Below are 71,634 nucleotides of genomic sequence, written 5' to 3' on the forward strand. Positions count from 1 at the left end.
AAGCGTGCGGTGGATATCGCTATTTTCTCATCTTCACTGACGATTTGAGTAGATATAGGTATATTTACTTAATGAAGCACAAGTCTGAAATGTTTGAAAAGTTTAAGCGATTTCAGAGTGAAGTTAAGAATCATCATAACAAGAAGATCAAATTCCTACGATCTGATCAATGAGAATTTCTGAGTTATGAGTTTGGCAAACACTTAAGACATTGTGGAATTGTTTCACAATTGAAGCCACCTGGAACACCATAGGGTAATGGTGTGTCCGGACGTCATAGTCGAACCCTATGAGGTATGGTGCGATCTATGATGTCTCTTACCAATCTACCATTTTCATTTTGAGGTTATGCGTTAGAGACAGCTGCATTCACTTTAGATAAGACACCATCTAAGTCCGTTGAGACGACATCATATGAACATTGGTTTGGCAAGAAACCAAAGTTGTCGTTTCTTAAATGTTTGGGGCTGCGATGCTTAAGGCTTCAGCCGGATAAGCTCGAACCCAAAGCGGACAAACACATCTTCATAGGATACCCAAGGGTGACAGTTGGGTATACCTTCTATCTCAGATCCGAGGGCAAATTGTTTGTCGCTAAGAACGGGTCCTTTCTCAAGAAGGAGTTTCTCTCAAAAGAATTGAGTGGGAGGAAGATAGAACTTGATGAGGTTGTCGAACCTTTATTTCAACAGAAAGTGATGCAACACAGAAAGATGTTTTCTGTGGCACCCACATCTGTTGAATAGGAAGTTAATGATAGTGATCATGAAGCTTCGGATCAAGTTGCTATCGAACCTCGTAGGTCGACAAGGATATGTACTACTCCTGAGTGGTACGGTAATCCTGTCTTAGATATCATGTTGTTAGACAACAATGAACCTACGAACTATGGAGAAGCGATGGTGGGCCCGTATTCCGACAAATGGTTAGAAGCCGTGAAATCCGAGATAGGATCCATATATCAGAACAAAGTATGGACTTTGGTGGACTTGCCCGATGATCGACAAGCCATAGAGATAAATGGTTCTTTAAGAAGAAGACGAACGTGGGCGGTAATGTTACCGTCTATGAAGCTCGACTTGTGGGAAAGAATCTTTTCACAAGTTCAAGGAGTTGACTACGATGAGAATTTCTCACCCGTAGCGATGCTTAAGTCCGTCGGATTCATGATAGCATTAGCTGTATTTTTCGATTATGAAATCTTACAGATGGATGTCAAAACAAGTTTTCTTACCAGTTTTCGTAAGAAAAGTTGTATGTGATACAATAAAAGGTTTTGTCGATCCTAAGGATGCTAAAAGGTATGCTGGCTCCAGCAATCCTTCTATGGACTAGAGCAAGCATCTCGGAGTCGGAATATATGCTTTGATGGAGTGATCAAAGCTTTTAGGTTTATACAATGTTTGCTAGAAACTTGTATTTACAAGAAAGTGAGTGGGAGCACTACAAAATTTCTGATAAGTGTATGTGGATGACATATTGTTGATCCGAAATAATGTAGAATTTCTGGAAAGCATAAATGGTTGTTTGAAAGAGTATTTTTCAAAGGAAGACCTGGATAAAGCTGCTTACATATTAGGCATCAAGATCTATAGAGATAGATCAAGACGACTGATGGTACTTTCAAAGAACACACACCTTGACATGTTTTGAAGGAGTTCAAAATAGATCAGTCAAAGAAGGGGTTCTTACCTGAGTTGTAAGGCGTGAAGTTGAGTAAGACTCAAAGCTTGACCATGGCATAAGAAAGAGAAAGGACGAAGGTCGTCCCCTATGCTTTTGTCATAGGCTCTATACGGTATGCCATGCTGAAGTACCGCACCTGATGTGTGCCTTGCCACATGTCTGGCAAGAGGGTACAAAGGTGATCTAGGAGTAGATCACCAGATAGCGGTCAAAATTATCCTTAGAGGAATAAGGAAGTGTTTCTCGGTTATGGAGGTGATAAAGAGTTCGACGTAAAGAGTTACGTCGATGCAAGCTTAACACCTATCCGGATAGCTCTGAGTAGAGATATCGGATACGTATAATGAAGCAATAATTTGGAATAGCTCCAAGTGGAACGTGGTAGCAGCATCTACGATATAAAGTTTTGCGAAATACATAGGGATCTGAATATGGCAAGACCCGTTGACTACAACCTCTCTCACAGCATAACATGATCAAACCCAAAACTCTTTGAGTGTTTATCACATAGTGATGTGAACTAGATCATTGAGTCTAGTAGACTCTTGGATGTTGGTCACATGGCGATGTGACCTGCGAGTGTTGATCACATGGCGATGTGAACTAGATTATTGACTCTAGTGCAAGTGGGAGACTGTTGGAAATATGCCCTAGAGGCAATAATAAATTGGTTATTATTATATTTCCTTGTTCACGATAATCGTTTATTATCCATGCTAGAATTGTATTGATAGGAAACTCAGATACATGTGTGGATACATAGACAACACCATGTCCCTAGTAAGCCTCTAGTTGACTAGCTCGTTGATCAATAGATGGTTACGGTTTCCTGACCATGGACATTGGATGTCGTTGATAACGGGATCACATCATTAGGAGAATGATGTGATGGACAAGACCCAATCATAAGCCTAGCACAAGATCGTGTAGTTCGTATGCTAAAGCTTTTCTAATGTCAAGTATCATTTCCTTAGACCATGAGATTGTGCAACTCCCGGATACCGTAGGAGTGCTTTGGGTGTGCCAAACGTCACAACGTAACTGGGTGGCTATAAAGGTACACTACAGGTATCTCCGAAAGTGTCTGTTGGGTTGGCACGAATCGAGACTGGGATTTGTCACTCCGTGTGAACGGAGAGGTATCTCTGGGCCCACTCGGTAGGACATCATCATAATGTGCACAATGTGACCAAGGAGTTGATCACGGGATGATGTGTTACGGAACGAGTAAATAGACTTGCCGGTAACGAGATTGAATAAGGTATCGGGATACCGACGATCGAATCTCGGGCAAGTATCGTACCGATGGACAAAGGGAATTGAATACGGGATTGATTGAATCCATGACATCGTGGTTCATCCGATGAGATCATCGTGGAACATGTGGGAGCCAACATGGGTATCCAGATCCCGCTCTTGGTTATTGACCGGAGAGTCATCTCGGTCATGTCTGCATGTCTCCCGAACCCATAGGGTCTACACACTTAAGGTTCGATAACGCTAGGGTTATAGGGAAAGTGTGTACGCGGTTACCGAATGTTGTTCGGAGTCCCGGATGAGATCCCGGACGTCACGAGGAGCTCCGGATGAGATCCCGAACCCATAGGGTCTACACACTTAAGGTTCGATAACGCTAGGGTTATAGGGAAAGTGCGTACGCGGTTACCGAATGTTGTTCGGAGTCCCGGATGAGATCCCGGACGTCACGAGGAGCTCCGGAATGGTCCGGAGATAAAGATTGATATATAGGAAGTATGGTTTTGGCCACCGGAATTGTTCCGGGCATCACCGGTAGTGTATCGGGACCATCGGAGGGGTTCGGGGTCCACCAGGTGGGGCCACCAGCCCCGGAGGCCTACATGGGCCAATAGTGGGAAGGGACCAGCCCCTAGGTGGGCTGGGGCGCCTCCCACCAAGGCCCAAGGTGCCTCCAAGAGGGGAAGGGGGCAAACCCTAGGGCAGATGGGCCCTAAGGCCCACCCTAGGTGCGCCTCCCCCTCTCCCCCTTGTGGCCGCCTCCCAGATGGGATCTAGGGGCTGCCGCCACCCCTAGGGAGGGAACCCTAGGTGGGGGCACAGCCCCTCCCCTCCCCCTATATATACTTGAGGTATGTGGGCTGCCCAACACACGATTTGCTCTCCTTGTTGGCGCAGCCCTACCCCTCTCCCTCCTCGCCTCTCGTAGTGCTTGGCGAAGCCCTGCTGGAGTCCCGCGCTCCTCCACCACCACCACGCCGTTGTGCTGCTGCTGGATGGAGTCTTCCCCAACCTCTTCTTCTCCCCTTGCTGGATCAAGGCGTAGGAGACGTCACCGGGCTGTACGTGTGTTGAACACGGAGGTGCCGTCCGTTCGGCACTAGGATCATCGGTGATTTGGATCACGACGAGTATGACTCTATCAACCCCGTTCACTTGAACGCTTCCGCTTAGCGATCTACAAGGGTATGTAGATGCACTTTCCTTCCCTCGTTGCTAGACTTCTCCATAGATTGATCTTGGTGATGCGTAGAAAATTTTGAATTTCTGCTACGTTCCCCAACATACTATTGCCGCTAAATTTATCCGCTGGGGCATCAAACGAACTCCGAATGCGATGAAACATGGCAGGCGACCTACTAACAACATAACAACACCGCATGCCAACTTTCAACCCATTCCGAGAACATTTTCCGGCCACTTATAAAATAATATTTCGGACGTGCCGCAAGCACGTGCAAGTGTGTCTGGACTCAGAACGGACAACGGAAGAAACGGGGAGGCCGGGACGGATGCAAGCTTTGAAAACATGATGATGTGCACATGATGACATGACAAGATGTGACACGCAAGCGAATGACATGGCAACAACAACGAATAACTGTAAGACACCTAGCGCAACGGACTCGGGGCGTCACAACACTCCACCACTACGAGAGGATCTCGTCCTGAGATCTAGGATGGCACCGGAGAGAAACGGAAAAGGAAGAGGAGAGGTAAACTAAGTTGCTTCTTTGACAAACGAGTGAAACCAAAGAATCTTGAGAGGTTGAACAAATTAAAAGAAAGAAAAAACACAATAAAGTTGAACGAATTTGAGAGCACTCCGGTAGAAAACAGAAAAAAGGAACATTACTAGAACCTTGTAGGTTGAAAGACATAAGAAAAATGGCTGCAATGGATAAGAAGTATATGCAAGCACTCTGGTAGAAACGAGATGTACAAAGAACGATAAGGATCAATTATGACAACACTCCGGTTGAAAATGGAGGGCAGTAATATGAACTTGATAAAAAATGAAGGCACTTGGATGTGAGTCCGGTTAGAAGAGGAATGATAGCCACAACACTCCGGTGCGCTCCTCACCTGCCCCGGCCGATGCGTTTGCGCCAAGCTCAGTTGTAGTAATCAATCAAAAGGGTTGTTGAAGCGGCGAGAGTGAAAGAGAGATTTGAGGTAAGAAATAAGAAAAATAGAGTATGCTTTTCATGAACCCCACTACAAATCGGACGTCAATTTTTTGACCATGGAAAATCAAACTTTTGTATAACAATTTGTGTTTGCCGAGAATAGCAAGTTTAGTTGACAAGCACGGTAAATCCGTCTGAGTTCATTTTTTTTCCAGTCGTGCTCGTAATCTATATCTATCATCCTCACGCCAATTAAATGTGCCTAAAAAACATTTGATTTGCCATGTTTAAAAATATCATGCCAAATTTCTAGCATTACTCTTTTTATTAGGCTGACACATGGGCCCCATGTTGAGGTGGCGGTATAAGTCTTTTTTTTTTGATCGTATGGCGGTATAAGCCCACGGTGTAAACCGCCTCTCGACAACATTGCGAGGGGGGGTTGTAGCCGAATTGTGAGACTCGAGGGGTATATACACCTCCCCGTCCGGCCCAGCCTAGAGTTCCAGCAAAATCCCCAATCCCGCAGAGCACGCTCCCTCCGCCCCTCGTTTCCCCACCCACCAGCCTAGGGTTCCGGCGAGATGAAGCAGCAGGATGGAGCTAGCCCGGCGTGAGCCCTCTCTCCCTCTCTCTCCCTCCCTCCTCGTACCGTCCGTCCGTCGGCTCGTTTTCTGCATCTCGACTGCCGAGACGTGCTTTCGCTGATTATGATTTCTTGTTTTTCCTCTGGGGCGGATTCGTGCAGCAAGATGTTCATCGGCGGGCTCTCCAGGCAGACAAGCATGGGTACGTGCAGATCCGTTCTAGACTTGACCTTGTAGCTTGTTTACTTGTTATCCTGCCGCAAGCTTCTCGAATTCGTTAGGTTCCGTTCGTATTCTTTCAGATCTAGTTCGTTGTTTGCCCTAGATGTCGATTTACCTTGTTGTGGAGGCTTGTAGCCTCGCAGATCCAGCGGATGGCAGTCTGTTTGTTCGCAAAAAAGTTGTGATTTGGTTGGATCGTCGTTAGGGCATGCGAATTGTTAGGATACACGGCGTTGCAGTTAGATATGAAGGGGGGTAGACCTGGAAGTTCTGTTATGGAGTCTATTTGGGTAGAAAGAAGTGAATTGTTTGTTGGAAAATCATTAAACGATACTGGGTGCATATGTTAACTGATTAATTAAAAAAGAAACACTTCTGTGTTATTAAAGAAACGAAATTGCTTCATATACGGCGTTCTATATCCGATTTCCATCCGCTGTCATGCATCGTCGGATTTGCTTGTGACGTTGGATCGAAGGGTCACGACTCAGTGTCGTACATGCATCGGACGAGAAACTGTCGTATGTACATTGTGGGATTTGTGAACACATGTCGCACAGTAGGATTTTTTATGCAGTTATTAAGTCGAGCAATAGTTAAAGCGTTCCACAACTGATATTCACTTTCTTCTTATGTCTTATTATCTTGGTAGGACCTAAAACGCTAACCTTTACGATATTTTTGAACCTGTTAAGCAGGTTACTTTGGTGCTTGATGATGAGTTAGCATACCAATGTAGATGTTTTAATGCTGTTTTGTTCTCCTGTTGAACACCGACTCGCTACTAATTGATTTGCTTGTTTCTTGACGTGCAGGTACGTTCAAAGAGTACTTCGGGAAGTACGGGGAGATAATCGATGCGGTAATAATGAAGGACCGCCATACCCAAAAGCCTAGAGGCTTTGGATTTATTACCTATTCAGATCCTGCTATTGTTGACAGAGTGATTGAAGATAACCATGTCATTGATGGCAAGCAGGTACACTCCGTGGTTCCTATTACTGCTGGAATTATATCAGTTCACATGGGAGTTCATCGCTTTTCCTTGCATTTTTTAGTACGCAAGTCATATGTTATGAAGTTTAAGATCCTTGACTATGCCACAGCAAAAAAAAAGCAGTTCTATCTTTAATGGGGTTTCTTTTTAAGAATCAAAAAGCTTAAAGCCCCCAGTGTCACTTCAAACTAACTAGACATAATATGAAAATTCCAGGTCGAAATTAAAAGGACTATCCCGAAGGGTGCTGCCCCCCTGAAAGATTTCAAGACAAAGAAGATTTTTGTTGGCGGATTGCCTACTGCTCTAACAGATGGTATTATGTGTTCTTTTTTTTACTGCCAGTTAGCTTCGTTGCTCTGGATAATTAGGTTGAAGTCCTCAACTTGTTGATTTAACAGGTGAATTCAAGGACTTCTTTTCAAAGTTTGGAAAGGTGGTGGAACATGAGATCATCTGTGATCATTCGACCAACCGGTCACGAGGATTTGGATTTATAGTGTTTGATGCAGAAAAAACTGTAGATGAATTGTTAGCTAAGAAAGGCAATAAGATTGATCTAAATGGTACTCAGGTGAGACTTCGTTGGTGCTTTCTAAACTTTCGTGAGCTTAGTTTCGTGCAACACACACTAATAATTAGTACGGGCCTCCAGTTACTTGGAGTAATCACACCATATTCGCCTGATTTGCTCTTTCGTTTGAGTCGCCAGTTGTGTTCTTACATAGGTGGCAGATTATTAGCACTCCATTCTTGGAAGTAAATAGAATTGAAAGAGACATAGGTTGACTTTCTTGCTTTGCTGTAGGTGGAGATCAAGAAGGCAGAACCAAAGAAACCCTCTAACCCACCTCATTCACTTGATAGCAAACCTAGGAGATCTCCTTATGCAGATGGTTATGATGGATTTGCCAGCCGTTACAACAATGGTGGTCGCCTTGCCCCCTATAAATCACCTGGTTTTGGCGCTAGGCCTGGCAGCTACAGTAGTGCTTATGTTCCTGGCAGCTACAGTAGTGCTTATGTTCCTGGTGACTATAGTAGCGGCTATGGTGGTTATGATGGAGCATTTGGAGGTTATCATGGAGAATCGTCGCTCTACTCCAGTCGTTTTGGTGGCAGTTATGGTGGTGGTTTAGGTGGTGCATATGGGCGTGATGCTGTGCCTTATGGCACGTCTAGCTATGGGCCTAGTTATGACTCTTCAGGTGCCAGTGCCGATCCTAGTGTTAGGTCTGGCATGGGTGGACTCTATGGTGCTAGGGGAGGCTATGGTAGCAGCAGTGGTGGTGGTGCTACTGGTCGCTACCATCCATATGCAGGGTAAGCCTGTGGATGGTCAATGCTAGATGAGAACTTAAGAGATATCACCTGCAGCTAGAAGAACCTTGTGATCTGCTTAGTTTGCTACTCCATGGTTGTAGAACTTAAAGGCGTTGTTTAGTGTTTGAAATTTAAACATACTGAAGTTGAAATTTAGACTTAACTCAAGACTTGTGCATGTTTCTTTCGGTTAGATGCCAAGTTCCATGTGAAATCGCTTGCTATATTGGTTTTGCTTGTTTTTGGTTGTTGATTTGGAAGTTGCTTCACATACAGCATTGCCAACGTATCCACCATCACAATTTTCAATTGCTGATCCTATAGTGCTCTAGGTTGCTGATCATTTAATTTCCCTTCTTTGGGATGACATTATGGTCCTTTCTTGTAATAAGCTAGTTTAGGCCTTTGTCAGTTAATCCTCTTCCCAAGGGGATTGGAGAGGGTTAGACCTCTGGTTTGCAGGAATCTCATAGGAATTCTGTAGGATATGATTTCTATAGGAAATTTCCCTTTGATCCCTTTGTAGCATTGGTAACTTTTTCAAAGGAAAATAAACATTACGCAAGACTCAATGGAAAAAAAAAATCCTATCCCGTGAACCAAGATTTAACCCCCCTCAGCCCTCTTCCATCCCCACCAAACTGAGTGTGCCCTTGGTTGCATTGTGAACTTGTGTTTAAATCTGAAGATTTTGGTTTGTCGAGTTTACATGTTCAATTATACCATTATTTCTTATGTTCTGATGTGTGTAACATTGTAGTAAGCACTTTTTCACGTCTTTCAATTATTAATGTTGTGAACTAAATGTCTCCGCTTCTGAGATATGGAACTAAATTGACGTATTCATGTGTTCAATGGTTTGATAGAAGCCCTGGCAAAAAAAGAAAAAGGTTAATAGAAGCATGATCATCCATGACCCAAAGTATATCACACCTAATTATTGTAGAAGCCTCTCACCAAAGAAGCCTAGGATGGGAGAAAACCACGAAGTCGCTAGTGTGTCTTTGGTCATGGTAGCAGCCTACCAGTTCCTAATATGTAGGCCGTCCACCTTCACGGTGAAGGGGAGATCCGCCGAGTCGGTGTTTAGAATATAGCTTCGCCAATATCATGGCACAAGTTTCCTCAAAAAATAAAAGATAAAAAAAATCATGGCAGAACTTCTCATGAACACGCATGGGTGTTAAAGCTGGCTTGCAATTTGTCACGTGAGTGCGCTAAGTAGATCAACGCCGTACCTTTCTTTCACAATCACAGGATTGTGAGCCACTTCACTGCCCAAGACGTTAATCATATAGTGGTGTGGTTATTTTGTTAGGCAAAAATGCTTAAGGAAAATATTCTACGGCTGTCTTTGCATGCCACAGAAAGGGCTAGACGATTGGATCACTCACTCTTCTTAGAAGGAAGACACAAAATGGGCCCAGCTTAAAATTAATAAAGCCCTCGACTGGCTATAGGGGCAAGGCAAAGTTGGATCACTTAATTGCATAATTTCCCTATAACACTTTGTTTGCTAAAGCTTTCTATCAAGATGCGCCGGGCCAGGTGGGTGGCCGTCGATGCATAGGCCAAGGCCGTACGGGCACTCGTGCCCCCTCGTCCCCGATGGAGGTGTGGTTGAGGAGGTCAAAGCACCGCTGGTGATTGGTGAGGTCGTGCAAAGATTACTATAGCCACAATCAGGTTCGATAGTGCGTCGTGTGTGAGGTGATGTGACCGGCAGCGGTGAACGAGCAGAACAACCGTCGTCGTTGCCTAGGGGAGGGCTGTCTCGTTTGTGATGGTCATAGTTATTTTCGACATTTCTATGTGCGGATTAGACGCGGTGGCACATGGGTTAGTGTAGCTAGGTGGTGGTGAGGTTTGCCAAATCAGATGGATTTGGCGCGATGCATCGGGCATCGGGTTGGTCACATTGGGTGGTTGTGCGAGGTGCAACCCTCTCCCCCGCTGCTACCGATGATAGTTGTCGAGATGGCGCATCTCATTTTGGTAATTTCCATTTTTTCCCCTTTGGCCGGCTAGTTTCGTGTGAATAGATAGAGTGGTGGGTGGTGACTATGGCGACAAACATCGTGGATGTGTTTTCTTCGGGTGAAAACTCAGGATCTTGCCTTGTTGCTTGATCAGGCAATGTCAATGTTGTTACCTTATTGAATTGCCTATGTTGTTACCTTAATGAAAGTGTTTTGACCCCTTCAAGGGTGATATCCCATTGGCCCGACACATCTGTTTGGACCAACCAACAGGCGCGATTCCTTCTTGAAGTCGTTGTCTTGGAGCTTTGCGTCCTTTTTTCTTCTAAAATATTGTGGTGCATTTGGTGGTATGACATGGAGATGTTGTGAGGCATGTCCCATTTCCTATGTGGGTGGACTCAATTTTTATGATGCTCCTCTTTGTAAGCTGATTTGTTTGGTATTATCAATAATTGGTAACATATGCTTGTGTGCATCCCTCGATATAGAGGGCCTTCCCTCCCCTCTTTCTAAAAAAAGAACTTGAGATCATTGTAATTGAGGCAGGCATGCTGCCATCAACATCTTCACCCAAATTCTACCTTTGCATTTCTCAATATGGCAAGTCACATATGCGAGTAACCAACAAATTATCATCATAGCACGTATATGCTTTGCAGAAACAATTTTTTCCACTGTCCGATAGCTCGTTGAGATTGGCCAAGAAGAATCAACAAGGCAAGCCTAAAAACTGTCACCAGCTAGCTCTTTAGGAGTGACTTTGTCACAAGCTCACGTGGTAAAAATAACTAGCTCCTACCGTGCCAGGGTGACCAGGCAAAGTACGCAAGAATGTGGTCTGACCGTCGCAGCGTTGGAATCTCTACAGCAAAAGAAGGTTACGAGGCTACACTTATTTCCGCGTGCAAAACCTCAACAGCATATCGACGGCCGATACATCCTTGTTTTTTGTTGCGAGATGACGGCCTATACATCTACTTCCTCCGTCTCAAAATAAATGATTCAAGTTTGTACTAACTTTATACTCCTATTAAAGTTATAAAATTGAGTCATTTATTTTGGCAGGAAGGGAGTATTTTTTTAGGGAATGCCAGTATGGCTTACTTTATTGACCAAATAAGAACACTTACATCATTCACAAGAGACACATTAATGAAAGACAGAGGATCATCTATTACAAGATAAATAGTTATCTTATTTTTTTAGAATGATAGTTCTCATAGCTATACTTGGCAATTTCATGTGCGACTCCATTGGCCTCCCGAAGACAATGAGTAAGCCGGGCATTGCCCATCTCCATGATCAAATCAGCGTAGTCTGCAAACATTGTAGCTCCTTCATACCACCATGTACTTCCTCCACCACGAGCATCAATTACTTCTAAACAGTCCGATTCCGTCACAGCATGTTGGAGGCCTAAAGAAGACGCCAAAGGTAATCCTTCTTTCATTGCCAAGGACTCCATCATCAGGGCGACTAAGCATAGGGGACAAATGAACATGATGTGGCAATAAAATTCCCATACCCGTCCTCCGTAATTGCGCCTATTGCTCCATCTCCTTGATCACTATGGTACATAGGAAGCATCTACGGCCGATACATCTAACTATGAGAATTATGAATAATTTGCCAATAAATTTCAAAACTAGACCTCATCAACACACTCGTCGCGGTAGCATCAACATGCGCACGCCATAGCAGCCCACCAACCTCCGGCCCACCAAGCTCCCCGTGATTGGAACCCCGCTGCCCGCACCACGCCGGCTTTGCCTGGCAACGCACCCCGGCTGTGGTGAGAGGGGCGGTAGACGGGTTGGTGGCTAGGGTTTCTAGTCACCTCGTGAGACCTCGTAACGCTTCGTGTACCGTCTGAACGAAAAAAACTAAAATATTAAAATGCACAAAGAAGAGGTCAGATTGGAGGGGCTACAATTCAAGGTCCTCCTATTCTTGGAACACGTCTTGCGATGCACATTAACAACACTCGGACATAGCCCATGTTACATCTACACGTCCACGTCCTGATTCTTATAAAATTACGAACTTCCTAGTTCAACATTGCAACGTAGGCTCGCTCTGTTTTCCTCCTCCTTGGCACTAAGCAGTATTTGCAGCACATGGTTTTGGTTTCATCGCTAAACTCTCGGCAACTTATATAACGCACATGTCACCAGCGATTATATATTATTATTCAGAAGCAATGTTCACTCCCGTGCGTAAGCCAATGCGCGTCGCCAACGTAAACAAAAATCATGGCAGCTCCAAGAATATTATCTGCCGAGAAATTCCAATCATGCCCTTCTGTGCCAAAAGTCAAGTCAGCGGACCAATCACAGTCCGCCGAGCTCACCAAAGCCATCCCCCCCCTTTCCCCAGCCAGTTTCCTCATCACTTGCCCCCGATGGCCTGCCCTCCCCGCCGCCTCTGACCCCGCCCCGCCGGAGCGCCGCCGGGATCTCGACCGGAGATGCCGATGCCGCCGCCGCCGCCCCCTCCCCCGCCGCCGGAGCCCCCGCAGCTCCACGGCGTGGTCATCATCACCCTCCCGCCCCCCGACCAGCCCTCCAAGGGCAAGACCATCACCGCCTTCACCTACACCGACGAGCCGGGCGCCGGCGCTCCGGCCCCGCCGCTGAACCGGGGACCTCCGATGGCTACCGCGGGGAGGGAGGCCAGGCGATCGAGGCGGGCGGTCTCGCGGCGCGCGGGGGCGATGGTGCTCGTGCTGGGCGCGCTCGCGCTCGCGGCCTACTACAGCTTCTACTCGGACGTGGCCGTGCAGTTCCTCGGGATGGAGGAGGAGGAGGCGCAGAAGGAGCGGAACGAGACCAAGTCGTTCCTCTTCCAGCTCTACCCCAAGGCGCACCAGGGCCGCGCGCTGCGGGAATTCGGCAACATCAAGCTCGCCGCCAAGAGGGTCGATGACGGCGGCGGCAGGAAGGTCACGAAGAAGCTGGATGTCAAGGGGGCGACATCGGCTGGGACTAACTCCACGGTTCTGCTCCCGATCAAGGGCAATGTGTTCCCCGATGGGTGCGTACCAATTCTTCAGAAGTTTAATTTGACTCCAAGAGTAAATTTTACTCCGTTGCCTTATGATTCAATTTCAAGAAAGAGGGGGGTTGCTTTTGATGATCAGATGTACTAAAACAGGTTAGATCCCTCTTTGGGAGTGGATGGACAAAGCGAACTTTTAGAATTTAGATCCCTCTTAATGCTTTTATATCACAAAATTGGGTTCAATCTGATCCCAAGAAAATGTTTGGGTGATGTGATGATACTATTTTGATTTAGTAAGTACTAAAACAGGTTAGAAGTTTCGCTTTCAACAAATTGCACATTTCTGTTCCATATACTAGTAAATTATATGTCCATTGCCATGCGAGAGTTAAGATAATCAAATTACAACCAACGATCGGTATATTGTTACTTTATTATGATAGACAGATGAAATCATTTTAGGCATATGCGTGAAGTATAAGATGCAAAACTCGGGTAAAATATATCCAGTGTGTTTTGTCTAGGTGTATTTTTGGGTATATCATATTAAAATATTAAGAATAGCTACTTCTGTATCTGGAAAGATAAGTATGATTTATGAAGGCACATCCATAGCCATAAAGAAATAATGGATGATAGTTAGATAGAAAAGTAGTTAAGAGAGTCTAGATATGGAAGAGTCTAGAACAAAGTAGAAGTGTGTTTAAGTTTTGTGCAAAATGTCCATAGGGCTTAAGCCCAGCCATAGAATCTTCTAGGTAGTACACATGGCAGAATCTGGTGTAGTAAAGAGAATATCCAATGCTCAGCAACACTCGGATTGGCCACCTCTACCGTCTGATCGACTTCATCCAACAGTTGTTTTTCAAAGTTATTCGTACATATATGAAGAACTTAAGGTGTAGTTAGTTTAGTTGTACTGGTGTAGGCTGTAATGAGTATATACATCAAAGCTAGAAAGTCCTTTTATGTTCCAGAAATGCAATTCTGCTCCCAAGGTCATAAGCAGACAGTTCTTAAGGTCTGAGGATCTATCATTTTTAGTTAAGGCTACTATTTATGCTAATGTGTCTGATATATTTATAGCCTATTTACCAGAATAATCTCTATATTCGATGGACTGTTCTCTATCCATAAAAGGCTACTATTTATGCTAATGTGTCTGATAGTAAGCCATGCTCTCTTATTTTAGATTTCTATAAAGCTGGGTCTGCAGCTGTTGAGGCTAATATTATCTTACCCCGATTGCAGGCAGTATTACACATCTATCTTTGTTGGCAATCCACCAAGACCTTATTTCCTTGATGTTGATACTGGAAGTGATTTAACATGGATTCAGTGTGACGCACCATGCACAAACTGTGCCCAAGTAAGAAATTTAACAAATCTGGATGTTTGAGTATATCAGTTTGTGATTAGCTGCGCTATTCTATCCAAGTTTATTCAACTGCTCTAAAAAAATATGTACCGCAATTGCAGGGACCTCATCCTTTATATAAGCCAGCAAAAGAAAAGATAGTCCCTCCCAGGGATTTGCTATGTCAAGAGTTGCAAGGCGATCAGAACAACTGCGAAACATGCAAGCAATGTGACTATGAGATTGAATATGCCGATAGAAGCTCGTCTATGGGTGTTCTTGCAAAGGATGATATGCATCTAATCGCTACAAATGGTGGAAGGGAAAAGCTAGACTTTGTATTTGGGTACGGTCAAACCTTTTAGGAGATGACCCTTTTGCACATTCCTGATACATTAGAGCAAATGCTTTTAAATGATCTAAGTATCTTACTGGTTTTTATCTACCAAATAGGTGTGCATATGATCAGCAAGGCCAGCTTTTGTCCTCGCCAGCAAAGACCGATGGGATTCTTGGTCTTAGCAGTGCAGCAATAAGCCTTCCTAGTCAGCTGGCCAGCAAAGGAATTATTTCCAACATTTTCGGTCATTGTATCACTAGAGAAACAAATGGTGGGGGGTACATGTTTCTGGGTGATGATTATGTACCAAGATGGGGAATGACATGGGCTCCTATTCGAGGTGGTCCAGAGTAAGTTGCATCCTCCTTTTTAAAAGTTTATTAATTGCATGCACTGCCATTATTAGCATTTTTCTTTGGCTCCTAAATCACACACATAATGAACTTGTATTTTTGTTGCAACAATCCTTGAAAACCTTGCGCTGTTCTTTGATGATTTTGGTTTTCAATATTGTCAGCAACTTATACCACACAAAAGCCCAGAAAGTAAATTATGGAGATCAGGAGCTCAGCATGCATGGGCACGCAGGAAATTCTGTTCAAGTGATTTTTGATAGCGGGAGCTCATATACATACCTTCCAGAGGAAATGTATAAAAACCTTATTGATGCTGTAAGTCTCATTAATTATTCGTTTGGGTGAAGTTATCCGATTTCATTTACTAACTTTGTGTCTTGTAACATGTCAGATTAAGGATGATTCTCCCAGTTTTGTCCAAGATAGCTCAGATACGACATTACCTTTGTGCTGGAAAGCTGATTTTTCTGTTAGGTAATACTCCTGTAAGATGTCTCTTTTAGGGGCGGTAGTTCGACAGGCAAGCCCCGGTAAAAAAAAACTACTTTCTCTTTTTCTAATCATATCGGGATTTTCAGGTCCTTCTTCAAGCCCTTGAACCTTCATTTTGGGAGAAGATGGTTTGTCGTGCCGAAAACATTCACCATTGTTCCCGATGATTACTTGATTATCAGTGTAAGTCTTCTATGTATTTTCCATAAAATTCTGTTAGGTCTTGTAACATCGATCTGCATCTCTAACACGAGTTCCATGCTGAGAACTCATGCTTATGCTTATTGTTCTTGCTTGACTTATTCCAGGAAAAGGGCAATGTTTGTCTTGGGCTGCTAAATGGAACAGAGATCAATCATGGGTCGACCATAATTGTCGGAGGTATAGATTCTTCTCTTACCCCCCAATCGGTAATCTTGCTGTGCAGTGACACGATTAATTGTGTCAAACTTGCAATGATCATTTCTTGGTTCTCCATTCAGATGTTTCTCTGCGTGGCAAACTAGTTGTGTATGACAATGAGCGGAGGCAGATCGGATGGGCTAATTCAGAGTGCACCAAGCCACAATCACAGAAGGGCTTTCCCTTCTTCCTCTGACGGGCATTGTTGCAAAATATACATATGTAAGTGGCACAATAGAGAATACGGTTGGAGCTGCACTCTAGATAGCAGCTGCCATCAGTGCCGTATTTCATCTAAAGTCACTAGCCATGGTTCCCGCTTTCTGTTGTAATACTTGTTTGTAATGCACTGCATTGTTTGTATATACACAAGAATCAATGTATGTACGTATTATGAGCTGTAGATAGAATTTCAGCCTATATTGAAGTCAATAGCGCGTCTTGAAATTATGCAAAGCTGTGGTGCTTCCTAAATGACCTGATAACTAATTTTGATGCAACCAAAGGCTGTGTAGTTTCCAGGCCTAGCAAAAAGCTCCTTCAGTGCATGGTGTTCACTGGTATGTTTATCCATGGAGTACATGAACTTGCTTAGCGATAACCGATTTATACAAAAACTTGAAAAAGCATGAAAACTGGTCACTTAAGCCTTGATGTGGTAACAGTTTGATACAAAACCTTGATCAGCTGCCAGATCGGACACCATGTCATCAAAGTGGCGTGCACTTGTGCTCGTTCTTTTTTGTGAAAACCCCCTGATTGAATCACATATATTTCTGAGAAGTCCTTAACGATGAGATGAAATGAAAACTTGTAAAAATGGTCCTGTTTTGCCATGAAATAACACGTGTATGTACTCAATGTGGCTGCTCCCTCAAGAGCTTGGTGCCTCAATTTTGTTAGGTTTTTACCCGTATATGATCAGTTCATGTTCTCCATGATCCTTTTTTTTGCGAAAATAATTCTTGCATTACTCAAAGTTCAGTTTACATCTCGTTCAACAATCTCCAGGACCTTTTCCGGACCAGAGCCTAGCCAAACAGCAGTTTGGCATTGCAACCTACCAAAATTAGCCATGAAGTGACTAGCCCTATTACAATTCCGACGAGAATGAGTAATGCAAGAATCTCTCTCTCTCTCTCTCATACTGTACTATCAATGATCTCTCACTGTAAAAGCATATTTTGATTTGTTTCCAGCTCCTTATCATCTCTAAACAATCTGTTTCGATGTCAATGGGTAAATTACTCCATTGCAGTGCCAAAGAAATTCCTTCTTTCAAAGCCAACAACCCAGCTTCCAATATACTCCGTATATCTGCATGAGTAAAGGTGCCTGCATGATGTAAAGATGATTGATCCAGCGTGATCTCTAAGGATCATACCTGCTCCTGCATTTGATCGTGACACTGAACCATCTGTTTTTAATTTTACCCTTCCGGTAGTTGATTTTGACCATGATCCGGCTGTGCTCTAGGTCAATAAACATTGATGCACTTTATGTTTGTATTCCGGACAAAGGACAGATTTGCCCTTTACTGGATCAATGACCGTGGTATCTTCTATGACTTGCAAAGAGGCCAAGTAGCTTGCTAGGAACCGGACTGAAACATGTACAGGAGGCAATGGTTTAGAGTGCACCAATTCATTCCTAACATACCATATTCTCCAACGCATAGATCGTGTTTTTTGGCTGGAAATGATCTGTTGGTACCCGAAGTACATCTCCTTTGCATGATTTTGGCTAGGTCGGCTAGATGTGCTTGTTGGATTTTGGGAAAATTAATTCAGAGAATCGACTTACGTATAGCTGACCACAGTAGTGTAGAGGCTAGAGTCAAAATGCACTTTTGTGTGATTCGTGTTTGTGAATGCATCCAGGATGTTGCTGTAGAATGTAGCTTTTCTTAGGGGAAATAATTACTTTGCCTGTCATACATCTGTAGTCCAACCTCTTAGCAAGCGGCAAGGGTGTACTACAAAAATTCAGTCATAAGCTCCAGGACGTTCAAATATTCAATTAAAAAGGTTTCATCATAATAAACAATTCAAGATTATGAGCATGGGGAGCATAAACAAACAAAGCCAGTACATGGTTATAACACAAGCACATTCAACTGTGCTGAACAGAGCCTACTAGGATTCTCCATGCTTGAGCCGCTCAATCTGTCAACATCAAAGTGATCAACGACCACATTTCATTATTTTACACACACCAGTCCAAAAGATGGCCGTTATTCAGTATCTACATGCTCGTTACAATAATACTACAGATAACTGTATTTCAATGTTTAGGCTTTTTGTTCTCGGCTGCTGAAGTTTGAAATAGATAGCTCTGAATTATTATGTTTGAACATACTTTGGGGCAATTAATTTTTGAAAAGTGCATGGTGGGTTGGAACTTAAGGCTTAACTACTTCTCCAAACAGAGTTTGGCTTTCATGCTCTTCCTTCTCTCATTGAAATGCATTAAAGATTTAGTCACGAGTTTCAGAAAATGTGTCATATAATACATGAACTAGTCGTTCCGCAATCCTGATTCGCTAAAGGAAAAGTAAATAGAAAGAAAGTCAAGAAGTCATAAATTACGAACAGTGTCTACATTATTTTGTACAGGCCAGAAGAGACTAAATTGTTTTGTAATTTTTACTATTTACTACAACAGACAGTGTCTTTTGCTGTATCTTGTTACTGCAATTCTAACTATGTACTGCACCAAACAGAGGCTTTTTTCATGTGCAAATTTGATGTAAACTTCCTTTTTTTGCAGTTACTTCATGGGAATTTACACCTATGTTCTCAGTAGAATTTGAACACAATGGACTTTTCTGTGGATTGGGTGCTATTAGGCAATATGTTGGATGCACACATGTGTTCGATTATTGTCATCCTGATAGTTTGTCAACACAAGTTATGAAGGACTGCTTGGAGAAGATTGGATATGATACTTTAGATCCTAAGATGTGCTTGCCTGAGAACAAGTCAATTTTTGATGGTATGATTTGTGTGGATAATGATGAAGTAATTGCTGCAATCAACGCTCCAAGTAGAGAACACAAGACACTATATTTGCTTGTGGATGAGAAAGATCACATATGGTATGATGTGGTAATAGAATTGCCAACAAGAGCTAGACGGGGTGAAGGAACTTCAAGGATCAATGCTGCAACAAATATTGAAGAGCAAGAACAACATCCAGAGCAAGAGCAAGCAGAACCAGAGGTAGCGGAGCAAGCACATGAAGTAGAGGGAGAAGTTGAAGAGACTGACTCTGAATTTTATGAAAGTGATTATGATGTGGAAGATGGAGACAATGATCTCTTTGATGAAAATGTAGACAAAAATGTGGAGGATAACAATGTGCAGAATGAGTACATGGAAGAGGGGTATCCACCAGACGAGGATGATTTAATCCTTTCAAAGGAAGAGCTACAAAAGCTGAAGTATACTTTCAGGACTTTCAGTGCAGAGATTGACATGGACAATCCAGTGTTTAGGGTTGGATTAGTTTTCAGCGATATGAAAGAGGTGAGAAGGGTGTTGGATGCATATAGTGTCAAAGAGACAGAGTTAAGATCCGGAGAGCTAGAAATGAGGCGACTAGGATGAATGCATTTTGTTTAGAAGGTTGTCCTTGGATTTTTAAAACATCTAAAGACAACAGGACAGGGAGCATTGTCATTAAGAAGTACAATGGCAACCACACCTGTCAGTAGAGCTGGGATTCTTAGTGCTTGACTGTGAACTTGCTTGTAGAGAAGTACATTGAGCAATTTACCGAAAAAGGCTTTCACCCCACTTTATATATAAAGCACCACACATTGAGCAATTTAGGGATGACCAGAAGATGGATTTGAGCACCTTTGGGAAGAAAGTTCAAAGAGATTACAAACTACTCCCAAATAAGATGAAGTTGAGCAGGGCGAGAAAGGCAACACTGAAAATGACAGTTAATATCACCATAAGTACATGAACTTGCATAGCGATAACAGATCCATACAAAAACTTAAAAAAAGCATGAAACTGGTCACTTAAGTCTTGATGCGGTAACAGTTTGATACAAAATGTTGATCAACTGCCAGATCGGACGCCATGTCACCAAAGTGGCACACGCTTATGTTATTTTTGTTGCACAAAGCCCCCTAGTGTTATTATGTAGATGCATTATAAGGTCTTGCTCAGTTGCTTACAGAGAAGTTCATCAGGATAATATTCTCTGCGCAAGCGTTTTGAGAGCTAAATATTATCCTGATGGAAATCTCTTGAAGGTAGGACCGAAGAAGGGATCTTCATTTACATGGAAAGTATTGTTGTCGGTCTCCAGACTTTCAAAAGAGGGCATATTTGGAGAGTGGGATCGGGAAGTAAATCAATATCTAGGATGATCACTGGATACCGAGTAGTCCGTCCAGGAAAGTTATATCTAGAAAGGGGGTTTTCCTTCTGAATACTGTTGATGAGTTGATTAATCCATGGAGAGGGAGATGGGATGAAGATTTAATTTTGGACAATTTTGTTTCGGTTGATGTTGAAAGAATTTTGAGGATCCCTTTGAGCACAAATTAACTGAGGATTTTGTTGCCTGGCACAAGACTCGGACATACTCCTTTTCAGTCAGGTCCACGTATTATACTGAGTGGGAACACCAATTTGGTGCAAGAATCAGAAGAGTTGAGGTTGGACCATCAAAGTCTAACCCAGTTTGGGAGATTCTGAAGCTTCAAGTTCCTAGTAAAATAAATACCTTTGGTTGGAAGGCTTTACATGGGATGATATCGGGTATGTCAGTCCTTGCAAATCGTTGTATACCGGTATCTGGATAATGTCCTTCTTGTAAGGGGGGAGCTGAAGACTTGCGACACCTCATGTTTACATGTGTTTGAGCTAAAGAAGTGTGGAAAGCTTTGAGTCTTCAGGAAACGGTCACCCAAGCCCTTGTTTCGGACCGATTTGGTGGTGTCGTGCTTGAGAATATCCTCAGAGATCAAAGGTGTAACTCAACCACACTGCAACATCTTGCCTTCCAAGAGTCTATCTTGGTTGGAGCTTGGTACATTAGGTGGCAGAGAAGGGAAGCTGTGAAGGGCGAAGGTGTGGCCATTTCTTCCGAAACAACACTCTCCATACATGCGATAACATCCAATTATGCTGGCTCAAGGAGTGCGACCAGTGTACCTGATGTTAAATGGTCTAAACCTGCTCAAAATCTTTATAAAGTGAACGTGGATGCATACTTCATGGAAGATGGAAGCAGAGCCACAACGGCGGTTCTTCGAAACCACTGAGGTGAGGCTTTTACTGGGTTAACAACTCTCTTTACGCATGTGCTTGATGCCGCTACAGCGGAAGCTTTGGTGTTGAAGAATGGTATGGAGCTAGCGGGCCAGTGGGGATGCTCAAATGTGATCTTTGAATCTGGTTGTATTGAGATTATCCTAGCATGTAAGAGGGAAGTTGATAATCCTGAGTCCTTATTCTACTACTCTGAATGAGTGTTTTCATTTAGCTCAAAGTATTGGTTCAGTCTTGTACTCTCACTTTTCAAGGGAAGGGAACAAAATGACACACAAGCTTGCTAGGAGTTCCTATGATTCTAATTCTATAATTTCTTGGGAGGACGATCCTCCGCAGATTATTCTAGCTGAACTTGTTAGTAATGTAACAATTATTTGATTTAAATAAAGTATGACACAAGTTAAAAAAACTCTCATTTTGATAAATAAAAACAATAAACTATTTTTTCTAAAAGGAAAATCCGGTCGATTATTTGGGTAAGGTCTAACGTCCTACAGTTGGACCAAAAAGTCAAAAAAGCATTAGCACATGCTTAGGGAAATAAACCGAGCCCATTCAAGAATGTATCTGGTGCACTGGTGCTTGTGATGCTACCGGTGCACTGGACGCATTAGCGCATTTTAAAATGTTTCAAAAAATTAAAAAAATTCTAACACATTGGCATACCATCAATATACACAAAATTTTGTATGAAAATTCAAAACATTGCTCAAGATATAAAAATGGCAAATTTGACATCAGTGTGATAATGAGCCAAATCTAAAGCCTCACTTGTGTTATATACTATTCAATGTCGAATTTGTCATTTTTATATCTCAAGCTATGCTTCGAATTTTGATACGAAATTTTATGACAACATACATTAATATTATGGTGGTGTGCTAGATTTTTTTTTCATTTTTTTTGAAATATTTTAAAAAGTTCTAAAAAAGTTTGATGCACTGGTAGCACCAAATGGTCCGATGCATTTCTCCTCCGTGGTCTACGTACTCACTAGCCCAACTGATCCAAGAACCAACGTTGCCCATCTCAGCCTCTAAACCGAGTCAAGAACACAAAAAGAGTTAGGGTTTCTGCCTCTCGCCGGCGCCGCCGCAGATCCGCTCCTCTCCGGTGGCCATAGGGCCATGGGGCGCGGTGGATCTCGGCAAGGGCTGGCAGGAGGGCTCCATTTTTAGTCGTTTCTTTCAATTTTGCTAGGGTTTGTGTCCTGTTCAGGAAGACGAGACGGCGACGGCTTTATGAAGATGAAATAAAGGTCTCCCCGCCTAGACCCTGTTCCGGCGGTGTGTCTAGCACTGTTGGTGGGCATGTGGAGGTGTGTCTCCGGCGGATCTATCTTTGGTGGATTTGCTCGGTCTCGTCGTTGTTCGTCTACGTTCGTGTGTCTTCGAGTTGGATCCTTCTGATCTATGTTATTCTTCATCTGCGGCGGTTGCTGTTCTAGTGCGCTGGTCCTACGTGGCCTTAGCACGACGACTTCCTGACTGTCTACTACAACAAGTTGTGCCCGACTCCGGCGATGGAGGGGCAATGATGGCGGCGCGCCTTCGGTTCGCTTCAGTGCTTGTAGTTTTCGCTGTGTGGTCTACGGATCCGGATGTAATTATTTTCATTATTTCTGGTATTCGTTGTACTGCCATGATTGAAGATAAATAGATTGAAAATTTTCTTAAAAAAACCAGAGAGGAAAAAAAGAGTAAAGCAAGAGAGAGAAAACAAGACGACAAGCGAGAGAGAGAAAACGCGAGCGCGAGGCGGGCGTAAAACGCCGCGCGAGACGAGTGGGCCCTGTATGTATCCCGCCGCTCTCGATATAAGATGTGGAGAAAAGCAATTCTCCCATGTATGGAAGGTCCCGTGCATGGCTCAACCGTTGGATTTAGATGGAGACTTTGGAGTAGTTGTATTTCATCCATTAATGAACCCACCCTTTCCCATGCAGCACACTACACCCATGCTTTTTCATGTGATTCCAAAGTTTGAAGTCATTTTATCTTATGAACCAAAATCCCGATTTCACCTTTGTTTGCATATTTATGTTCCTGGTGACGAGGACTTTTAAACAAGATCACTATTCAATATATTTTTCATAATTTTTGAAACATGAATAAACCTTACGAAAGATGGTGAAATTCCATGAAACATGCATGGTGTAAAATTCTATGATATAGTCTGCGGAACTCATTTCATGTCAATTTGTTTCTATTAAGAACATCGTATACAGTTTTGTAATTTGATGAGCTTTATATTCTATAGTTTCACCAAGTTAAAAATTTCTTTAAAAAAATTATGAAAATATATCCATGATTGATCTTGTTTAAAAGATCTTCTTTTCAGGACCCCAAATATGCAAACAAACCAGAAATAAAAAATTTCATTCAAAAGCTACATGGTTTTAAAATTTCAGGCTCTGACTTAAAATGCATGAGTAAATATGAGAAGGGGAAGAATCAGATAAGGTCATAGGATGAAGTAACTATAGGTTATAGCCTCATAGGTAGTACGGTGGGACACTAGCATGCACGGGAGATCCCGTGCATGGTAGAAAAACCATTCTCGAGAGCTCTCTGCGTGTTCAATCCGCGCGCACTCCATAGTCCATACCCAGCCCAATCACCAGTGATGGATGCCTCCGGCGAGACCGCCGAGAAGCGCTCCGGCCCGGCGGACGACTCCGTCGGCGAGGCCGCCCACACGCTTTCTGGCAAGAAGCGCTCCCGCCCGGCGGACGACTCCGTCGGCGAGGCCGCCCACAAGCTTTCCAGCCCGCCGGAGAATCCGCGCGTGACGCGGCTTCGTCATCGGCGCCTCATCGCGTTCCTCTGGGACCAAGGCTTCCGCGACTCCTACAACGAGTACGGTACGCGCGCCTCTGTTCAAACTTGAAATTTCCTTCCTTCTAATCTAAGCGCAATGAAAAGCAGTTCAAAATTCAAATCAAGAACATATCAATGGCTCCCCAGCTAGCTTCTTTCCTAACGCTCGCTTGGCTCCATCCAATTCAGGTTGACGAACAAGACGCGCGCGCACATGAGCATGCGGCACCTGGGCGGCCTGGTCCAGCGGGGCCTGTGGCTGGACGCCGTCGAATACCTGGACAGGTACCTGCCGCCGCCCGCCAGTCCCATGAGCTTCCGCGCCCAGGTCCTCCGTCAATTCCTCCTGATGCACCACCGCTTCGCCAGCGCCGTCGACGGCATCGTTGACAAGGCCGTGCCCAGGAACTACCTCCAACTTGACAACGGCAGGGCCATCAGCCACGCCGATCTGAGGCTCCGCTCCATCTCCTTGTCCATACTCGCCGTCGACGAAGTCAGGTACTACGTACGTACCATGTAATTTCTGCATCCGCGCGCGGCCAAGATAGATTAGATTAACACCTCTGCCTTTCCATTCCATTACAAAAGAAGATAGATTAATTCATTCGTGCGGACTCACTCATAAACGTAAGTACGAACGGGACGCAGGGCCAACATGGACTGGGAGACAGTGCGGCGCAAGGCATCGCTTGCCGTCTCCAGGTTGGCTGGTTCTACTCCAGAGCTGCGAGGCTGCATCGCGCTGCCGGCCACCAGCAACAAGCTGCACCACGTATGTTCAACGAGACTGCAATTAGGGGCGGGAAAAGGGTTGTCAGCCAGTTGTATGTTCACATTTGAAAACAAAATCATTTTTTTTCATTTACATTTTAAAAAAATCACGAATATTTTCTTAAAATTATGAACTTTTTTAAAGGTCATGTTTTTTCCCCAAATTCCTGTTTTACTGTTTTTAAAAAATTAATGAACTTTTTCCAAATTTGTCAACATTTTTTCACGAACATATTTTTGTATTCGATGACTTTTAAAATTCGTGAAAACATTCAAATTTCCCACTCCTTTCTAATCCACGGACTTTTAAAATTTGCAAACAATTTTTTATTTCACCAAATAGTTTATAGAAAAAATAGAAAAAAAAGCCACAACATTTCTCGCGAGCTCTACATCGAGATGCCTCATACTTTCGCCAAGGAGATCCACTGTTTTACCAAATTATTCGTGCGTTCATTCATCAAGCCACGTGCAATGGTTCAAACATGTCAAACTACAAGCTGTAGCCCGAAGCCCAGATCCACCCGTGGACAACTTGTTTTTCTGTCTATCTTCTTTTTCACTTCTGCTTCGGTAGACCCCCCTTAAACACATCGATGGCTCAGATTATCCCATACACCTTCATAATTAAGGGTAAAATTGTCCTTTTTAAAAGTACGTTGCGAGACTTCGTATACAAATTGCACGGGCCGGCCCATTAAGCCACGTCCAATATAAGGAACATAAAAATATTAAGAAAAACGGATACCTGACGAATTGAACTCAAGACCTTACAGCTAGAGCCCTACGCTGCTAGCCAGTTCCCCACACAGCTGCTTGCATTATTTTGTAGTGCGAAATATATAAGAAGACGCAACAGTGTTCACATATAAGAAATATTTTCTGAAAAAAAGTTTGAAACTCTAATTGAAAAAATGTGATCAATTTTGAAATGCCGAATATTTATTGAATTTATGAACGGAATTTGACCTAATATTTTTTGAAATTTGAACAAAATTTCAAAACATGAATAATTTCCAAACATCTTTCGAAACATGAACAATTTTTAAAATTTGTTGTTTTACTTTTTCGTTATTGTTTGTCCTGTTTTCCTTCTATTTTTTATCTTTACTTCATTTTATTTTCTTTATTAAAATCAATGAACTATTTCTAAATCTTGAACCTTTTCTAGAATTCGTGAGCTTTTCAAATTTGTGAATATTTCTTAAATTTACAAACTTTGTTTTCATATCCATGAACTTTTTTGCAAGTAGTGGGCATTCCCATGGTAGGCATCCATGTCATATTTGAACGATTTCCGACAAAGTATGCAAGTTGCGACACGTCTGGCCATTTATCGGCCCTTTTTATCGAGAAATCTCCAGAAAATAAAAAAATTGTCGAAAACAAAAACAACTTGGTACGGGGCCTTTAATTGGTCATATAAGAGCATCCAATTGCCATAATTATTTGTTGGACCTGCCTACATGTTTAATTGTGTTAAGCTAGTATGAAGCTTGATAAAAGAAACATGTACTAACACCTACCACCGGTCATTTTTTTTGTTCATTGTTTTTGATATAGCTTACCGCTCATGCCAAGTGGTCACCCACCACCGGTCACTGTAGCATGAGAAAGAAAATTTTCATTATCCTGTAGTGAATGCATGGCCAATTTGATTGTTCGAAAGTAAAATATAACAGAGTACTAGTAGTTTAGCTCCGTTGTGTATAGCTGTAACACAGCCCCAACATGCCCGCAGTTGTGGTGCTATAAAACTCCTGCGCATGCGGCAGTCACGGGACAAGCACTACTTGGTCCATCGCGCAGCGGCCGCACGGGATGGACGGCGTGCTGCGTCCCTAATTTGATTTTTCCAAAAAAGAAAACTAAACTGACAAGATGCGCAATAATAAGAGCAGTAAAAAAAAGTAACTAGACACAGCAAGTGGGTTGTCTCAGTTGGTTATGGTGGTGAAAGAAAACTAAGAGGTTGGTAGATCGAATCCTACCTCTCACAACAATTTTTTGAAGGTTAAAAGAAGTAGAAGAATAATGGGCCAGGCCCAGGACGGAGGTGTGTGAGGGGCGGCCGATCTGCTATGTACCTCTTGTACATATCACATATCGTATAAATATTCCCCTAGAAAAACATATCGTATAAATATACCTTATGAACAAATGACAATACTATCCTTATACGGTTTGTGAGAGGGGTCTACCGAAGCAAAGCTCCTTTTTTTTTCCTGTTTTGTGCAACAACAATAGAGCCCACCCAATAACAAAAACAACAATTTTTTGAAGGTTAAAAGAAGTAGAAGAATAATGGGCCAGGCCCAGGACGGAGGTGTGTGAGGGGCGGCCGATCTGCTATGTACCTCTTGTACATATCACATATCGTATAAATATTCCCCTAGAAAAACATATCGTATAAATATACCTTATGAACAAATGACAATACTATCCTTATACGGTTTGTGAGAGGGGTCTACCGAAGCAAAGCTCCTTTTTTTTTCCTGTTTTGTGCAACAACAATAGAGCCCACCCAATAACAAAAACAACAATTTTTTGAAGGTTAAAAGAAGTAGAAGAATAATGGGCCAGGCCCAGGACGGAGGTGTGTGAGGGGCGGCCGATCTGCTATGTACCTCTTGTACATATCACATATCGTATAAATATTCCCCTAGAAAAACATATCGTATAAATATACCTTATGAACAAATGACAATACTATCCTTATACGGTTTGTGAGAGGGGTCTACCGAAGCAAAGCTCCTTTTTTTTTCCTGTTTTGTGCAACAACAATAGAGCCCACCCAATAACAAAAACAACCAAGACTAAAAAGCCTAGACCCAACTTAGACAAACCCTTATTTATCTACTGATGTACAATGATGTTATAAGTAGATGTGAGGTATTATCTCACATCTAGATGTGACATAGTGTTATAACAACGGCGATAGTCTAAAACTGCTAAATTGTACAAAGACGACGTTGTTTAGTGAGACCCTACTAAATGCGGTATAGTCCGCTATTCAAAAACATTGGTATATTACAGAGTATCCCTCTCACCCTGTTTCACTTTACTGCATGAGAGAGCATTTTATATTCTCCGATTTTCACATTTGTATTTACATGTATACCTTGTACAGTATATATCAGACCTTCTACATGCTTCTTTGGTACACCCAATTAGTCTGGCTAATTGAACAACATCGGGCTATCCATTTACCACCGGTCAATTAGTGTTTTATAGTCTCTTCTCTTGCCGTCCACATCATCTCTTCAGCCTGAAAAACTTTGTCATTCTGCCAAAAACACCAGTCTCCTCCTCCCTTGTTAACACGGATGGCTCCTCCACGGGATCCTTGAAGGCGGCCTTGTCGCTGAGCTCCTCGACGGCGTTGACGAGGTTCCCGAGCCGCGCCACGAACTCGATGAGGAGCGACGCGAAGGTGCCCAGAGACAGCGCGCTCGCGCTCTCGTACGTCCTCGCCTCCGCGGCGTCGACCGGCTGGCCCGGGTGGAACGGCGGCACCCGGTGGTGCCAGGACCCCTGGGGCTTGAGCGCCAGGCCGTCCGCCAGCGACATGGCCGCCCACGACGCCGCCGAGTCGAACCGGGCGAGCGACGTGCTCGACTCCGACTTGTGCACGTTGCCGAGGGCCGCGGCCCGGGCGACGGTCGTGGTGGACTCCGACTTGTGCAGTGGAGGGATGCTGACGCTGGCGGCCCGGGCGAGGGTCGTGCTCGACTCCGACTTATGCAGTGGAGGGACGCTGACGCTGGCGGTCCGGGCGAGGGTCGTGCTCGACTCCGACTTGTGCAGTGGAGGGATGCTGACGCTGGCGGCCCGGGCGAGGGTCGTGTTCGACTCCGACTTGTGCAGTGGAGGGACGTTGACGCCGGCGGCCCGGGCGACAGTCGTGTTCGACTCCGACTTGTGCATTGGAGGGATGTTGATGACGACGGCCTGCTCCGGCGGCGGCGGTGGCGCCTCATTTTCACTGGAGGCTCCGGCTCCTGCCTCGTGCCGGCTGCAGGTGGTGGTGGAGGCGGCGGTGTCCTCCCTCTCCCCCCAACGATCCGTGTTGACGAGGAGGTAGGACCGCTGGTCGATCTTCTTCTGCAACTCCTCAGCGGCGTGGAGGACCTCGGAGAGGATGTTGGGCGAGCTCAGCCTGGTCATGGTCTTCACCCGGTGCCCGAGCTCCCGCAGCACCTTGGCCGCCTCATCGCCCACCCTGTGGAGCTCGGCGCTGAACACCTGCCTGTTCTCCGGCGCCGACTGGATCTCCGACAGTATGCACCCGTGCAGCGCCATGACGGCGAAGGAGCAGTGCCTCAGCGCGCCGCCAACCTTGGTGTAGCTCTGCCAGGGGTACTTCATCATCTTGTATGGTCCGTGCGGTGGCTCCCATATGGCAAACCCCAGCTGCCAACACAGTATCACAAGTCACAACCATGTTAGAAACACGCACCAAAAACCTAGATTGAATGAAGCTTGAGCAAGAAGAAGACAGACCAGTGCTTCCTCTTGTGTCTGTGCTTCGACAGCCGCCCTGTACCCACTGTACAGAGGATCATCGGAAGCTTGGTACGTGAGAATCTTGGAAGGAACCCTTTGGTACTCCATGCATGTCAGGTATCCATCGACGCACCCTGCAACAACCAGCAACCAAAGCGGTTTTCGAGATCTTAGAAGCAAACCAGGTGGTGCAGAAGCAGTTGCCCACCAGCACCAGGTGGTCAATGCTCATACCTTCTAAGGATTCAGCGACTCTGGCGAAGTTCCTGGCCACCAGGTGGTGCAGGTCCTCTCCCGCCCAGATCGGGTATATGCCTATGTTCACCGCCAGGCTGACGGCGGCGCCGATGACGATGAGCAAGAACCTGCTCAGGGCCGTGCCGCCGACGAACTCCCCCGTGTTGTACCCGGACACCGTCACGTAGCAGAAGGTGAGCAGGAAGACGCGGAGCCCGTACTCGTACAGCTTCATCTTGGGGTGCACCTTTATCAAGGTTGTAGCGAATCCTGCAGGCAATCATATTATCATCAGTTATGAGAGATACGTTGGAACTTCACTAGTGGTAGGAGTACCAGTGCATGATGATTTGATACCCAAGCTTGTTTTGGTAGGGGGAAATATCAGGTGGTACTACCACACACATGCTCCCAGTTTGAAGATGTCAAATTTAGATGTCCCATGTGTCTACAACCTTAAAAATTCAGAACCAAATTCGAAAAACACATGGAGAGATAAAAAGGACAAATCCAGTTGTGAATAGTGTGGTTTTGACACTATTCATCCTTTTGTCTGTATTTTATTGACACTATTCATGTTGGATTTCTGTTTCGAAAAAAATATTCATGTTGGATTTTTTGTCCTTTTGTTTTTCTTTGTGTATTTCAGTTTTGATCTAAATTTTTTAGGAGTTGTAGACACATGTGTTGTGAACATTCGCAAAAAAAAAAAAACCGAGCATTTTGAAACAAGCAAATTTGAAAATTTCAAACTGGGAGTATAGGAGCATTTGAGTGGTGGTATCAGCTGATATTCACCTGGGAGTACTCACCAACGGCGAAGGTGGTGATGATGAGAAACACTATGTCCTGGTCGCCCATGTGCCTAGCCGATTCAGCAACTGCTAGAGCAAGCCCGCCTGCCGTCAGAGTCCCCAATCCCCTGTTAAGGCCTTTGCTCAAGGTTGCACCTGTGTGGAGAAGAAAAATAAATAAATCAACCACTGAATATGTGTACGGCAAATTTTAACATGGTCCCTCTTACCTTCTTTTTTTACATGTGAGGTAAAAAGGTAAAAGTCAATCAAGCCATTCATTGATGAGCACCAGGTAAATATGATCATAGCACATTTCTTTCTTGCCGTTTCATACTGCCTAAAAAAGAAGTTTCTTACTAGCGCTGGATGGCGAGTACCAGGTGGGTACGCGACCGCGTGATGCCATCGAAGATGCAAATGCTACGATGGTTCGAAACATCACCATTACCCTTTTAACATTGCTGATATTGGAAAATAATGGTATTGGCTAGGGGTAAGTCGACTGAAAATTCTATTTGGGTCAGTCGATCTGTTTCAGCCGTTTGATGCAAAACAAGTGGTTCAGATTGCTTCTTCAACCTCCAGTTCCCACCTTCTTCTTCTTCCCCAACATCCCAACCACTGAACGTACCACCAGCCGGACCGCTAGCCACCACCGCCTGCAGCCGGCAGTGCTCCCGCACCAACCTTGCCGCCCCACCTTCCCCTAAACCTCCTCCCACGGCCATGCTACCGCCACCCACAACCATCCCTGTAACTCCGACGATGACTAGTTTTTTCTGGCGAACCCGCATCACCCTTAACACCCTTAAGATAGATATAATGAGGTAGCCTGCCATCCTAAAATAGATAATAGGGTTGCCTACCATCCTAAGATAGACCCAGGGGCTTCTCCAGAGCCAACAACTGCTTCTTCCCTCCGAAATCGAGTGACCCAGAATGCGTTTTCAGGCGACTAAGCTAAACTGGAAAATAATACCCTAACTTCACCATCGTAGCGATCGCATTGCATTACCCTAGTACTATTTGCATGCTGGTGCATTGCTGATTTCTTTTGTGTCAAAAGTAAAGCTTTCTACTCCAAGAGAAAATATTGATCAACAAATAGACGAGGAGGCGGTGCATTAGGGCATAGCAAGACAATCGGACGTGTTTAGCTCAAGGGTCGCAGAAAAGAACCTTGATAGATTCATCGCGATCGGAAAGAGGAAAATAAAAGAAGAGACGCTGACCGATGCTGAACTCGAAGACGACGACGACGGTGAGGATGGCCCAGACGGAGTGGCTGACAATGTCGCTGGGCTCGCGGAGGAAGACGAGCAGCGTGATGAGCGCGAGCGCCGTGGCCACCTTGGCCGCGTACACGGGCTTCCTGGGGTCATTGCGCGAGAACGTCCACAGCTCCCTACCGGCCGCGCACACCGCCCCCGCCGCCCGCCGAAGGGGCCCATCGCCCCGCGCGTCGTAGTGGCCGTCGCTCCAGTAGGACGACAGCAGCGGCTCCGCGAGCCCCCGCTGGTCCAGCGCCGCGCGCAGCGTGCGCTGCTCCGGCGGCAGAAGCGGCTGCGTCGCCATCGTCGGCGAGGAGGCGGCGATCCGTCCGGGCCTCGGCGTGAGGACCCTCCTTGCGACAGCGGCGCGCGCGTACGTAGGACGCCGCGGGAGCCCGGGGCTCCGCCATGGTCGGAGCTATTTATTGCTTTTGTTGTACCGGGTTTCCTTCCTGACTTGTGTGGCTCGGCCGGAGTCCCGCCCTGGACTCTTGGTTGGGTTGGTTTTGCTCCCGCGTGCGCGCAACCGTATGGGTCTCGTCTCTCCGGCTGACTCGCTCGCCACCCGTCCCGTCCCGTACCTAACCGGCTAACCGTATGCGTTGGGGCGTGGTGGTAAACCTGTTCATTAAGGGCCTGTACAATGTACAATGGTAGGATATAGATATATATGCCTCATTACAAAAAGTAATTTGAAGCATATGTGTTGATTTTTTCTTCACAATGCAAGCTATTATTAGTGGACCTCATCAAAGAATAAAAAGTGACTCTTACTGCACATGCATCCTTCCTCTTCATTTTAACTTTTTTAACTTTATGCACTGGACTACACTTTTTGTTTCTAAGCATCCGTCTCCTGAAGAGGATCCCGCTTCCTCATCCGAACCTATTTTTTCTGTTATCCGATCCTACATGACATGTGAGGCATCACCCTGAGGCTATGCATTGGCCATGCCCCAACCCGACCCGGAGGCCCGAACCCGAAACCCGACATTCGGGCCGGGCTTGAGCTCCAATTTCTCTCCCGAAGCTGGCCCAAAAGTCTGAAATAAGCCCGAAATGACGAGTGGGGCGTTTCGGTGCCCAGGCTCATCTGCACCTGGTTAGAAAAAAATCGTAAAAAAAATCATTTTTTTTAAAAAAAATCTAATTTTTGTGTGTGGGAGAAAATTTGATGCGTGAGACCCGCTCCAAATTTCAAGTCATTTCGACATCTGAGTAGCTCTCTGCAAAAAAGACAAATTGGGTCAAAACAATACATGAACAATAAACATTTTTACAGACCTCCAATTTGTCTTTTTTGCTGAGAGCTTCTCATATATCCAATTGAAATTTGGAGCGGATCTCACGCAACAAATTGTCTACCACACACACAAAAAAGATTTTTTTGAATTTTTCTAGTATTAGTTTTGAATTTTTTTTGTCAGCACGGGTGCAGATGAGCTCGGGTGCAGAGATGGATTTTCACGAAATGACTATATATATTATGTCTATTTGAAATATAGGTATAATATGATGGATTATAGATGGGCTTAGGCCCATATAAAACCATAATCCCTGGTTAATCTCTAAGGCCCATGTGTGTGCACGGCAAGTGGTGGGAAGTATGAGAAGTTTAGTACCATACCGCTACAGTAAGAAGAGTGAGACCTCTTTATAAGGGCTGCTCCATCACTTGCTATTGGGAACTTGGGAATAGGAGTTGTACACACGCGTTCCTCCTCCTCCGTCACCCGCCTCGCCACGACGCGCGCGCCACGGATTGCGGGAATGAGCCGAAGCTTATTTTTGCCGGTCAGTAATGGTTAATTAATCTTGAATTAATTAACTATCTGTTTACGGAAGTGCCACAGTCCGAGACGTTGGACCGCAGACTCGGTCGCGGGCTTGAGCCCAGGCCCATCTACCCGACAGCCTATATAAGAAGGCGCTAGCCAGTGAAGTGAATCCTAACTCAGTTCACTCACTCCCTCTCGCATAAACCTAGCCGCCATCTGTTGTTCCTCTCTCTATGCTGCTTCTGGCGATCCCATCCCGACGACTGCGTGCACGGTTGGTCAGGAGAGCAGGTGCCTCCGGAACCCTGTCGTTCGAGATCCTGTCCGGGAGAACGACAATAAGGTTTTTGAGGAGAGTCTCGACGCGACTGCTCCCGATCCGCCCCAGTCTCCGTCTGCCTCTGCTTCCACTACGTCCCCTGCATCGACTCCATGGCTGACGACGAAGCCGCCAAGAAGAAGGCCTTGGCCAATGCCGAGGTTGCTGCTGCCGCCGCCGCGTTGGCCTGGCCAACCGGAGGGTATGACTCGTTCATCTCCTTTTTGCTCGTTCATGTGCTAGCCGTATATATGTTATTCATAGATGTTTCATTTCTATGTATTGTACGTGCTCACATGCTTAGGTATTGCTATAAGATGCATACCGTATTTGCCATGTTTGCTGCTTACTCATGGATTAGATTAATCAAAAAAATGCTAATATTTCTAACATAATAAACTAATATAATATCCCAAATATGATTAATTTAATTAAAAACGCCACTGTTCATGTGCTTCAGGCCGGGCTCGGGCATGGAATTTTTTCATCGGGCTTTGCCAAGCCCGGCCCAAACCTGAACCGTCCCAGGGAATGATCAGGTTTACGTGGTGGCATGCAAATGCGTTGTCTCTACAGTCTACGCTCACGTACTGACGTACATCGACGACGAAGCAGCAGGCAGGTGCTTCTCTTTACGTGGCGCGACGCCCGGTGATGGCGTCTCGCCATGCCGAGACAGGCTGGAGGCGTCGTGCCAAGTTCAAGTACGTTTTCTTCCTGGTCCTATGTTATTCCTCAGTGATAAGTGTCGTCATGTCCTTTACAACTAAAATTGTTATTCGAAAAGAGAAAACAACCCCCCCCCCCCCCCCCCCCCTAAAAAAACTGAAACTTGCAATCCTGAAAAACATATAAAACTAGCAAAAAAGCCCGTGCCATGAAACGAATGACAAATAACGTCTTCAAATCAAACCGTTGATAATATAATACCTAACATGATTATTGTGTCTCAAAAAATACCTGTCATGATTATTAATAATGTACAAATTATGTTAATATAAAATATCCATATTGTTCAACTAATAAATTTCAGATTTTATTGCGCTACCTCAACGTATGTGCTTTGCTACATAGCAAACATCTAGAAACGTGAGAGTGTGACAAAGGGCGAAGCTCCCATGTAAGCATTGGGGTCATTTGACCCCAATGAAATTAGATAATCCTTCATTATTTTAGTACTAATTACTGTCAATGTATAGAAGATGGCCTCATTATCATAGACATGACCTCACCAAACATTTTTTTAGCTTCGTCCCTGGCTGCCACGTGTACCACATGGACCTCGTATGTTTTGTGATACTAGTAAGTGGCACGTGCTTTGCACGTTGATGGAGTGCATGTAGCTAGTTCATATTGGCATTTTATAAAGTACACACTTGCGTGCGTGTATGTAGCAGTCTTTTGACAACTTCGTGTATGTAGCAGTTCATTAGTATTCCATCCGTTCGGAAATACTTGTCGTCAAAATAGATATGAATGAATGTATTTATAATTAAAATACATCTAGATACATCCATTCCTCGAACAAATATTTCCGGACGAAGGAAGTAGTACTCTTTATATGTATTTTTTACAGAATGCTCCTCATGGTCTTATGTCTTTTTTTGAGAAAGTCATGGTCTTATGTTTATAATCCATTGATTATGGCACGATTTCATTCTTTAGGCCCATTACCACCTATTACAACACAACGTCATGTCACTTGGAACAAGAAATTCCAATATGGCCCACCTACCTAGTCGGAGAAGAGGTAATCCACGGCCCATGAAAGCTCAGCTTTATGAAACTACGCTGCATCTCATCCATGGTCCATCTACACGTCCCTCGAACTCTCCCATATCTTCTCTCCCTACTCCCTCGTCTCCAGATCCTTCACACAACTTCTTCACATCTCTACAACATCCTCAGTCTACCAATACCGCCATCTTTCCTACCCTTGCCGATGTCATCTAGCTACGGCTCAACCAACTATGGCTTCTTGGCCCTCCCATAGGCTGCAGTACCTGCTGCTGCACACAACTGGCAGCTTCCCCATCCTACTGTTGGCCACCATCCCTTTGGCTGATAATGAGGTCTTGAGCGTGTTCTTCTCGAATGAAATTAAGCCAGCTCTGGGTAAGGCTTTAGAGAAGATGGGAGATGCGTGCGTGTACGAGGGGGGCGGGAGCTTGGCCGTTGAGGAGGAGAAAGGAACATGGACGGCGAGCGCGATGCGACACAGAGCAAACATGACCATGCTGTAGGGATTTGCCACATCCTGGACATTTGGATGTGTGGATTGGATGGTCTATATTGAAAGTTATTCCCTCACTATATAGTAGTATAGATATAGAAAAATCTTTACAAGGGGATGGGCCCTCAACCGAAGGGGTTCTCGAAGACTCGATATCTTTCGCGGGGTTCTCGAATACTTAACGCGGCGTGATATTGTGTTTGAGTCGCCTCTTCTCCAACATTCCATATAATGTGCGGGGTGTCTTTGTAAAAGTGCAAGTTAACTGTCAAGACAACCTCCTTAGTTTCAGCCGTAGATTCCAGATCGGACGGTGCAGATGGCACGAAAGCAGGCACACCATCATCACCAACTCGTATTTTTATAGGAGTAGAGACATGCTAAACTTATGGTCTACAACCTCACCCCAGTCTGATGTTTTATGGTGAGCACAACTATTCCAATTGACATTATAAAAAACTAGCAAAAGAGAACATGGAAAAAAAGATACCCCACACTCCTAACCCATTTACCATGACTCAAGACCCCATAGGTCCATGTGCATCCCATATGCGTTGCCGCTTATCCTCATTATCACCCTCGCCGACGGTGATCTCAGTGCTCACAGAATCACAACACATTTGGATGTGGTCAATCTTAAGGTGTGTGTCTTTTCCTCTGCATAAGGTGGGCAATTAAATATGTTTTATTTTTCCCCATGCGAGTTTTGTCGAGATGTGCATGCGTCATGCAATATTGATTGAAGTAACACCCTAAATAACATTTTAAAAATGTTTAACAGGTAAAACAAACATCATATTCAGACCTACACATTGTTCTAATCAATTTTTCTATATATAACATGTCAAAGTTGAAGTTAGGGTTTAAAAGATGTGAATATTTTTTTTAAAACATTTGAATCAGTCCAAAAATAATGTTATTTTTTAGATGGACTGCGAGTTTATAAACGAAAATATCAGGGTTTTTCTTTTGGAAAAGCACGTTTTCTAGATTAACTTAAAACAGACTGCAAGTTGATTAACCAAAAGATCAAGGGATTTTATGCAAAAAAACATTTATCTAGACTCACTTAAAACATGGCCGCAGATTGATTTCGGGAAAAGCATGGGGTTTTATGCAAAAAAGCGATGGATGAGCACAAATAATCCTTCCTTTCTTAGTAGGTATCGGTTGGGCACTTCCCCTGGTTCAATAGAGAACTGAAAAGGTGGTTCAAATCAGAAATTGGCACTCCCATGATTCAATAGAGAGCCAAAAAGGTGGTTCAAAACCGGGTAAGGCTATTTTGGAGCTAGGCTGTCATTTACTCCATCTCGAATCATAACAATTAACTTCATCACCTTCTTGCTTGTCCGGTCGTGCCACCTTTCCTTCACAACAATTCCCTCTCACCCCGTAAATTATAGAGCATCCACGTCGATCGGGAAGCTATGGCCCCTGATGAGTCCATGATGGTTATTTTATGCCTACACCATAGGCTGCAGGAAATTTTACCGTGTTCGCGCACTAGTTTTCTTGGCTTTCCTAGAAAATGTCTTTTGGAGCAAATAAAATACTATTGAAGGAATCCTAGAAAATTATGGTGGAATCACATCATTTATTGCGATTATCATCTACCATAAAATAAATAAAGCAGCAGAAGAAAGTTCGACGCTGTGCGATGCCTCCACAGCACAAGACGTCCAGCCATACGAGCAGTCATATGTCATGGCGGCTTCCTCTCCTGGTCGACTACTCCCCCCCATGCATTTGGATCATAGAACAGACGTCCAGAATCACCAGAAACGCATCCAGAAGGAGAACCCTAGCCTCTGGAATCTATCCGAGGGGGAATTGGCAAGGAGGAGACCGCCATATTTACCACCACGTGCAAGGGGACGTCGACATCATCACCACTGTCATCAGCATCCACATCCATCTTCATGTTGGGGAACGTAGTATTTCAAAAAAATTGCCTACGATCACGCAAGATCTATCTAGGAGAAGCATAGCAACGACCGGGGAGAGTGTGTCTATGTACCCTTGTAGACCGAAAGCGGAAGCGTTTAGTAAAGCGGTTGATGTAGTCAAACGTCTTCTTGATCCAACCGATCCAAGTACCGAACGTACGGCATCTCCACGATCAGCACACGTTCAGCTCGGTGACGTCCCTCGAACTCTTGATCCAGTTGAGGCCGAGGGAGAGTTCCGTCAGCACGACGACGTGGTGACGGCGGCGCAGGGCTTCGCCTAAGCACTACGACGATATGACCAAGGTGTGTAACTGTGGAGGGGGGCACCACACACGGCTAAGAGAAACTTTGGTGTCCCTTTAGGGTGCCCCCCTCCCATGTATATAAAGGGGGGAGGAGAGGAGGCCGTCCATAGGTGTGGCGCGCCAAGGGGGGAGTCCTACTTGGACTCCCGGTCCAAGTAGGATTCGGGCCCCCTTTTCTTATTCCCACAAGGAGAAGGGGGGAAAGAGGAGGAGGAGAGAAGGAAAGGGCCCCCCAACCCTAGTTCAATTCGGTTTGGACTTCGGGGGCACGCGCCTCCACCTGGCCGCTGCCTCCTCTCTCCCACTAGGGTCCATGAAGGCTGATAACCCACAAGTATAGGGGATCGCAATAGTTTTCGAGGGTAGAGTATTCAACCCAAATTTATTGATTCGACACAAGGGGAGCCAAAGAATATTCTCAAGTATTAGCAGCTGAGTTGTCAATTCAACCACACCCGGAAACTTAATATCTGCATCAAGGTATTTAGTAGCAAAGTAATATGATAGTAGTGGTAACGCTAGTAAAAGGTAACAGTAGCAAAAGTAATATTTTTGGTGTTTTATAGTGATGATAACAATAGCAACGGAAAAGTAAATAAGCGAAGAACAATATATGGAAAGCTCGTAGGCAATGGTTCGGTGATAGAGAATTATGCGGATGCGGTTCATCATGTAACAGTCATAACCTAGGGTGACACCGAACTAGCTCCAATTCATCAATGTAATGTAGGCATGTATTCTGAATATAGTCATACGTGCTTATGGAAAAACTTGCATGCCATCTTTTGTCTTACCCTCCCGTGGCAGCGGGGTCCTAGTGGAAACTAAGGGATATTAAGGCCTCCTTTTAATAGAGTACCGGACCAAAGCATTAACACATAGTGAATACATGAACTCCTCAAATTACGGTCATCACCGGGAGTGGTCCTGATTATTGTCACTTCGGGGTTGCCGGATCATAACACATAGTAGGTGACTATAGACTTGCAAGATAGGATCAAGAACTCATATATATTCATGAAAACATAATAGGTTCAGATCTGAAATCATGGCACTCGGGCCCTGGTGACAAGCATTAAGCATAGCAAGGTCATAGCAACATCAATCTCAGAACATAGTGGATACTAGGGATCAAACCATAACAAAACTAACTCGATTACATGATAAATCTCATCCAACCCATCACCGTCCAGCAAGCCTACGATGAGATTACTCACGCACGGCGGTGAGCACCATAAAATTGGTGATGGAGGAAGGTTGATGATGACGATGGCAACGGATTCCCCTCTCCGGAGCCCCGAACGGACTCCAGATCAGCCCTCCCGAGAGAGTTTAGGGCTTGGCGGCGGCTCCGTATCGTAAAACGCGATGAATCCTTCTCCTCTATTTTTTCTCCCCGAACACGAATATATGGAGTTGGAGTTGAGGTCGGTGGAGCTCCAGGGGCCCCACGAGGCAGGGGGCGCGCCCAGGGGGGCAGGCGCGCCCCACCCTCGTGGTTAGGGTGTGGGCCCCTAGCCTTGATGCTTTGCCAGTATTTTTTATTATTTCCAAAAATAATCTCCGTGGAGTTTCAGGTCATTCCGAGAACTTTTGTTTCTGCACATAAATAACACCACGGCAATTCTGCTGAAAACAACGTCAGTCCGGGTTAGTTCCGTTCAAATCATGCAAGTTAGAGTCCAAAACAAGGGCAAAGGTGTTTGAAAAAGTAGATATGACAGAGACGTATCAACTCCCCCAAGCTTAAACCTTTGCTTGTCCTCAAGCAATTCAGTTGGCAAACTGAAAGTGATAAAGAAAAACTTTTACAAACTCTGTTTGCTCTTGTTGTTGTAAATATGTAAAGCCAACATTCAAGTTTTCAGCAAATATTATGAACTAACCATATTCACAATAACTCTTAGGTCTCATGTTTACTCATATCAATGGCATAATCAACTAGCGAGCAATAATAATAAATCTCAGATGACAACACTTTCTCAAAACAGTCATAATATGATATAACAAGATGGTATCTCGCTAGCCCTTTCTGAGACCGCAAAACATAAATGCAGATCACCTTTAAAGACCAAGGACTAACTAGACATTGTAATTCATGGTAAAAGAGATCCAGTCAAGTCATACTCAATGTAAACTAACAGTAATGAATGCAAATGACAACGATGCTCTCCAACTGGTGCTTTTTAGAGGGAAGCAGGGATTTGTAGAGGTGCCAGAGCTCGGTTTTGAAATAAATATGAATAATATTTTGAGCGGTATACTTTCATTGTCAACATAATAACCAAGAGATGGCGATATCTTCCATGTTACAGACATTATAGGCGGTTCCCAAACAGAATGGTAAAGTTTATACTCCCCCTCCACCAACAAGCATCAATCCATGGCTTGCTCGAAACAACGAGTGCCTCCAACTAACAACAGTCCCAGGGGGAGTTTTGTTTGCAATTATTTTGATTTGATTTGCATAAAGCATGGGACTGGGCATCCCGGTGACCAGCCATTTTCTCGCGAGTGAGGAGCGGAGTCCACTCCTCTTGAGAATAACCCGCCTAACATGGAAGATACGGACAACCCTAGTTGATACATGAGCTATTCGAGCATACAAAACAGAATGTTTATTTGAAGGTTTAGAGTTTGGCACATACAAATTTACTTGGAACGGCAGGTAGATACCGTATATAGGTAGGTATTGTGGACTCATATGGAACAACTTTGGGGTTTATGGGATTGGATGCACAAGCAGTATTCCCACTTAGTACAGATGAAGGCTAGAAAAAGACTAGGAAGTGACCAGCTAGAGAGCGACAACAGTCATGAACATGCATTAAAATTAATCAACACCAAATGCAAGCATGAGTAGGATATAATGCACCATGAACATAAATATCGTAGAGGCTATGTTGATTTTGTTTCAACTACATGCGTGAACATGTGCCAAGTCAAGCCACTCGAATCGTTCAAAAGAGGATACCACCCTATCATACCACATCACAACCATTTTAATAGCATGTTGGCACGCAAGGTAAACCATTATAAGCTCCTAGCTAATTAAGCATGGCATAAGCAACTATAATCTCTAATTGTCATTGCGAACATGTTTATTCATAATAGGCTGAATCAGGAACGATGAACTAATCATATTTACAAAAACAAGAGAGGTCGAGTTCATACCAGCTTCTCCCATCTCAATCAGTCCATCATATATCGTCATAATTGCCTTTCACTTGCACGATCGAATGATGTGAATAATAATAACAATGCACGTGCATTGGACTAAGCTGGAACCTGCAAGCATTCAATAAACAGGAGAAGACAAGGCAACATGGGCTCTTTTGTTAGATCAACAATAATGCATATAAGATCCATTTTAACAGTATAATTAAGGTCTTTGTCGGTGTCAAAACCGGCAGATCTCGGGTAGGGGGTCCCGAACTATGCGTCTAGGATCGATGGTAACAGGAGGCAGGGAACACGATGTTTTACCCAGGTTCGGGCCCTCTTGATGGAGGTAAAACCCTACGTCCTGCTTGATTAATATTGATGATATGGGTAGTACAAGAGTAGATCTACCACGAGATCAAGGAGGCTAAACCCTAGAAGCTAGCCTATGGTACGATTGTTGTTATGTATATATTGTATCTCTATCAACTAGCCTGGCCTTGGTTTATATAATGCACCGGAGGCCTAGGATAACAAGAGTCCTAGCCAAATACGCCGGTGGGGAGAAGTCCTTGTCTTGATCGCCAAGTCTTGTGGAATCTTCCTTGTATGCGGTAGCCGTCCGAACTGGCCCATGAGTATACGGCCACGGGGGTCCTCGGCCCAATCTAATAGATCGGGAGACGACGTGGTGAGTACCCCCTAGTCCAGGACACCATCAGTAGCCCCCTGAACCGGTCTTCAAGTTAGGGACGCTCCTCGATTCTTCCAAACTGTCCTTCATCTTCGGTCGCCGGTCTTGAAAACTGGTTCAACAAATCTTCTTTATCTTTGATCTTGAGGATCGCCGAAATGAATTCGACAAGTTTATACATCGGGTATCCGAGGAGCCCCTTTAAGTTTCCGGCCTTTATCAATGCCTTGTTATTTTTATGCCACACCTCGGGTTTGAAGTTGTTCCCGGGCGGCAGCGTCCTCTTGCGTCCGAGCTCCAACGCCGGACTGCATTCGAGGTATCTTTTGCAGCCGAGCACCAACGCCCGACCGCTTCCCAGCTCTAGCGCCAGAATGTATCCGAGCTCCAACGCCGGACTATGTATCCGAGCTCCAACGCTGGACTATATCCGAGGTGTCATAAATCACCTTGGTTCAAAGAAGTTTGAAGGAGTTTAGCCGAGCTTAATGCCGGAAATGCCCTCTATGGAGCCAGCCACTAGCGCCCGAGCTTTATGTCGGGCTGCTTCCGAGGTGGTGCACCACCCTGAATGTGGGTCGATTTTTGTGAATATTTTTTATTGGTGCAATTTATTCTCTGCCGAGATATATAGCCAGTAACCCTCAATGTGTGTATCGGTCTAAAACCCGAGATGCACCTGAAGGATGACGTAAGACCACTGATCCCAGTAGCCACTGAGACTCAGGTTGATTTGCAAAATCGGCCTGAGGATCAAGTCCAAGCTCGGCAGAATACTTCGGGACACTAAAAGCGGCGTGCTCAGTCCTCGAGACTCAGGTTGGGTGCGGCCGACCAACCTGAGGATCAAAATATCCTCGAAAACTATATTGCACATAAAATTTTCTGCATTGGACAAGCAATGCAGTAGCCCCCGAGACACTGGTCGGGTGGCAACACCAGATCAGGGGATCGATGTGCCCCTTTAATATTTGTAAATAATAAGCCCGAAGCCCAGTAGCCCCCGAGCCTTAATGCGGGCACGGGTGGCTGAATTAAGGATCAATATCCATAGTAAAATCACAAATTATGTGTAATGACTCTATGTATCCAAGTACTTTACGTCATTAATGCTCGGATCCGCATTGTACAAAACTTTGTTGATCGACCATCGGCTTCCACCTCCTTGGCCAGTAACCGAGGAGTGTTTGTCCTACTTTATAAAGCCTTTATGAGGGCAAAGATTTGCGACAAACAAGGCAATCTGGCCACACGGTTTTATAAACAAAGGTACGCAGAGAGATATGTTATATTACTGTTTAACAGAAGAAATGTATTCCAAAGAAAATAGTCCCGCTATCGGTTCCTTTCTTTGGGTTGTCATGCTAAGCATGATCATGAAACCTCAGCTCGAATGTAAGAGCAAAATATCGAGGATTTAGTTTGGGAGGCCAGTTAATAGCCCCCGGTAGTGTTCGGCAACAGTCGAGGTCAAGCCGTAAACACTTCGGCCAATTTTATGAATGGCCCGTCATAGTCATCGGATCGCTGACCAGTTTACACTTATTGTGACAGTCAGTTTTCGGCTTTCTCCACTAAGGTGCTTAACCATGTGAGCTGGAAGCACAATCGCAGTGGTTCTCCCTTTGCACGCCTAGCCGAACAAAACGGAACGTAGGAAGCAAGTGCAGGAGCCGGGCAACCCAACTATTGACCGAAGACACAATTCGAAACCAATGTATATATAGCAATATCTGAGAATGTTTTTGCCGAATCCCTAAAGGTGTCCGGCGTTGCACTGCGAGACTAATGCTGGAAAAGCACAAATAGTTTAAAAGTGCCAAAAAGCTTGGAAAACCAAGAAACGTCAGTAAAAACATGACGTCCGAACAAGATCAAGTGTTTGGTGCCAATCCGAAAATTGGTCTTAGAAAAAAGAAGTGCTTCTATCGTCCTTTAACATGACACATCCTATCTCAAGACTTCGAGCGGGTCAGCCTACGGCTTCAACCTCCTATCCTGAGGGCGGAGTACTTCTCATTAGGCTAGTTTAGCAAACTAAACTCTAGCGGCTTTGAGAGAGAAATTAGGCTCCCCGGCTAGTGACCGCACACTCACGTCGAAAAAAGGAGTGATAAATAATAATAATAGAACTTTGCAACGACTGAGAAGAAAAACACTTATTATAAAACGACTCAAATAAACTTAAGAGCCCCCAAGTGACTTGGGTAGAAGAATGATTGCATGTACCGAAGTACTTATATCATATCTATGTTCAACCGAACTTTAAACGCGTCTTAACCGACCGTCGGCTTCTCCCTCTTCGGTTAAGGACTGAAAAGTGTTATGTACTCCATCGGTCGAGAATATCGACGGTGTTTCCAATAACCAGGCAATCAGGCCATAAGGCTGTAACAGACAAAGCGCGCTCATGTAACTTATGCTATATTACTGCGAAGAGTAAGAAGCATCTTCGAAGAAAATAGTACCCCCACCGATACCTTTCTTCGGTGCTCATTGTTATTATGAGACTTGTGCAATAGATTTTTTGTACTCATGAGTTCCGTTGTGTGCCGACCATCATTGAATAACTATAAGAGCGCTAGCTTTCGACTTCACCCAGTCTGAGGTCCGGCTCGGGTGACCCGATCGTGACAATCACAGAGGTGCTCCCTTTACTCCCTAGCCGAACACTCGGGAACGTAGGGGTAAACACAGGAGCGAGGCAACCCAGCTTGCAAATCGCTTAAGTCAATATAGTGCATATTATGGCATAATACACGAACAAGGAACGAAGCCGTACAAGTATAATCATATGCAACAGGAAAAGCTTCATAAAGGAAGCCCCCAAGTAAACGGGGTATTTGAATTTATGCGTCACAAACAAAGTTTGGACAAGGAAATTTTTTAGAAGCAACTTTTTTCCAAAAAAGTATAATGCTTGGTCGAACCGAACGTAAGTTAGAAATTAAAGCTTTGAGCATGAAAGCGACTTAGCTGGTTAATGTGTTCGGTATTGATGACGCGGTCCGAGCTTGATGCGGGGCAAGGTTTCATCCCTCAAGCCAGTCCCGAGGTGGCGGAGCGGAGAGCTTGACACGCCAAAGTGGTGACATAGCACGATCAATGCAGACCGGCAGAGTGACGCCGAAGTCACCGGATCGTTTACCTGTGCACAAAAAATAGTGCAAACCGGAGATAATGGTAATAATGATAATTAAAAAAAATCGTTGCATAATAAATAATTTATGCAAAGTGAGTAATAAAAGAAATATGGCCTGGCGCCGAAGTCAATGTCGATGCAGGGCGTTGGCGTGATGCGGTAAAGGCGTGGCAAAGCCTGAATTCACAGGTCGGTCCAAGCTCTGGATGCGGCGTTCGCCGGACTATGTACGGAAACTGACCGAACCACCATGCGACTGTCGTTAATGCGGCAACCATTTGATAGACCTGGTTTATTTGTTGTAGCAATCCGAAGGAAGGTGATTCCCAAAATTGGGACTCGCTCGGCACACCCATTGCCTGATGGGCGATAAAACGACGGCATGGCAATGCTGGTAAAGGTTGGCTCGCCGAGGCAAAGCCCTCGGCCCAGCTAACGTGACGGAGCTGGTCGGCTAGTGACGCCGAAGTGTCTGGAGTAGGTTGATGAAGAGATGGCGAAGCCCCCGGTCCAGCCGAGATATCGAAGCCTCGATGTCAGCCGATGAGTCGAAGTAGGTCGGCGTGATGGACACCAGCTTGAAGAAGCAATAGTGCGGCCCTGTCGATGCAGGTCGTGACGTGGTCGATGCCGGCTTCATGAAGCGACCGTGCGGCGATGCCAGTATGCCCACTCCGTGTAATCCGTGGGCGGCGATGTTGGTGATGATTTATCCTTCGCGATGCCGGGCTCTTGTTCGGCTTGCCGAGATGATGATCCGAAGAAGTTGAGCTCGGCTCAACAAAGTGACGCTGTGTCTAGTGCAGGTCGGCAGCCGTGGAGTAATATTGCCGGACTGGTTTGACACCAGCATGATGTTGAAGATCATGTTCAAAAGATCTTACAGTTAGTGGGATGTGTTCGGGAACAAAACACAATACCCCATACAAAACTTCCTTCAAAAGGGATGTCCGAAATCCTGCTCATAAAAAAGATGAACTCGGGTCGGATTCATTTTCGCGCAGAAAACAGATCCGAAAAGTGATGCACTAATCGGAAGGTTCCCGGAGTTTGGACGGTCGGATCGAGCCAAAATTTTGAGAGGTGGTAGATATAGGAATTCCGCAGCCGATCAACGGTTGGATCTTCCAAAGGACATCCGACCTAGAAGCTGGACACCACGCCCTAAACTCATCCAAATTCCCGTCCAGATTTGACAGGGCTCCGGTATATCGTGGATTGCCAGAGATTCCTCCATCGGAACTCGACGAAATTTTCCAGGGTTGTTGTAGACTCAATTACGCACAATTCCAGCAAAGCGATCGTCAAAGCGATACTCGAGGAGGTGGTGGTGGCAGATACGAGTTCGCTGTCCAGAAAAACAGCACGGACGCTTGAGGGCAATGTTGACATTGAGCCACCGAGCTCCATAGATGATTCCTCTGTGATCTTGATAGAGATCGGAGTTGATGTTTGATGAAGGCCCTCGTCCGAACATGGTGGTCCGAACACGGGGCGCAATTCTTGGTCGAACCAAGGTGACTAGTCGAACTGGTGACGAAGACGCCGAAGTCGCAGTTGATCTGCAGGCGAGCCATCGATCCTTTTGTCGATCACACAGCGTAACCCTCAATGAAAGCACTAATGTCGGTGTCAAAACTGGCGGATCTCGGGTAGGGGGTCCCGAACAATGCGTCTAGGATCGATGGTAACAGGAGGCAGGGAACACGATGTTTTACCCAGGTTCGGGCCCTCTTGATGGAGGTAAAACCCTACGTCCTGCTTGATTAATATTGATGATATGGGTAGTACAAGAGTAGATCTACCACGAGATCAAGGAGGCTAAACCCTAGAAGCTAGCCTATGGTACGATTGTTGTTATGTATATATTGTATCTCTATCGACTAGCCTGGCCTTGGTTTATATAATGCACCGGAGGCCTAGGATAACAAGAGTCCTAGCCGAATACGCCGGTGGGGAGAAGTCCTTGTCTTGATCGCCAAGTCTTGTGGAATCTTTCTTGTATGCGGTAGCCGTCCGAACTGGCCCATGAGTATACGGCCACGGGGGTCCTCGGCCCAATCTAATAGATCGGGAGACGACGTGTTGAGTACCCCCTAGTCCAGGACACCGTCAGTCTTCTCCTATCGACCCCCAAAGAAAAGAAAAAAAATAAAACTATTAACACAGGAAAACTCCCAACAAGCAAAAGAAGAACATGAAATCTTTTTGGGTTTTCTTTTTAATTACTACTACAAGCATAGAAATTAAAGCTAGCTAAAAGCTACAACTAATTTTTTTTCTTAGGGTTTATCAAACACACAAGAAGAAAGCATAAAAAAGAAATAAACTAGTATGGATGATACAATGAAAAGTATGAACACCGACAACTAGCAGTGAGTGTGTGAACATGAATGTAATGTCGGTGGGAAATACGTACTTCCCCAAGTTTAGGCTTTTGGCCTAAGTTGGTCTAATGCCACGGATGGCCCGGTGGATATCCAAAGTTGTAGTTGGGGTCGTACTGAGATGCAACAGTCATTGCATCGTGGGCTGCAGCTTGGAGGTGAGATATCTCAGCCCTCCTCTTATACTCTTCCGCCTCCTCTCTGGTTATAAAATATCTCCCTTTTGCCTGAAAGTCCAAGAAAGTAGAAGCAGGGAGAGCGACGTGATAGGTGCGTCGTCTGTCAAAGATTAGTTGGTACTGGAGGAACTGATCATTCCTCTCAACAAAATGATGACGATCCATAGCCTCATAATCCAAATAAGCAGGAGGCAACTCAATATCATCCTCACGTATGGTTATACCAAGAAAATTAGCTATACGGGTTGCATAAATTCCACCGAAGAAATCTTCATTAAATCTATTATGATGCAACCTACGTGCAACAATGGCTCCCAAATTATAAGATTTATCTCCTAACATAGCACTCCTAAGAATACTGAGGTCAGGAACACACATATGGCATGCTTCATCTTTACCATTTATGCACCTACCTATGAAGAGAGCAAAATAATGTATAACAGGAAAATGAATGCTCCCTATGGTAGCTTGTGCTATATCTCTAGATTCCCCCATAGTTATACTAGCAAGAAAATCTCTAAATTCAGATTTGTGAGGTTCACTAGTACTACCCCATTGTGGAAGTTTGCAAGCAGTGGTAAAGTCCTCTAAGTCCATAGTATAAGAATTTTCATAAAGATCAAACAGGACAGTTTGAGAATTATGTGAAGATGAAAATTTAAACCTCCTCACAAAGGAACTAGTGAGATAGTGGTACTGACGGCACTTTTCTGCCCGAAGCTTACAAGATCAGCGTTACGCAAATATGCGTTAAATTCTTCCTTAATTCCTGCTCGATCCATGAAGTCCTCTGAAGGCCATTCACAAGGCCGCACTGGAGCGTCCCTTGGTGGCTCATCATCAGCATCACGCATTGTAAGCCTGGGTCCTTGTTTCCTTGAAGAACCACCTTGGTACATTTTCCTAAGCATATTTTTTTCTCTGATTTTTTTTGAAATTTCTAGAAACTTTAAATAAAAGTAAACCAAACTCAACAAAATTGATAGCAACTACTCCTACAAGTGCCTAGAGCCTATATCATGTATTAGAACTACTTGGAACCATATAAATTTGACATGCAAGCTCAAGAACATGGTCACCTAGGCATCACAAATTTGCAATGAATACAGTACTAGAACAAAAACTAATTGGACCAATTGAGGAGTCACATACCAAGGAACAATCCCCCAAAGCAATTTTGTGAGAGGTGCTTTGAGCAAGGAGATCAAAAATCGCAACAAAATGAGCTAGAACTCGTGGTTGAACTGGATGGTGATTTTTTTGGGAGGAAGAAGAAGTGTGTGGGTGCAGGAATAAGTGGAGGGGAGCCACCGTGGGGCCACGAGGCAGGGGGCGCGCCCAGGGGGGTGGGCGCGCCGTGGACCCTCGTGGCCAGGTGCTTGCTCCCCCTGCTGTATTCTCAGTGCCAGATATTCTCAAATATTCCAGAAAAAATTGTATTTAAATTTCAGGGCATTTGGAGAACTTTTATTTTCGGGGTATTTTTATATTGCACGGATAATTCAGAAAACAGACAGAAATTACTATTTTTGCTTTATTTAATGTAAATAACAGAAAGTAAAAAGAGGTTACAGAGAGTTGTGTTTCCTAAATTCATCCATCTCATGCTCATCAAAAGGAATCCACTAACAAGGTTGATCAAGTCTTGTTAACAAACTCATTCCGAGTAACATGGAACCGGAGAATTTTCAAATAACACTAGGTTACCTCAACGGGGACATGCACATCCCCAACAACAAGAATATCATATTTCTTCTTGACAGTAGGAAGAGGAAATTCAAAACCTCCAAAAATAACCGATGGAATTTTTCTAATAGAATTGATACTGTGGACTTGAGGTTGTTTCCTCGGAAAGTGTACCGTATGCTCATTACCATTAACATGGAAAGTGGCATTGCCCTTGTTGCAATCAATAACAGCCCCTGCAGTATTCAAAAAGGGTCTTCCAAGAATAATAGACATACTATCGTCCTCGGGAATATCAAGAATAACAAAGTCCGTTAAAATAGTAACGTTTGCAACTACAACAAGCACATCCTCACAAATACCGACAGGTATAGCAGTTGATTTATCATCCATTTGCAAAGATATTTCGGTAGGTCTCAACTTATTCAAATCAAATCTATGATATAAAGAGAGAGGCATAACACTAACACCGGCTCCAAGATCACATAAAGCAGTTCTAACATAGTTTCTTTTAATGGAGCATGGTATAGTTGGTACTCCTGGATCTCCTAGTTTCTTAGGTATTCCACCCTTAAAAGTATAATCAGCAAGCATGGTGAAAATTTCAGCTTCCGGTATCTTTCTTTTATTAGTAACAATATCTTTCATGTACTTAGCATAAGGATTCATTTTAAGCATATTAGTCAAACACATACACAAAAAGATAGGTCTAATCATTTCAGCAAAGCGCTCAAAATCCTTATCATCCTTTTTCTTGGATGGCTTAGGAGGAAAAGGCATGGGTTTCTGAACCCAATGCTCTCTTTCCTTATTGTGTTTCCTAGCAACAAAGTCTCTTTTATCATAACATTGATTCTTTGATTGTGGGTTATCAAGATCAACAACAGGTTCAATTTCTATATCATTATCATTACTAGGTTGAGCATCAACATGAACATCATCATTAACATTATCACTAGTTTCATGTTCATTACCAGATTGTGTTTCAACATCAGAAATAGAGATATCATTAGGATTCTCAGGTGTGTCAATAACAGGTTCACTAGAAGCATGCAAAGTCCTATCATTTTTATTTTTCTTCCTTTTAGAAGGACTAGGTGCATCTATACTATTTCTTCGAGAATCTTGCTCAATTCTCTTAGGATGGCCTTTAGGATACAAAGGTTCCTGAGTCATTTTACCAGTTCTAGTAGCCACTCTAATAGCATAGTCATTATTCTTACTATTCAATTCATTGAGCAAATCATTTTGAGCTTTAAGTACTTGTTCTACTTGAGTGGTAACCATAGAAGCATGTTTACTAATGAGTTTAAGTTCACCTTTAACTCTAAACATATAATCACCCAAGTGTTCAATCATATAAGCATTTTGTTTCAATTGTCTACCAAAATAAGCATTGAAGTCTTCTTGCTTAACCATAAAGTTATCAAACTCATCCAAACATTGGCTAGCAAACTTAGTAGGAGGGATTTCAGCTTTATCATATCTATAGAGAGAATTTACCTTTACTACTTGTGTCGGGTTATCAAGACCATGCGTTTCTTCAATAGGCGGTAAATTAAGACCATGTGTTTCTTCAATAGGAGGTAAATTCTTAACATCTTCAGCTTTAATACCCTTTTCTTTCATAGATTTCTTTGCCTCTTGCATATCTTCAGGACTGAGAAATAGAACACCTCTTTTCTTCGGAGTTGGTTTAGGAATAGGCTCAGGAGTTGGTTCAGGAGCTGGCTAAGGAAGTGTCCAATTATTTTCATTTGTCAACATATTATTAAATAGAATTTCAGCTTCATCCGGTGTTCTTTCCCTGAAAACAGAACCAGCACAACTATCCAGGTAATCTCTGAAAGCATCGGTTAGTCCATTATAAAAGATATCAAGTATTTCATTTTTCTTAAGAGGATGATCAGGCAAAGCATTAAGTAATTGGAGAAGCCTCCCCCAAGCTTGTGGGAGACTCTCTTCTTCAATTTGCACAAAATTATATATATCCCTTAAGGCAGCTTGTTTCTTATGAGCAGGGAAATATTTAGCAGAGAAGTAATAAATCATATCCTGGGGACTACGCACACAACCAGGATCAAGAGAATTAAACCATATCTTAGCATCACCCTTTAATGAGAACGAAAATATTTTAAGGATATAAAAGTAGCGAGTTCTCTCATCATTAGTGAACAGGGTGGCTATATCATTTAATTTAGTAAGATGTGCCACAACAGTTTCAGATTCATAACCATAAAAAGGATCAGATTCAACCAAAGTAATTACATCAGGATCAATAGAGAATTCATAATCGTTATCAGTAACAAAGATAGGTGAAGTAGCATAAGCAGGATCATATTTTATTCTAGCATTCAGAGTTTTTTGTTTAAGCTTAGCTAATAATTTCTTAAGATCACTTCTATCATTGCATGCAAGAAAGTCTCTTTTAGTTTATTCATCCATAACATAGCCCTCAGGCACAACAGGCAATTCATATTTATTAGGAGAGCCTTCATCATCAATTTCATCAATATTATCAGTTTCAATAATTTCATTCTCTCCAGCCCTAGCAAGTTGTTCATCAAGAAATTCACCAAGTGGCGCAGTAGTATCTAGCATAGAAGTAGTTTCATCATAAGTATCATGCATAGCAGAAGTGGCATCATCAATAATATGCGACATATCAGAATTAATAGCAGAAGCAGGTTTAGGTGTCGCAAGCTTACTCAAAACAGAAGGTGAATCAAGTGCAGAGCTAGATGGAAGTTCCTTACCTCCCCTCGTAGTTGAGGGATAAAATTTTGTTTTCACGTATTTCAAGTTCTTCATAGTGACCAGCAGATATAAATTCCAAGTGACTCAAAGAATAGAGCTATGCTCCCTGGCAACGGCACCAGAAAATAGTCTTGATAACCCACAAGTATAGGGGATCGCAATAGTTTTCGAGGGTAGAGTATTCAACCCAAATTTATTGATTCGACACAAGGGGAGCCAAAGAATATTCTCAAGTATTAGCAGCTGAGTTGTCAATTCAACCACACCTGGAAACTTAACATCTGCAGCAAGGTATTTAGTAGCAAAGTAATATGATAGTAGTGGTAACGGTAGTAAAAGGTAATAGTAGCAAAAGTAATATTTTTGGTGTTTATAGTGATGATAACAATAGCAACGAAAAAGTAAATAAGCGAAGAACAATATATGGAAAGCTCGTAGGCAATGGATCGGTGATAGAGAATTATGCCGGATGCGGTTCATCATGTAACAGTCATAACCTAGGGTGACACAAAACTAGCTTCAATTCATCAATGTAATGTAGGCATGTATTCCGAATATAGTCATACGTGCTTATGGAAAAGAACTTACATGACATCTTTTGTCCTACCCTCCCGTGGCAGCAGGGTCCTAGTGGAAACTAAGGGATATTAAGGCCTCCTTTTAATAGAGTACCTGACCAAAGCATTAACACATAGTGAATACATGAACTCCTCAAACTACGGTCATCACCGGGAGTGGTCCTGATTATTGTCACTTCGGGGTTGCCGGATCATAACACATAGTAGGTGACTATAGGCTTGCAAGATAGGATCAAGAACTCACATATATTCATGAAAACATAATAGATTCAGATCTGAAATCATGGCACTCGGGCCCTAGTGACAAGCATTAAGCATAGCAAAGTCATAGCAACATCAATCTCATAACATAGTGGATACTAGGGATCAAACCATAACAAAACTAACTCGATTACATGATAAATCTCATCCAACCCATCACTGTCCAGCAAGCCTACGATGGGATTACTCACGCACGGCGGTGAGCATCATGAAATCGGTGATGGATGAAGGTTAATGATGACGATGGCGATGGATTCCCCTCTCCGGAGCCCCGAACGGACTCCAGATCAGCCCTCCCGAGAGAGTTTAGGGCTTGGCGGCGGCTCCGTATCATAAAATGCGATGAATCCTTCTCCTCTATTTTTTTCTCCCTGAACACGAATATATGGAGTTGGAGTTGAGGTCGGTGGAGCTCCAGGGGGCCCACGAGGCAGGGGCGCGCCCAGGGGGGCAGGCACGCCCCCACCCTCGTGGCTAGGGTGTGGGCCCCCTGGCCTTGATACTTTGCCAGTATTTTTTATTATTTCCAAAAATAATCTTCGTGGAGTTTCAGGTCATTCGGAGAACTTTTGTTTCTACACATAAATAACACCATGGCAATTCTGCTGAAAACAGCGTCAGTCCGGGTTAGTTCCATTCAAATCATGCAAGTTAGAGTCCAAAACAAGGGCAAAAGTGTTTGAAAAGGTAGATACGACGGAGACGTATCAAAGGCCCATTAACCCCCAGGGGGGTTCCGGTAACCTCCCGGTACTCCAGAAAATACCTGAAACACTTCAGAACCATTCCGGTTTCCGAATATAACCTTCCAATATATCGATATTCATGCCTCGACCATTTCGAGACTCCTCGTCATGTCCGTGATCACATCCGGGACTCTGAACAAACTTCGATACATCAAGTCACATAACTCATAATACAAATCGTCATCGAATGTTAAGCGTGCGGACCCTACGGGTTCGAGAACTATGTAGACATGACCGAGACACATCTCTGGTCAATAACCAATAGCTTAACCTGGATGCTCATATTGGCTCCTACATATACTACTAAGATCTTTATCGGTCAAACCGCACAACAACATACGTCATTCGCTTTGTCATCGGTATGTTACTTGCCCGAGATTCGATCGTCGGTATCATCATACCTAGTTCAATCTCGTTACCGACAAGTCTCTTTACTCGTTCTGTAATGCATCATCCCGTAACTAACTCATTTGTACATTGCTTGAGAGGCTTATAGTGATGATCATTACCGAGAGGGCCCAGAGATACCTCTCCGATAAACGGAGTGACAAATCCTAATCTCGATCTATGCCAACTCAACAAACACCATCGGAGACACCTGTAGAGCATCTTTATAATCACCCAGTTACGTTGTGACGTTTGATAGCACACAAGGTGTTCCTCTGCTATTCGGGAGTTGCATAATCTTATGGTCAGAGGAACATGGTCAAGTCATGATGAAAGCATTAGCAATAAAACTAAACGAACATTTGTCCTAAGCTAACGGATGGGTCTTGTCCATCACATCATTCTCTAATTATGTGATCCCATTCATCAAATGACAACTCATGTCTATGGTCAGGAAACTTAACCATCTTTGATTAACGAGCTTGTCTAGTAGAGACATACTAGGGACACTCTGTTTGTCTATGTATTCACACATGTACTAAGTTTCTAGTTAATATAATTCTAGCATGAATAATAAACATTTATTATGATATAAGGAAATATAAATAACAACTTTATTATTGCCTCTAGGGCATATTTCCTTCAGTCTCCCACTTGAACTAGAGTCAATAATCTAGATACATAGTAATGATTCTAACACCCATGGAGTCTTGGTGCTGATCATCTTTTGCTCATGAGAGAGGCTTAGTCAACGGGTCTGCAACATCCAGATCCGTATGTATTTTGCAAATCTCTATGTCTCCCTCCTTGACTTGATCGCAGATGGAATTGAAGCATCTCTGGATGTGCTTGGTTCTTTTGTGAAATCCGGATTCCATTGCCAAGGCAATTCCACCAGTATTGTCACAAAAGATTTTCATTGGACCCGATGCACTAGGTATGACACCTAGATCGAATATGAACTCCTTCATCCAGACTCCTTCATTTGCTACTTCTGAAGCAGCTATGTACTCCGCTTCACACGTAGATCCCGCCACGACGTTTTTCTTAGAACTGCACCAATTGACAATTCCACCATTCAATATAAATACGTATCAGTGTCAAAGCTTGCATCGACATAACCATTTACGATGAGCTCTTTGTCACCTCCATAAACGAGAAACATATCCTTAGTCCTTTTCAGGTATTTTAGGATGTTCTTGACCGTTGTCCAGTGATCCACTCCTGGATTACTTTGGTACCTCCTTGCTAAACTAATAACAAGGCACACATCAGGTCTGGTACACAACATTGCATTTTCATTTTCTCTCTATCTTCTGAAGTGGTCGGGCATTGAGTCTGACTCAACTTCACACCTTGTAACACATGCAAGAATCCTTTCTTTGCCTGATCCATTTTGAACTTCTTCAACACTTTACCAAGGTATGTGCTTTGTGAAAGTCCAATTAAGCGTATTGATCTATCTGTATAGATCTTGATGCCCAATATATAAGCAGCTTCACCGAGGTCTTTCATTGAAAAATTCTTATTCAAGTATCCTTTTATGCTATCCAGAAATTCTGTATCATTTCCGATCAACAATATGTCATCCACATATAATATCAGAAATGCTACAGATCTCCCACTCACTTTCTTGTAAATACAGGCTTCTCCAAAAGTCTGTATAAAACCATATGCTTTGATCACACTATCAAAGCATATATTCCAACTCCAAGAGGCTTGCACCAGTCCATAAATGGATCGCTGGAGCTTGCACACTTTGTTAGCACCTTTTGGATCGACAAAACCTTCTGGTTGCATCATATACAACTATTCTTTAAGATATCCATTAAGGAATGCAGTTTTGACATCCATTTGCCAAATTTCATAATCATAAAATGTGGCAATTGCTAACATGATTCGGACAGACTTAAGCATTGCTACGGGTGAGAAGGTCTCATCATAGTCAACTCCTTGAACTTGTCGAAAACCTTTCGCAACAAGTCGAGCTTTGTAGACAGTAATATTACCGTCAACGTCAATCTTTTTCTTGAAGATCCATTTATTCTCTATTGCTTGCCGATCATCGGGCAAGTCAACCAAAGTCCATACTTTGTTCTCATACATGGATCCCATCTCAGATTTCATGGCCTCAAGCCATTTCGTGGAATCTAGGCTCATCATCGCTTCCTCATAGTTCATAGGTTCATCAAGGTCAAGTAACATGACCTCCAGAACAGGATTACCGTACCACTCTAGTGCAGATATTACTTTAGTTGACCTACGAGGTTTAGTAGTAACTTCATCAGAAGTTTCATGGTCATCATAATTAGCTTCCTCACTAATTGGTGTAGGAATCACTAGAACTGATTTCTGTGATGAACTACTTTCCAATAAGTGAGCATGTACTATTACCTCATCAAGTCCTACTTTCCTCCCACTCACTTCTTTCGAGAGAAACTCCTTCTCTAGAAATGATCCATTCTTAGCAACGAATATCTTGCCTTCGGATCTGTGATAGAAGGTGTACCGAACAGTTTCCTTTGGGTATCCTATGAAGACACATTTCTTCGATTTGGGTTCGAGCTTATCAGGTTGAAGCTTTTTTACATAAGCATCGCAACCCCAAACTTTAAGAAATGACAACTTGGGTTTCTTGCCAAACCACAGTTCATATGGTGTCGCCTCAACAGATTTAGATGGCGCCCTATTTAACGTGAATGCAGCCGTCTCTAAAGCATAACCCCAAAAATGATAGCGGTAAATTAGTAAGAGACATCATAGATCACACCATATCTAATAAAGTATGATTACGATGTTCGGACGCACCATTACTTTGTGGTGTTCCAAGTGGCGTAAGTTGTGAAACTATTTCACATTGTTTCAAATGAAGAAAAACTCATAACTCAAATATTCACCTCCACGATCAGATCGTAGAAACTTTATTTTCTTGTTACGATGATTTTCCACTTCACTCTGAAATTATTTGAACTTCTCAAATGTTTCAGACTTATGTTTCATTAAGAATATATACCCATATCCGCTCAAATCATCTGTGAAGGTCAGAAAATAACGATACCTGCCGCGAGCCTCAACACTCATCGGACCGCATACATCAGTATGTATTATTTCCAACAAGTCTGTTGCTCGCTCGATTGTTCCGGAGAATGGAGTTTTAGTCATCTTGCCCATGAGGCATGGTTCACAAGCATCAAGTGATTCATAATCAAGTGATTCCAAAAGCCCATCAGCATGGAGTTTCTTCATGCGCTTTACACCAATATGACCTAAACGGCAGTGCCACAAATAATTTGCACTATCATTATTAACTTTGCATCTTTTGGCTTCAATATTATGAATATGTGTATCACTATGATCGAGATTCACCTAAAATAGACCACTCATCAAGGGTGCATGACCATAAAAGATATTACTCATATAAATAGAACAACCATTATTCTCTGATTTAAATGAATAACCATCTCACATCAAACAAGATCCAGATATAATGTTCATGCTTAACGCTGGCACCAAATAACAATTATTCAGGTCTAAAAATAATCCTGAAGGTAGATGTAGAGGTAGCGTGCCGATGGCGATCGCATCGACTTTGGAACCATTTCCCACGCGCATCGTCACCTCGTCCTTAGCCAATATTCGTTTAATCCATAGCCCCTGTTTCGAGTTGCAAATATGAGCAACAGAACCAGTATCAAATACCCAGGCGCTACTACGACCATTAGTAAGGTACACATCAATAACATGTATATCAAATATACCTTTCACTTTGCCATCCTTCTTATCCGCCAAATACTTGGGGCAGTTTCGCTTCTAATGACCAGTTCCTTTGCAGTAGAATCACTCAGTCTCAGGCTTAGGTCCAGACTTGGGTTTCTTCACTTGAGCAGCAACTTGCTTTCTGTTCTTCTTGAAATTCCCCTTCTTACCTTTGCCATGTCTATGGTCAGGAAACTTAACCATCTTTGATTAACGAGCTAGTCTAGTAGAGGCATACTGGGGACACTCTGTTGTCTATGTATTCACACATGTACTAAGTTTCCGATTAATACAATTCTAGCTTGAATAATAAACATTTATCATGATATAAGGAAATATAAATAACAACTTTATTATTGCCTCTAGAGCGTATTTCCTTCACTTCATCATCTCGTTGTAACATCGGAACCCTAGTGGATAATCTTGTGTGTTAATTGTTTGATCCTTCCATGTTCATTACCATCTTCATGATATTTGTCGCCCTATGTATGAGTAGACCCCCTAGTTCTTGGGGATCTGGGTGAACCTTGGTATATATAGGAGCTGAAACATTAATAGGGATATGAGATTCTCTGCTGAATGATTTAGCTTAGTAAACTTCGTGAACGTTGTGAAGGGGCCCCACTCAACATTTTCACCGAAAGGCCACGGAGTGTATCACTATCGTTGTAAGAGTTAGGGAGTGAAGGTAATTCAAGGTGACAGTAGAAGCCTTCATCCCTAGGTTTAACAATTGATAGGGGAATTACGGAGAACCCTCAGTGAGGTTGCGTCCACAGGAAAACCCTTAATTATCATAGTTGTAACCCGCAGGGGGGAACTACGACGGTGGCGTGCGTGGCATGAAATCTATCTAGAGTAGAGCATGTTTTGTACCCAGCTCCACCTGGAGTACACTTCAAGAGTGGCTTAGGTATCCAAATAATACTATGTCATTGCATAGGTTGCGTTAGAAACATATCAATGGAAATTCTAGACTTCTTGAGAACGCCTTACTCCTCTATCAGTTCACTTGCTACTTTTTCTACTATTTTTATTTTAGTTTATGTTGTTTATTTTAAGTTTGCACTTCCCCAAAACCAACGTTCAACCCCGTCCTCACTTTTCTTTGAGTCTACGATCACTTGCAGGTACAATTTCATAAGTCAGTATGAGAGACAAAACCCCAATTCTCGTGCTCCCTGTGCGATCGATACTCTTACTTCAAAAAAGCTACAACTAAACATTATGCACTTGCTAGCCATCAGCCCCGCTGGTGACATACACCACCACCGGTGATGGCCCACCGCCCCACCACTTCTACACCCTGCCCCGCTGCCCAGCTACCTCACCACCTGACCGACCAACAGCCCCATCGTGTTGCTGCGTCCCCCGCTCCATTGACAGTCTCGGTCCCTGCCGCGTGGCGTTATTTCTCTTTCTATTTATAATGGATGATTCATTGCATGATGACATGCTTGCATAGCACAAGGTGCACTGCACCATTTCGATGAAAATCCTGATGGGGAACATTGCATGGGAAACAAAAAATCCCTACGCTCACCAAGATCAATCTAGGAGATGAACATCTACGAGAGGGGGAGAGCATCTACATACCCTTGTAGATTGCTAAGCAGAAGCATTTATCAACGCGGTTGATGTAGTCGTACTCTTCACGATCTGATTACGATCCAACCAATCTAGTGCCGAATGGACGACACCTCCGAGTTTAGCACACATGTGTCTCGATGACGTCTCCTCCTTCTTGATCCAGCAAGCAGGAGAGGAGAAGTAGATGGGATCACAGCCAACATGATGGCGTGGTGGTGATGGTGGTAGTGGAGCACCGACAACGGTTCGGTAAGCATTGTCGGGATGAGGCGGTGGAACTACAAAGTAACGGGAGAGAGAGGGGCGCCAAGGGCTTGGTGTGTCCTCTTGGGGCGCCCCTCCCCTCTATATAGGTGGAGGGGCATGGGAAACAACCCCTCCAAGCCCTAGGGCGCAACTAAGGGGGAGAGGACTTGGACTAAGTCCAATCCTATTCCTACTAGGACTCCTTCCTTTTTTGCCTTCCCTAGCCACATGGGCTTTTGAGGACTTGGTGCGCCTAGCTCAATAAGGCCAGAGCGCCTCCCCGCATCCCATGCTAGCCCTTGGGTCATGGTGGACCCACTTGTGGACTTCCGGACCCCTCCGAAATCCTCCGGAACCTTCTCAAAGCTTCCCGGTACAATACTGAAAAAACTACACCGTTCTCCGGAACCCAAAATATGACTTCCCATATATAAATATTTACCTCTTGACCATTACGAGACTCTTCGTGATGCCCGAAATCTCATCTGGGACTCCGAACAAGATTTGGTTACCACTCATCAAATATCCCAATACTACTTTAGCGTCAACGGACGTTAAGCGTGCGACCCTCCAGGTTCGGGAATTATGTAGTCATGACCGAGGCACCTATCCGGTCAATAACCAATAACGGGACCTAGATGCCCATATTGATTCCTACATATTCCACGACAATCTTTTATCATTGAACCTTTATGACAACATACGTAATTCCCTTTGTCTGTCGGTATGTTACTTGCCCGAGATTCGATCGTCGTATCTCTATACCTAGTTCAATCTCGTTACCGACAAGTCTCTTTACTCGTTTTGTAATACATCATATTGTAACTAACTCCTTAGTCACTTTTCTTGCAAGCTTCTTGTGATGATGTATTACCGAGAGGGCCCAGAGATACCTCTCCGTTACACGGAGTGACAAATCCCAAACTCGATTCACGCCAACTCAACATACACCTTCAGAGATACCTATAGAGAATCTTTATGATCACCCAGTTACGTTGTGACATTTGATAGCACACAAGGTATTCCTCCGGTATCCAGTTGCATGATTTCATGGTCGAAGAAACATGTATTTGACATTAAGAAAGTAGTAGCAATAAACTGAACGATCAGATGCTATGCTAACAGTTGGGTCTTGTCCATCAGATCATTCTCCTAATGATGTGATCTCGTTATCAAATGACAATCCATGTCTATTGTTAGGAAACCTTAACCATCTTTGATCAACAAGCTAGTCTAGTAGAGGCTCACTAGGGACATGGTATTTGTTTATGTATCTACACATGTATTTAAGTTTCCAGTCAATACAATTCTAGCATGATTAATAAACCTTTATCATGATTTAGGAAATATAATAATAACAATTTTATTATTGCCTCAAGGGCATATTTCCATTAGTCTCCCACTTGCACTAGAGTCAATAATCTAGTTCACATCGCCATGTGATTAACACCCATAGTTGATATTGCCATGTGACTAACACCCAAAGAGTTTACTAGAGTCAATAATCTAGTTCACATCACCATGTGTTTAATGATACTTCTCCAACGTATCTATAATTTTTGATTGCTCCATGCTATATTATCTACTATTTTGGATGTTTATGGGCTTTATTATACACTTTTATATTATTTTTGGGACTAACCTATTAACCCAGAGCCCAGTGCCAGTTTCTGTTTTTTACCTTGTTTTAGGGTTTTGAAGAAAAGGAAAATCAAACGGAGTCCAATTGACCTGAAACTTCACGGAACTCATTTTTGGAAGGAAAGAAGCCCAGAAGACTTGAAGTGCATGTAAGGGAAGCGTCGAGGAGGCCACGAGGTAGGGGGGCGTGCCCACCCCCTAGGGTGCGCCCTCCACTACTGGAATCAGCTACTTTGCCATCTGCCAGCTCTTTGCCGTCAGCTAGCGGACGGCAAAGAATCTCTTTGCCATCAGCTACCAAAAAGCAGACGGCAAAGAACTGGCTGCTGGCAAAGACCTAATTTGCCGTCCGCTAGCGGACGACAAAGGCCGCCGTTAGCCGCCTAACGGAGTAACTCTGGTGGACGTGCAACATTTTTCCGTCCCCCCTCTTTGCCGTCAGCCGCTGTAGGCAAAGGGCTCTTTGCCGTCCGCCATAAAAAGCAGACGGCAAAGGACCTGTTTGCCTACCCTATCTTTGCCATCACTGTTTGCCGTCCGCCGCGGACGGCAAAGTGCTTTGCCGTCAGCCGTCCCTGCCTTTGCCGTCCGCCATGGAAGACGGCAAAGTACTGGATTCCTGTAGTGAGCTCCACCCTCATGGGCCCCTCGTGGCCCCCTGACATACTTCTTCCACCTATATATCTCCATATACCCTAAAAACATCGGGGAGCAGAATAGATCAGGAGTTCCGCCGCCAGAAGTCTCCGTATCCACCGAAAGCCAATCTAGACCCGTTCCGGCACCCTGCCGGAGGGGGAATCTTTCTCCGGTGGCCATCTTCATCATCCCGGTGCTCTCCATGACGAGGAGGGAGTAGTTATCCCTCAGGGCTGAGGGTATGTACCAGTAGCTATGTGTTTGATCTCTCTCTCTCTCTCGTGTTCTTGATTTGGCACGATCTTGATGTATCGCGAGCTTTTCTATTATAGTTGGATCTTATGTTTCTTCTCCCCCTCTACTCTCTTGTAATGGATTGAGTTTCCCCTTTGAAGTTATCTTTTCGGATTGAGTCTTTAAAGATTTGAGAACACTTGATGTATGTCTTGCCGTGCGTATCTGTGGTGACAATGGGATACCACGTGATTCACTTGATGTATGTTTTGGTGATCAACTTGAGGGTTCCGCTCATGAACCTATGCATAGGGGTTGGCACACGTTTTCGTCGTGATTCTCTGGTAGAACTTTGGGGCACTCTTTGAGGTCCTTTGTGTTGGTTGAATAGATGAATCTTAGATTGTGTGATGCATATCGTATAATCATACCCACAGATACTTGAGGTGACATTGGAGTATCTAGGTGACATTAGGGTTTTGGTTGATTTGTGTCTGAAGGTGTTATTCTAGTACGAACTCTAGGGCTGTTTGTGACACTTATAGGAATAGCCCAACGGATTGATTGGAAAGAATAACTTTGAGGTGGTTTCGTACCCTACCATAATCTCTTCGTTCGTTCTCCGCTATTAGTGACTTTGGAGTGACTCTTTGTTGCATGTTGAGGGATAGTTATATGATCCAATTATGTTATTATTGTTGAGAGGACTTGCACTAGTGAAAGTATGAACCCTAGGTCTTGTTTCAACACATTGCAATACCGTTTATGCTCACTTTTATCACTTGCTACCTTGCTGTTTTTATATTTTCAGATTACAAAAACTATTATCTACTACCCATATTGCACTTGTATCACCATCTCTTCACCGAACTAGTGCACCTATACAATTTACCATTGTATTGGGTGTGTTGGGGACACAAGAGACTCTTTGTTATTTCGTTGCAGGGTTGCTTGACAGAGACCATCTTCATCCTACGCCTCCTACGGATTGATAAACCTTAGGTCATCCACTTGAGGGAAAATTGCTACTGTCCTACAAACCTCTGCACTTGGAGGCCCAACAACGTCTACAAGAAGAAGGTTGTGTAGTAGACATCAAGCTCTTTTACGGTGCCGTTGCCGGGGAGGTGAGTGCTTGAAGGTATATCTTTAGATCTTGCAATCGAGTCTTTTAGTTTCTTGTTTTATCACTAGTTTAGTTTATAAAAGAAAACTATAAAAAATGGAATTGAGTTTGTCTCATACGCTTCACCTTTTTAATATCTTTCGTGAGTATGATGGAAAGGAAAATTGTGCTCAAGTTCTAGAAGAAGAAATCTATAAAATGTTTGGCACTAAATCTTTGAATGATGAGCATGATTGCAATATTGTTAGTATGAATTCTTTGAATATCCATGATACTAATGATGGTTGCACTAGTTATGATGTCTCCTATAAACATGTCAATTTTTGTGGAGTACATTGGGTTTGTACGTACACACCAAATAAGGAAGATAGATATTGCAAGAGGCATAAGTACTTAGAAACTAAATTGTTGCAAGAAAGGCTAGATGAATTTTCTGAAAATTTAAATTATATTGGCCATACTTGTGAGCTTTGCAATGAACATGGTCATTTCAATACCCAATGCAAATTGTTTCATGATCGTATCGTGTCCAAAAATTGTGATGACTTGATTTCCCTTGCACATGATAATGAACTTAGTTTGCTCTTGGGTTATGAAGAAATGAAACGTATAACTAAGGATATTCCAAAATTTGCCCTTGATAGAGTTCTTCATTTTGATCTAGAGGAAATTTATATGTATTGTCCGGTGAATTGTATTGAAAATCCTTATATTGCCAACTACATAAAGAAAAGAAAACAAATAGAAGATGAAGAGAATAATAATGAAAGGGAAGAGACTTCCTAGTATCCTCCTATTATTTCTTATGATGAATCATGTAACGAGGAGGAGCCTTCTATTCAACCAATCTCATTAATAAGGAGCTCCAAAAAGAAGATTGAACCCACACATGATGTGGTGAAGAAGAAGAAAAGAAAAAGGAAGAGAGGTAAAAAGGTATCCCTCCCAAATAATGGTGCTCCTATTAATATTGTGCCTCATGAAAATGTAATTGTGGAAGATAATGATACTTCTTATGATCTTGAAAATCTTTTTGGCACTTGCTTGGAAGAATATGATAATTGCTATACTATTGGTCCTATCCATACAATTAATGATGAGAGTGATTATGCTTATGATATGAAAAGGCCCAAGCTTGGGGATGCTATGTTTGATGAAGATGATGTTTTTGAGAATATATTTTCTGCAATTAATGTTTGTCTCAAGCTTGGGGATGCTATGTTTAATGAAGATGATATTTTTAGTCTCCCAAGTTTTGATATGCAAATTTATAATGATGATAGCATGCCTCCTACTTATGATGATTATTGTGATGATACATATGCTATAAAAAGTAGTGATTATATTTATAAAACTTGTCATGATTATGGTTACCAATTTTCTGAACATTACTCTTTTAATGTGGAAACAATTTATAGTATTCGAGTCTCTTATGATACTCCCACTATTCCAAATGAGAAGAATTTTGCTTATGTGGAGAGCAATAAAATTTCTATGCTTGTAGATCATGAAAAGAATGCTTTAGGTGCTGGTTATATCTTTGAATTTATTCATGATGCTACTTCAAATTATTATGAGGGAGGAACATATGCTTGTAGGAATTGCAATAATATTAAGTTTCCTCTCTATGTGCTTAAAGTTTTGAAGTTATGCTTGTTTTACCTTCCTATGCAAGTTGATTATTGTTCTCATAAGTTGTTTGCTCACAAAATCCCTATGCATAGGAATAGGGTTAGACTTAAATGTGTTAGTCATATTCTTCATGATGCTCTCTTTATGTTTCAATTCTTATTCTTTATGTGAGCATCGTTGAAATCATCATGCCTAGCTAGGGGCGTTAAACGATAGCGCTTGTTGGGAGGCAACCCAATTTTATTTTAGTTCCTTGCTTTTTGTTCCTGTTTAGTAATAAATAATTCATATATCCTCTTTTTATATGTGGTTTTATGCTTTTAATTAGTGTTTGTGCCAAGTAGAACCTTTGGGAAGACTTGGGGGAAGTCTTTGTGATCATGCTGTAAAAACAGAAACTTTAGCGCTCACGAGAATTGCTGCCATTTTTATTTGGAGAGTGATATTTAGTTAATTATTTTTTAAGATGATTAATAGATAAATTCCTCAGGTCCATCAATTTATTTGAGAATTTTATGAGTTCCAGAAGTATACGTTTGATTCAGATTACTACAGACTGTTCTGTTTTTGGCAGATTCTGTTTTCATGTGTTGTTTACTTATTTTGATGAATCTATGGCTAGTAAAATAGTTTATAAACCACAGGGAAGTTAGAATACAGTAGTTTTAACACCAATATAAATAAAGAATGAGTTCATTACAGTACCTTGAAGTGGTGATTTATTTTCTTATACTAACGGAGCTTACGAGTTTTCTGTTAAGTTTTGTGTTGTGAAGTTTTCAAGTTTTGGGTAAGGATTCGATGGACTATGGAATAAGGAGCGGAAAGAGCCTAAGTTTGGGGATGCCCAAGTCACCCCAAGGTAATATTCAAGGACAACCAAGAGCCTAAGCTTGGTGATGCCCCGGAAGGCATCCCCTCTTTCGTCTTCGTTCATCGGTAACTTTACTTGGAGCTATATTTTTATTCGCCACATGATATGTGTTTTGCTTGGAGCGTCATGTCATTTTATTTTGTTTTGCTTGCTGTTTGAATAAAGTACCAAGATCTGAAATTATATAATGTTAGAGAGTCTTCACATAGTTGCATAATTATTCGACTACTCATTGATCTTCACTTATATCTTTCGGAGTAGTTTGTTGTTGCTCTAGTGCTTCACTTATATCCTTTTAGAGCACGGTGGTAGTTTTATTTTGAATAAATAGATGAACTCTCATGCTTCACTTATATTATTTTGAGAGTATTTAGAATAGCATGGTAATTTTCTTAAATAATCCTAATATGCTAGGCATCCAAGAATAGTAAAAACTTTCATATAAAGTATTGAATACTAAGAGAATTTTGATGCTTATTGACTGTTTTGAGATATGGAGGTAATAATATCAAAGTCGTGCTAGTTGAGTAGTTGTGAAATTGAGAAATGCTTGTGTTGAAGTTTGCAAGTCCCGTAGCATGCACGTATGGTAAATATTATGTAACAAATTTGAAACATGAGGTGTTATTTGATTGTCTTCCTTATGAGTGGCGGTCGGGGACGAGCGATGGTTTTTTCCTACCAATCTATCCCCCTAGGAGCATGCGCATAGTGCCGAGGTTTTTGATGACTTGTAGATTTTTTCAATAAGTATGTGAGTTCTTTATGACTAATGTTGAGTCCATGGATTATACGCACTCTCACCCTTCCATCATTGCTAGCCTCTTCGGTACCGTGCATTGCCCTTTCTCACATTGAGAGTTGGTGCAAACTTCACCGGTGCATCCAAACCCCGTGATATGATACGCTCTTTCACACATAAACCTCCTTATATCTTCCTCAAAACAGCCACCATACCTACGTATTATGGCATTTCCATAGCCATTCCGAGATATATTGCCATGCAACTTTCCACCATTCCGTTTATCATGACACATTCATCATTGTCATATTGCTTTGCATGATCATGTAGTTGACATCGTATTTGTGGCAAAGCCACCATTCATAATTCTTTCATACATGTCACTCTTGATTCATTTCATATCCCGGTACACCGCCGGAGGCATTCATATAGAGTCATCTTTTGTTCTAGTATTGAGTTGTAATCATTGAGTTGTAAATAAATAGAAGTGTGATGATCATCATTTTCTAGAGCATTGTCCCAAGTGAGGAATAAAAAAAAGAAGAGAAAGACCATAAAAAAGAGAAGGCCCCCCAAAAAGAGAAAGGCCATAAAAAAGAGAAGGGAAGGGACAATGCTACTATCCTTTGCCACACTTGTGCTTCAAAGTAGCACCGTAATCTTCATGATAGAGAGTCTCTTGTTTTGTCACTTTCATATACTAGTGGGAATTTTCATTATAGAACTTGGCTTGTATATTCCAACAATGGGCCTCCTCAAGTGCCCTAGGTCTTCGTGAGCAAGCAAGTTGGATGCACACCCACTAGTTTCTTTTGTTGAGCTTTCATACATTTATAGCTCTAGTGCATCCGTTGCATGGCAATCCATACTCCTTGCATTAATATCAATCGGTGGGCATATCCATAGCCCATTGATTAGCCTCGTTGATGTGAGACTTTCTCCTTTTTTGTCTTATCCACATAACCCCCCTCATTATATTCTATTCCACCCATAGTGCTATGTCCATGGCTCGCGCTCATATATTGCGTGAAAGTTTATAGGTTTGAGATTACTAAAGTATGAAACAATTGCTTGGCTTGTCATCGGGGTTGTGCATGATGAGAGCATTCTTGTGTGATGAAAATGGAGCATGACTAAACTATATGATTTTGTAGGGATGAACTTTCTTTGGCCATGTTATTTTGAGAAGACATAATTTATTAGTTAGTATGCTTGAAGTATTATTATTTTTATGTCAATATGAACTTTTGTCTTGAATCTTATGGATCTGAATATTCATGCCACAATTAAGAAGAATTACATTGAAATTATGCCAAGTAGCACTCCACATCAAAAATTCTGTTTTTATTATTTACCTACTCGAGGACGAGTAGGAATTAAGCTTGGGGATGCTGATATGTCTCCAACGTATCTATAATATTTTATTGCTCCATGCTATATTATCTACTGTTTTGGATGTTTATGGGCTTTATTATACACTTTTATATTATTTTTGGGACTAACCTATTAACCCAGAGCCCAGTGCCAGTTTCTGTTTTTTTACCTTGTTTTAGGGTTTCAAAGAAAAGGAAAATCAAACGGAGTCCAATTGACCTGAAACTTCACGGAACTCATTTTTGGAAGGAAAAAAGCCCAGAAGACTTGAAGTGCACGCAAGGGAAGCTTCGAGGAGGCCACGAGGTAGGGGGGCGCCCACCCCCCTAGGGTGCGCCCTCCACCCTCGTGGGCCCCTCGTGGCCCCCCTGACGTACTTCTTCCGCCTATATATATATCTCCATATACCCTAAAACACCGGGGAGCAGAATAGATCAGGAGTTCCACCGCCAGAAGTCTCCGTAGCCACCGAAAGCCAATCTAGACCCGTTCCGGCACCTTGCCGGAGGGGGAATCCTTCTCCGGTGGCCATCTTCATCATCCCGGTGCTCTCCATGACGAGGAGGGAGTAGTTCTCCCTCGGGGCTGAGGGTATGTACCAGTAGCTATGTGTTTGATCTCTCTCTCTCTCTCTCTCGTGTTCTTGATTTGGCACGATCTTGATGTATCACGAGCTTTGCTATTATAGTTGGATCTTATGTTTCTTCTCCCCCTCTACTCTCTTGTAATGGATTGAGTTTCCCCTTTGAAGTTATCTTTTCGGATTGAGTCTTTAAAGATTTGAGAACACTTTATGTATGTCTTGCCATGCGTATCTGTGGTGACAATGGGATACCACGTGATTCACTTGATGTATGTTTTGGTGATCAACTTGCGGGTTCCGCCCATGAACCTATGCATAGGGGTTGACACACGTTTTTGTCGTGATTCTCCGGTAGAACTTTGGGGCACTCTTTGAGGTCCTTTGTGTTGGTTGAATAGATGAATCTGAGATTGTGTGATGCATATCATATAATCATACCCACAGATACTTGAGGTGACATTGGAGTATCTAGGTGACATTAGGGTTTTGGTTGATTTGTGTCTTAAGGTGTTATTCTAATACAAACTCTAGGGCTGTTTGTGACACTTATAGGAATAGCCCAACGGATTGATTGGAAAGAATAACTTTGAGGTGGTTTCGTACCCTACCATAATCTCTTCGTTCGTTCTCCGCTATTAGTGACTTTGGAGTGACTCTTTGTTGCATGTTGAGGGATAGTTATATGATCCAATTATGTTATTATTGTTGAGAGGACTTGCACTAGTGAAAGTATGAACCCTAGGCCTTGTTTCAACGCATTGCATTACCGTTTATGCTCACTTTTATCACTTGCTACCTTGCTGTTTTTATATTTTCAGATTACAAAAACTATTATCTACTACCCATATTGCACTTGTATCACCATCTCTTCGCCGAACTAGTGCACCTATACAATTTACCATTGTATTGGGTGTGTTGGGGACACAAGAGACTCTTTGTTATTTGGTTGCAGGGTTGCTTGAGAGAGACCATCTTCATCCTACGCCTCCTACGGATTGATAAACCTTAGGTCATCCACTTGAGGGAAAATTGCTAATGTCCTACAAACCTCTGCACTTGGAGGCCCAACAACGTCTACAAGAAGAAGGTTGTGTAGTAGACATCATTTAACACCCAAAGAGTACTAAGGTGTGATCATGTTTTTCTTGTTAGAGAGGTTTAGTCAATGGGCTGCCATATTCAGATCCGTATGTATTTTACAAATTTCTATGTCTACAATGCTCTACATTAGCTACTCTATCTAATTGCTCCCATGTTTAATACGTATCTAGATTGAGACTCAGAGTCATCCGGATTGGTGTCAAAGCTTGCATCGGCGTAACCTTTTATTATGAAATCTTTATCACCTCCATAACCGAGAAACATTTCCTTAGTCCTCTAAGGATAATTTTGACCCTGTCCAATGATCCACTCCTGGATTACTATTGTACCCCCTTGCCAAACTCATGGCAAGGCACACATCAGGTCTAGTACACATCATGGCATACATAATAGAACCTATGGCTGATGCATAGGGAATGACTTTCATTCTCTCTCTCTATCTTCTACCGTCGGGTTTTGAATCTTACTCAACTTCACACCTTGCAACACAGGCATGAACCCTTTCTTTGACTGGTCCATTTTGAACTTCTTCAGAACTTTGCCAAGGTATGTGCTTTATGAAAGTCCTATTAAGCGTTTCAATCTATCCGTATAGATCTTCCACTATGTAATAGCTTCACTGAGATTTTTCATTGAAAAATTCTTATTCAAGTATCCTTTTATGCTATCCAGAAATTCTATATCATTTCCAATCAACAATATGTCATCCACATATAATATCAGAAATGTTACAGAGCTCCCACTCACTTTCTAGTAAATACAGGCTTCACCATCATTCTGTATAAAACCATATGCTTTGATCACCTCATCAAAGCGTATATTCCAACTCTGAGATGCTTGCACCAGTCCATAGATGGATCACTGGAGCTTGCACACTTTGTCAGCACGTTTAGTATCAACAAAACCTTCTGGTTGCATCATATACAACTCTTCTTTAAGAAATCCATTAAGGAATGCAATTTTGACTTCCATTTGCCAGATTTCATAATCATAAAATGCGGCAATTGCTAACACGATTTGGACATACTTAAGCATCGCTACGCGTGAGAAAATCTCATCGTAGTCAACCCCTTGAACTTGTCGAAAACCTTTCATGACAAGTCGAGCTTTATAGACAGTGATATTACCATCAGCGTCTGTCTTCTTCTTGAAGATCCATTTATTGTCAATGGCTTGCGATCATCGGGCAATTCCACCAAAGTACATACTTTGTTCTCATACATGGATCCTATCTCAGATTTCATGGCCTCAAGCCATTTATCAGAATCTGGGCTCATCATAGCTTCTTCATAGTTTGTAGGTTCGATGTTGTCTAACAACATGACTTTCAGGACAGGATTACCGTACCACTCTGGTGCAGAACGTGTTCTGGTCGACCTACGAAGTTCAGTAGTAACTTAATTCGAAGCTTCATGATCATTATCATTAGCTTCCTCTCTGGTCGGTATAGGCATCACGGGAACGGTTTTCTCTGATGTGCTACTTTCCAATTCGAGAATAGGTACAGTTACCTCATCAAGTTCTACTTTCCTCCCACTCACTTCTTTCGAGAGAAACTCCTTCTCTAGAAAGGACCCATTCTTGGCAACAATTATCTTGCCTTCGGATATGTGGTAGAAGGTGTGCCCAATAGTTTCCTTAGGGTATCCTATGAAGACGCACTTCTCTAATTTGGGTTCGAGCTTATCAGACTAAAGCCTTT

At 43.2% G+C, this 71,634-nt stretch overlaps 5 protein-coding genes across 5 annotated transcripts; 4 read left to right on the forward strand and 1 right to left on the reverse strand.

The window, feature by feature from the left end:
• The first annotated feature begins 5,489 nt into the window (after positions 1–5,489).
• Positions 5,490–8,369, forward strand: LOC125514473 (heterogeneous nuclear ribonucleoprotein 1). The gene is made up of 6 exons (XM_048679814.2): positions 5,490–5,685; positions 5,821–5,861; positions 6,697–6,860; positions 7,095–7,194; positions 7,280–7,452; positions 7,687–8,369. Exons 1-6 carry the CDS (start codon positions 5,657–5,659, stop codon positions 8,203–8,205), a joined length of 1,026 nt encoding a protein of 341 aa, XP_048535771.1. The 5' UTR covers positions 5,490–5,656; the 3' UTR covers positions 8,206–8,369.
• A 4,183-nt stretch (positions 8,370–12,552) lies between these two features.
• On the forward strand, positions 12,553–16,562 carry LOC125514472 (aspartyl protease APCB1). The gene is made up of 9 exons (XM_048679813.2): positions 12,553–13,216; positions 14,435–14,552; positions 14,663–14,886; positions 14,994–15,230; positions 15,398–15,551; positions 15,628–15,710; positions 15,815–15,911; positions 16,037–16,109; positions 16,211–16,562. Exons 1-9 carry the CDS (start codon positions 12,651–12,653, stop codon positions 16,324–16,326), a joined length of 1,668 nt encoding a protein of 555 aa, XP_048535770.1. The 5' UTR covers positions 12,553–12,650; the 3' UTR covers positions 16,327–16,562.
• Positions 16,563–16,699: 137 nt separating this feature from the next.
• On the forward strand, positions 16,700–21,734 carry LOC147965958 (uncharacterized). Its single transcript, XM_087528530.1, has 2 exons — positions 16,700–17,244; positions 18,900–21,734. The coding sequence occupies exons 1-2, from the start codon at positions 17,241–17,243 to the stop codon at positions 19,736–19,738; spliced, it is 843 nt and encodes a 280-aa protein (XP_087384656.1). The 5' UTR covers positions 16,700–17,240; the 3' UTR covers positions 19,739–21,734.
• Positions 21,735–24,049: 2,315 nt separating this feature from the next.
• Positions 24,050–25,150, forward strand: LOC147965959 (uncharacterized). Its single transcript, XM_087530666.1, has 3 exons — positions 24,050–24,282; positions 24,433–24,744; positions 24,895–25,150. The coding sequence occupies exons 1-3, from the start codon at positions 24,050–24,052 to the stop codon at positions 25,148–25,150; spliced, it is 801 nt and encodes a 266-aa protein (XP_087386792.1).
• Positions 25,151–27,627: 2,477 nt separating this feature from the next.
• LOC125516869 (aluminum-activated malate transporter 4-like) lies at positions 27,628–32,277 on the reverse strand. The gene is made up of 5 exons (XM_048682154.2): positions 31,790–32,277; positions 30,573–30,710; positions 29,758–30,030; positions 29,521–29,657; positions 27,628–29,430 (listed from the first exon to the last, which is right to left on the reverse strand). The coding sequence occupies exons 1-5, from the start codon at positions 32,130–32,132 to the stop codon at positions 28,273–28,275; spliced, it is 2,049 nt and encodes a 682-aa protein (XP_048538111.1). The 5' UTR covers positions 32,133–32,277; the 3' UTR covers positions 27,628–28,272.
• Positions 32,278–71,634: the final 39,357 nt, after the last annotated feature.

This window comes from Triticum urartu, chromosome 6A (assembly GCF_056163025.1).
Source record: "Triticum urartu cultivar PI428250 chromosome 6A, HENAU_Tu73, whole genome shotgun sequence".
Lineage (NCBI taxonomy): Eukaryota > Viridiplantae > Streptophyta > Magnoliopsida > Poales > Poaceae > Triticum > Triticum urartu.

Coding starts and splice junctions, on each gene's coding strand:
- LOC125514473 (XM_048679814.2), top strand. CDS start 5,657: ATGAAGCAGCAGGATGGAGCTAGCCCGGC. Junction 5,686..5,820: donor CAGGATGGAGCTAGCCCGGC/GTGAGCCCTCTC, acceptor GGATTCGTGCAG/CAAGATGTTCATCGGCGGGC. Junction 6,861..7,094: donor ATGTCATTGATGGCAAGCAG/GTACACTCCGTG, acceptor TGAAAATTCCAG/GTCGAAATTAAAAGGACTAT.
- LOC125514472 (XM_048679813.2), top strand. CDS start 12,651: ATGCCGATGCCGCCGCCGCCGCCCCCTCCCCCGCCGCCGGAGCCCCCG. Junction 14,553..14,662: donor CATGCACAAACTGTGCCCAA/GTAAGAAATTTA, acceptor CCGCAATTGCAG/GGACCTCATCCTTTATATAA. Junction 16,110..16,210: donor GTCGACCATAATTGTCGGAG/GTATAGATTCTT, acceptor TTCTCCATTCAG/ATGTTTCTCTGCGTGGCAAA.
- LOC147965959 (XM_087530666.1), top strand. CDS start 24,050: ATGGATGCCTCCGGCGAGACCGCCGAGAAGCGCTCCGGCCCGGCGGAC. Junction 24,283..24,432: donor TTCCGCGACTCCTACAACGA/GTACGGTACGCG, acceptor CATCCAATTCAG/GTTGACGAACAAGACGCGCG. Junction 24,745..24,894: donor CTCGCCGTCGACGAAGTCAG/GTACTACGTACG, acceptor AACGGGACGCAG/GGCCAACATGGACTGGGAGA.
- LOC125516869 (XM_048682154.2), bottom strand. CDS start 32,132: ATGGCGACGCAGCCGCTTCTGCCGCCGGAGCAGCGCACGCTGCGCGCG. Junction 30,031..30,572: donor CATCACCACCTTCGCCGTTG/GTGAGTACTCCC, acceptor GATTGCCTGCAG/GATTCGCTACAACCTTGATA. Junction 29,658..29,757: donor AGTCGCTGAATCCTTAGAAG/GTATGAGCATTG, acceptor TGGTTGTTGCAG/GGTGCGTCGATGGATACCTG.